The following is a 72,089-nucleotide window of genomic DNA, read 5'->3' as shown; positions in this document are numbered from 1 at the left end:
GAAGCGGGGACAGGACACCTGACCCAGACTGGCCAAGGAGGTGTTCCATACCACAGCACGTCATGCCAGGGGATGTAACTGGGAGCAACCCCGGAAGGGCACGTCCCCTGGTCGGTCGGGCTGTTTTTTTTCCGGCGGGCGGTATCGTATTCTCTTCCCGTGTTATTTCTCTTGTCGTTGTTATTGTTGGTGGCGGCAGTGGTGATTTGTGTTATACCTTAGTTATTAAACTGTTCTTATCTCAACCCATGGGAGCTGCATTCTTTTGATTCTCCTCCCCGTCCCTCCAGAAGCGGAGGGAAGAAAGGTGGGGGGGGGGGGGGGCAGTAGACTGCGTGGTTCTGATTTACAGCTTGGGCTTAAACCACGACACAAAAAAATCCCTGGAATTTCCATGGATCTAACTGGTTAGGAAGGATATAAAAAAAGCAACAGGTAAACCAAGCATGAATTCAATTATGGAAGATTTAAAAGAAAAACAAATGGAAATAAATCAAGCATGTTACTGCATGAAAAAAACAACAGATGACAGAAAAATTCAAATAGTAGAAGATACATGCCAGCAAATGGAAAGATCAGCAACAGTAACCTGCATATTCACAAGGAAAGAAAGAAGACAGCTAGCATTAACAGGAACTGTAAATGCAGCACATTTTTTGGGGGGATAATCATGGATACCTGTAAGATCATCTCTAAACAAAAGCACACAGCTTCTGATATTGATTCTGGTGTTAGCAACACATTGGCATGTTCTGTTAATCTTATGCATCTGGAAAGCATTCAAAATACATATAAAAAACTAAAGACTTACCATATGCAGCAGGTTAACCCTGGCTGGGAGCCAGGTGCCCACTAAAGTCACTCTATCACACTCTATCTTCTAACAAAGTGTAGAAGATATTCAGCGTTATTAAGGATAAAAAGATAATTGGTGTCAGTCAGTATGGATTTTTGAACATTGGATGGGCCTCTACGATAAGAGGACTGGCTGCATGGATAAGGTGCAGGGGACATTGGTCATCTTGTTTATCTTTCTCCACATCATCCTCCTTAATTCCCTATTAAATATTAGAATCTCCAAAAGATAAGGGAATAATTATAATGAGATGAGAAGCAACACAAATACCCAGACCCCTACTTAATTTGACTTCAGCAATGCTTTCTGGACTCATTTACCTGACAGCATCTTGGCTAATAGGGATCTTGGGTATACAGTGTGTATAGAGACTGTGGAGTGCTGAAGGGTATAAAGTTTAATTTTCTTTTTGCTGATGTTGGAAACAGGCTTCTCCTGGCACCAGTAGCAAAATAGAACCAGGGACAGCTTCTGTGTGGCCCCTTATCTTGTTTTTCTCAAAGAAGTGGCAAATGCTCCATCTGTGGCAGTGTTCAAGGCCAGATTGGACAGAGCCTTGGGTGACATGATTTAGTGTGAAGCATCCCTGCCCATGGCTGGGGATTGTAACTAAACAATCTTAAAGTCCTTTCCAACACAAACTATTCTATGACTCTGTGATTCTATCTGAACTTGAAGATAGGTTAATGTCAGGAAGAGGGTCAGTGCTTTTGAATTTGCCAGTGGGAATGGCGATTTGCAGAATTCCACCTGGAAGGAATCTAAAAGTGATTTTTTTTTCTTACTTTTGAGGTTTTGTAACTGTTTTTTAAAATATTAAAAATTTACTTACATTAACTTTATTTACACCCCAAGTAGATTGAAACCTGAAAGCACCTTAGTGTCATTTAAATAATTTAATAATTTTACTATAAATCAGTTTCTCTGGTGAAACTGGCTAATTTGGAGCCAAATAGAATACATTAAGAGGAACCAAGGTTTTTATTTCAATAAATTCGTATTGACTATATCTATCATGAACCCCAATCTCCAGGAAATTACAGACATTTATTTTTCACATTACTGCTAGGAATTTTAAATTTTGGAAGAGACATTTTTCTTAATGGAAAATGAGAGGTTGTTCTCCTAATCTCTTAGTTTAATGGAATGGGCTGGGAAACACACATGCACACACTCTTTGATTTCTATCATGTGGGTCTTTGTGTTTGTTCATGTATAAAGTCTCAGTAAGGTTGTGATGGAGAATAGCAGGTCAGTAAATTAAAATACCATATCAGTATATCTTTTTCATCTTGAAAGAATATAAAAAGATGTTAAATATATTAATAGCTAAAAAAAAAGAATTTTTACAAAAAGAACTTGGCTTACTCTGTTTGCCAAAAATCCTTCTAAGCAAAGATGACTGGTGATGCTTTGCTATTGTTTGAGACATGGTGCAGTGGTAATTCAATGTGCATTTCTTGTTAGCAGTAATTCATTCTTGACAAGACATTTATAACTTCAGAAAACATTTAAAAAAAAAGAAAATAACTGTACTTAGATACTTTCTATTGTTACTGTGACTAATCATTCACAGTAGATGTAAAAGAGATCTTTCAGTGCCAAGAGATTTAAGGAGTACTTAGTCCTTAATCAAAAATATTACACCAAAGCATTCATAGAATGACAAATGTTTTACCCTAGAGAATTTATGATTTTGTCTGGGATATTTTTACAGCTCTGAAACAAACATTTTGTCACCTTGCATTTTGTGGGTTTCAGGAAGAAGATGAAGACTGTAGTGCTGTATTAGCAAAATCTCAGTAGCAGGTATTTTTTCCAATTAAAAGCACATATCTTTACTGTGATGTCACAGCACTTTTTTGTTGGTCAGGAAAGACATATTTACCTATTTATATTTTTTTGTTTATTTATTTCTCATAAAAGCAAACTGCACTAACGATTATGAAAGCCACACATATGCATGTAGGCGGTAATGTACAGGATGGCATGCATGTTCTGATCACGGGCTGATGCCAACCTTATGAAGTTTAACCATGCCAAGTGCAAGGTCCTACACCTGGGTCGGAGCAATCCCAGGCACAGCTACAGGTTGGGCAGAGAAGAGATTCAGAGCAGCCCTGTGGAGAAGGACTTGGGGGTGTTGGTCGATGAGAAAATGAACACGAGCCTGCACTGTGCGCTCGCAGCCCAGAAAGCCAACTGTATCCCGGTCTGCATCAAGAGTGTGGGGATTGGTGCATGGACGGGAAGTTGCCAGGAGGGACAGGAACCAGCTGACTCTGGGGAGGTGCTTAGGCAGCAAATATAAGGAATTGTAACTGCGCAATAAATCTGTTGTTGACCCGCATTCCGTGAATGCTCTATGTCTCAGCCCTAGTTCGGAGGGAACTAGTGCTTCCGTCCCTCACCACATGAGTATCAAGAAACTACAAGTGGTGACCCCAACGTAATAGTGATGGATGGGAGCCACGTGGTACAGGTACTGGAGGCCCTCGCGCAGCAAGCTGGGTTGCCGAAGGCGATACTCTCGGGGCCAGCGGGCCACTGCATCCAATGGTTGCGAGGCCGGGAGGCGGTGAAGGCCCCCGTGGACGTATTAGATACCTCCCGATGGGGACGGATCCGCCAAGAGCTTTTGGAAGCGGTCTTGGCGGGGGAAAAGCAAGCAGGAGATCTAGGGGAGATGTGGGGTGCCATCGAGAAAGTTGTCTCCAGGAGAGGAGCTGCTGGAGCGGCTGTGGGACACGGAGGCGCTGCGAGTGGAGGAGCCGCGGGTGCAGACCTTTGCTCGGGAGCTGTGGAGGAAGGTGCCCTGGGAGGCGCAGCCAGAGCCCCCGGGCCACACGGCCGAGCGGGCAGCGCTGGAGCTGCAGCGCGACTGCCAGAAACCGCGGCCGCGGCAACAGCAACAATGGCAGCCACAGGAAAACAGGAAGTGGAGTGTGGTGAGCCCTGGCAACGCTCCCCTTTGTTCGACAGGGCAGGGGACAGGGGGGTTCCCCACAACGAGCGACAACAACCCTCAAAGCCTACCCTGGGGGAATCCTCCCTACTAACGACATTGTCTTTATCCTTGGCTACCAGGCCGGAGGGTTCTGTTTGGTTTTGATTTTCTAGGGGGAAAAAAAAAAAAAAAAACAAACCCCAAAAAAACCCACAACAATTTAATGTACCCTTATAGCCTTTTGAACACGTTATATGAGTACTGTGGCAGGCTGTGGACTTAGGACCCCATATACAACTCATTTGATAGTCTCTGTGATCCACATGTACTAGAAGTTGGCAAATATATATCCATGTACATCCATGTTTCTATTAGCCCTTGGAGACTTTTTATGGATGTTGCTGACCACTTCTCCCGATGTAGGCTGGCCACCTGCATCGGAATGAGTGTGCATTTTGGTCAGTGTAAAAGCCCAAGGCTCGTGCGATGTGGGGGAGGCAGAGCCTCTGCGGGGACGCCCACTAAAGTTGAGCCTGCAGCCTCACACTGCCATGATGCTTCTTGGAGCTGATTTTTTGATTGTCTTCACAGGGTCCTTATGCCACGTTCCATATGAGGGACCATGTAGGAGTAATGATTGTCTGTGTTTTGTGTTTCAAATATTGTAATTGTATGGAGTTTGCTTGTGGGATCCCATGTATGCATGTGTGTGTGTGTGTGTTGAGGGCGGACAGTGTTCTGTGTATTTTTTGTTGTTGGGTTTGTGAAAAAGTTTTAATGGGTAGCAGATTAACATTTTGGACAAGAAAGGGCTAATGCAAAGTGCTGTTGCTGGCAGGTATTTATGGCTGCTACTAAGCAGGCAGGCAGCTGTAGCTTCAAATTCCTTTCCCATCAGAATGCCTTTGAATCACTTTAACCGGCCTCCTTCTCAAGAGCTGATAGCCTGGGATAGAGGGTATGTTTGTGTCCTCCTACCTACAGGTCCATGGCAGCTGCCTGCAAAGTTTGCCAAGCCTTGCCATAAGCTGGACAGACAAGTGGAGGAACCCGATGCCTCAGCTACAGGAGCTGACAGTGAATACCCCGAGCAGAATGAGATAGAGGAGGAGAAATATAAATGATTACAGGACATCACTTGGGAGCAACTGAAAAGTAACAACTTGAATATGTGTGCTTGTAACGTAGCTATTATTAGAGGCTGTGATTTGGTGTATAAAAGCACTTGTATTTACTAGCCAGTTGCTAATGAGAAACTATACCCTGTATAGTGTGGACTTGTTACTTGTAAAAGATGTTAGAGCATGCAAATTTGCAGCAGCTGCTAGAAAATGCTAAGGCAAAAGCTAGAAAGATTCCAATACGATGGCAGTGTTATGAAGCAGGTAATGGAACAAATTAAGAGGGTGGGAGAACTCCACTGGTAAGAAAATTCTTTGGCTGGTTTCTCACTGCCATCAGCATTTTCAACATGCTGTTGTAACTTGTAATAGTTACTCTGGTAATGTCAATCTGTGTGTGCTTTGCCACAGTAGCAACTTGTTACTGGATGAAGCAAGTGAAACTGCACTGACAGCGAGGTACAAGAACTGAGGTTGACCGAATGCCTGGTGCCACAGTCAAGGGCAAGACTGGGTTGGCCTCTGTGTTTGCCACCAAGAAGAACCTTTAGCTCCGCTGTTGGCTGCAACCCAGCAGGCGTGGAGCGATAGGGACACATGCCATGCCAGACCTTGATGTGAGGGGATGGCCTCCCCTGTTATCAGAGAGACATCCAGGAGAAAAAGGGCAGACCCAGCAGCCTGTGATTGGCATATTGAAGAAATATGGAAACATGCTAAGATCTTACACATGGTGTATGAAGATGGGCAAGCCTTTTGGCTGGACAATTTGTTAGGTGAATGGGGACTGACAGGTTGGCTGGTTGCTCTAGTAAAAGGTGGACTAATGTTGTTTATTGTCATTTTAACGATTTTGATTTTGTTGCTGTGTATTTTTAATGTATCCAACGAATGATTATGAGTGCTACAAAGCGTGTTTGGCTTGTATAAAAAGAAAAAGGCAGAGATGTGGAGAACTTTCTGGCAAAGAACGGCCATGTACCCAGATCAGCAAGTGCCTACGTGGAGTCGGACATGAACCAAGGGACAACAAAAGCTGAAGGAATCCCAGCAAGATAAGAAGGAACTGACAAATGCTACTATGCTTGCACTAAGTGGGCTCTTGACTGATGTTGATAGTGTTTGTCATGCCACCTTACAAATAGTGCAGCAATCGACTTTTTATTGTTGGCAGAGGGGCATGGTTGTGCTGAATTTGAGGGGATGTGCTGCATGAATTTGTCAGATCACTTGGAATCAATTTATAAGAGTATACAACAATTGAAAGAGGGGGTTAAATGGCTAACGAAAGATGATGGATGGAGTAACTATATTATGTGTGTTAGTTTTATTTGTATTAGTAGCAAGTTATATGTTGCGGTGTGTGATATCTATGGTTAAGAAAAATGTAACATCCGTCTGGTTTGCTCAAAAACAAAAAGAGGGAATTGTGGAGTGGCTAAGGGACGGTGGACGTTTCGTGACCAACCCAGACGTCTTAGCCTTAGGAGATGGTGGTTATGAAGAATACAGCTGAACAATGGACATGTGAGCAATCCCAGCTGTTTGGTCTTAGTCAAACTCTGAATTAAGTAGCAAGGTCTGAATTCAACTTACCCAGGCTGTGAGGCCTAGCCTTAGGTTACTAAAGGACAGTTACGTGCAGTAGAATAAGGAACTTGGCATTTGCTCAAGGTTAACAAGATGTGGGAGCAGGATGGTGAAACTGCAAGTTATGTGAGAAAGGTAGCGAATGGATAATTTTAGCTAGCTTGTTATCTGCTTCAAAATGTGTGGACTGCACTTCTGAGCCAATCACAATCTATATTGGTTGCGTCTAGCCAATAGCAGTTCAATTTCTGGAAGCATATACTGTAGCTACTGTGCTACGACAGTGGTCTGCGGACCCCATTAGCCATTGAGACTACAACGGAGTGTGCGCAAGTCCTTTTTCAGGCTTTGTCTGAGCAAGCTGCTGAAATTTGCCCAAAACACTGTAACAGTCATTCGCACATCCCTGAACTCCTAACTGAAGGTAACAATAGTGCAGACCATGTTGCACAAGGTCTGCCAGTCCCTGACTCTTGCGCTCCAGTTTTTATGTGCTATTTACATGTCATGGTTGATACCTGTAGCAGTGTCATCTTGGCTACGGCACAACGCAAGCAAGACGCTAAGGCGGCCATTTTGCATTGGCGTGAGATCATGGCGATTTTGGGAGTCCCTAGCCAGATCAAGACCGACAACGGCCCAGCATATTCAAGTCAACTGGTGGCTTCATTTTTACGACAGTGGGGCATTGAACATAAGACCGGTTGTCCTTATAACAACACTGGCCAAGCTATCGTTGAATGCGTGCACCGGACTCTGAAAGCTCACCTCTTGTGTCTTGAGGCAGGAGAGTCCGTACCCAGAGAAACTCCTGCAAGTCGTGTGCGCCGACTTTTACTTTCTGCTCTGACTAGTTTAAATCAATTCTCGCGTGGATCAAGTGAACAATCCCCTATGAGCTCGCACTTTGCTCCACCTCTAGACAAACCCCCGTATCCGCAGGTACGGGTGAAAGATCCGGAAAAGGGTAAGATAGGTCCATTTGCCCTACGTGCTCACAGGTGGGGCTATGCCTGTTTAGAGGGTGAGACTGGGCTATGCTGTGTACCGGCAAAATGGTTATTACCATATTTGTAGATGTGTCTGTAAGTTTGTATTTGAGCTCTGTTTTAGAGGTGGTGATTGATGCTTGGCTGTATCTGGGAGAGAGTGATGGAAAGAGGTGTGAAATGACATCCATGGCCCTTATGTGTCCAGATGACTTCACTCACGGATCCAGTCACGACGTGCCTTACGAACTTTGTGGCCGGCTGTTGAATACGACACCACTCAGGCCAGAAACACCTGTGTCTAGGTCCCTTTAGGCTGACGCTCTATGTTTATTAATATTAGGATGTTTGTTTCCTTCTTGTTTGATTATGTAATACACACTGTGTGTGAATACTTAGTGGCACAAACCTTTCTAACTTAGTTAATTAGAGTTATAAGTTGCTTATATGGAACAGCTGTTAAAACCCTGAGTTTTCTAGTCTTGAGGCGGGGGAGATGTAGGGATTGGTGCACAGATGGGAAGTTGCCAGGAGGGACAGGAACCAGCTGACCCTGGGGAGGTGCTTAGGCAGCAAATATAAGGAATTGTAACTGCGCAATAAATCTGTTGTGAATGCTCTATGTCTCAGCCCTAGTTCGGAGGAAACTAGTGCTTCCGTCCCTCACCACACGAGTAGCGAGAAACTACAAAGAGAAGCATGACCAGCAGGTTCAAGGTGATCCTGTCCCTCTACTCTGCTCTCGTGAGACCTCACTTGGAGTACTGTGTGCAGTTCTGGTGTCCTCAACATAAAAAGGACATGGAACTGTTGGAAGAAGTCCAGAGGAGGGCCACGAGGATGATCAGGGGACTGGAGCACCTCCCGTATGAAGATAGGCTGAGAAAGTTGGGGCTGTTCAGCCTGGAGAAGAGAAGGCTGCGTGGAGACCTCATAGCAACCTTCCAGTATCTGAGGGGGGCCTACAAGGATGCTGGGGATGGACTCTTCATCAGGGACTGTAGTGACAGGACATGGGTTAACGGGTTCAAACTTAAACAGGGGAAGTTTAGATTGGATATAAGGAAGAAATTCTTTACTGTGAGGGTGGTGAGGCACTGGAATGGGTTGCCCAGGGAGGTTGTAAGTGCTCCATCCTTGGCGGTGTTCAAGGCCAGGTTGGATGAGGCCTTGGGTGGCATGGCTTAGTGTGAGGTGTCCCTGCCCATGGCAGGGGGGTTGGAACTAGATGACCTTATAGTCCTTTCCAACCCTAATTATTCTATGATTCTATGATTCTATGTTCACAAAAGCATAAACTTATTAAGAACAGGCCTATAGCTTCAATTAATTTCAAAATACATGCAAATATATGAACTCAAATTATGTACTGTATATGTGATCTTAGAGCAGAGACACATCAAAACAAATTATTGGATTTTATATTCTCCTTCAAAAGTATAATTCTGTGAGGAACTGACTGCAACATGACACCACTATCCCCTTCCTTTGGGCTCCAGACAGACTGGGGTTTACAACTAGTGTGTGATACAATTCCTCATGTGTGTATTCCAGATTGAATACTAAGAAGAAGCAAAAAAAACCCTAAAAACAGAACTGTGAAAGCTGTGTCTTAGCATCCAGAAATCCCTTGGTATGAAAAGTTTTATTTATAAGTGTAAAATTCAGATGCAGTCACAAACAGTGAAGGGCTTGTCAGCTGCATCATTTGAGATATCTAGTGATAACTGAGAAAGGATGAGAGATATGATACCCAGCTGTGTTCAACTGGCTTACATCAGGGCATTTTGAATAGCACCAAGTGATTATTTTCAGGCAATCAATGGATACCCAGCTGTTCACATGAGTTCCCATAAGGGTTAGCAGAAATCTTGCCAACACCACTGGAGGATCTTTATTCAGCTTAAACTTGGGTATCTAGGGCTATTTGAAATTTTGAATTGACTTGGAGTTAGCTATAATGACACAAAACCCACCAGAGACCTCTGCTGTTCTGAAACCCTCTCATGTTTTAAAAACAGAAATAGATGATGGCATGAACTGATATAAGTTATGACGTATCAAATCTCCAATCCTTGATTCATCAAAAAGGGGATCGAAGTACAACAATAATGTAGCTTAAAAGCCATAATCTCTTTTTTCAAGCTGTATGTGAAATGAGCAAATTTTGGCTTCTGCATGCTCTCTGCAGACAAAAGTCCTACCTGTAGCAAAAAATTAAACAAATCGTGATAAAAATGTAACCCTTACAGAGGCTGGGAAGAAATTATATTTCTGCATTTTAGAAAAGGAACATCTTGATATCCTTGGTTGCTGCATACAGTTGTCTTTATGAAGTATTTTTGTTGTATGAGAGTCTAATAAAGGTGAAAACAGTGGAACTGAGGAATTTTACTTCTAATCCAAACTACATGCTAATACAGACTCATACTGTTCTCTTTAAGGTAAGACTTGATAAAGTCTTATTTTGAGGAAACATTATTTTTAATGTGAGGTGTCCCTGTCTATGGCAGGCGGGTTGGATGATCTTAAGGTCCTTTCCAATCCTAACTATTCTATGATTAGCTCCTACGGATTAAGTGAATGAAACTGCAGAATAATCAGCTACTCGCCATGTTATTCCACATAGCAAAGACAGTGAATAGTTACCTAGTGAAGGACAAAGGAGACAATACTCTCACATGGTCTGATATTACAACACCTTTCTTCTACTGCTTTAGTCTTTCTGTGCCACAATCCAAGAATAACCAGTAATTACAATAATTGTTCTGACCATGTGTGTATGAAACTATTAAGTAGGTAAATAAAGCAGCAGTTGCTATGTTCATTATGTGTATATATGCATGAAGTTATTACCGACGGAATTGGATGCTAGCATTGATTCAGAGCACTATGCAACGCAGAGAAGCTAGTCAAAATTATCAGATGAAGCATTAACAGAAGATGAACATACTGATTAGTGCAAGAAGTGAAGCATATAAGGTGACTAAAGAGAACCGGCAATCAGCTATATATAACAACAATTGCAGGATAAAAATCTCTGCTGGGAGACAGAGGGAGAGCAAGAGCAAGGGAGAAACAGAGAGAATGGACCACCATGATTCTCTTCAGTAACTGAAGACAGAACCTTGACAGTAGTACTGTGCTTTGACTAAGCTGATTTCACTTTTGCCTTTATATACCACCAAGGTAATGCGGGACACTGCTTAAAGCTTACTAAATTTGTTGTATATGTGCACATATGTGCAAATATTATACATATAATAAATACATATTTTTATGTATACATATATACATACTTCAAATATATAATTTATACATATTTTAAATACATATATACATATGTAATATATATATGTACATATACATACATATATAATACATATACATACTTTAAATACATACTTTAAATACTATTTTAAATATGTATTTAAAGTGCTGCAGTATTTCCCTCTCTGTCCTCTGTAGTTGTATTCTGGACCTATTACATGACTTCTGTACTTGCTACTATTCGTCTTCTTAATGACTGCATTGTGAAGCATTAAGTAAATAGAAGAAAGAGCAAGTACCTGTCCCATTGTATTTGCTTTTTTATTATTTTGTTCATTTTAAAGAAAATTGTTTTTTTGAACAATTTTAAAAATCTCTGGAATGTTCAGATTTTATCCATTTTTTATAAATATTATTATATTTATACACAATATATATAACCCTTATTTATAAATATTATATTTTATCCCTTAAAATAACAATAATAGTAATTATTATTATCATTACTATTATTAGTATCATCATTATTTCTAGTGTTATTATAAAAGAATATCCACTGGAATTGCTAAAATAATATTTTAATTCCTGCTTAGGCTAATATGAAAAATAGCAATTTTTTTTTTTTCTGGACTGCTTTAAACAGGTTTAGTTCAGTTCGGTACCGACTGCATTTGTCTGCACTCCATGTTACTTCACCAGAATTACAGTTCTGAATGTATTGTACCATTAATTCTAAGTTTTACATAAGAATTTTTTGATTCTTTACTTTGAGGATGGCGAAGCACTGGAACAGGTTGCCTATGAAAATTATGGCTGCTTCATCCCTGGCAGTGTTCAAGGCCAGGTTGGATGGGGCTTTGAGCAACCTGGTCGAGTGGAAGGTGTCCTTGCCCATGGCACGGGAGGTGGACTAGATGATCTGATTTAAAGTCTCTTCACCCAAACCATTCTATGATTCTATGAATTCCAAGTTAACTGATTTTCTGATGAAGTATTACTGAGTTTTCACTGCTGCACAAAATACTTTTATGTATCTTTGAAGTCATATAACAGTAGAAAGTGTGGAAATGTAGAAGAATTATATTTTTAGAAAGCCAAAAAAGAATATCCAATATTTCCAAACAGAGAAAATTCAACAGCAAAAGAAAAAAAAAAAAAAGTAGTTTCTTTTCCAGCATTTTACTTATAATTGCACAGATCAGTTTTTGATTAATTTCTACTTCGGTATTTTTCACTCTAATAAGATTGAACTAAAGCCAGAAAAAAAAAAAAAAATGTTTTCAAAACAAAGATAGGAATAAAGTTACATTTTAAAAGTTGGTTTACTTTGCTTTTTACTTTTTCCTAATCCCAAAGTTCAGATATCATCTAATGCAAATATTTTTCAGCTTTAAAATATTGTGAATAAGGGGCTTTTCCTGTACATGTAAGTTGCACCACTGTCATGATTCCACTGCACTTGCAGAAGTGTATAAATTTAAAGGAAGACAACATACCCTATTACCAAATAGATGAAAAAATAAACTAGAGCATCATTATAAGGCAATTTTACCTTCTACCACAGTTATTATTCTAATGCCATTATTTGCATTAAAAGTATCTTAAAAGAAAAAAAAAAAAAACAACACCAGATTTAATTTAAAAAAAAGCCAAAGCAACAAAAACCAAAAGCAACAAACCAACAAAAAGTACAGAAAGGTATAAACATTAACTTTAGATGAGGCTCAAAATAAGCAATGTTTATATACTGATCAAGGGTATACTTAAAATAATTAGTTATTTTAGGCATTAGAAAGGTGAAAATTATCTTCCTAACAGAGAAAAAGAAAGTATTGTTAGACTTAAGGAATAAGAATAGATACTCTTTGATTGAAGAGCAGTCAATGTGATAGAGGAAAGGCAACTAGAATTCTATGAAGACAATGCTTTCTCAGCAGATAGTAATTACACGTTTAACAATGGGATGATTAAAGAAGCTTTATAGGGTGATTATAAGCAATGCTGAACTATAACATAGATGCCTCATTTCTGTTTATAGCACAACAGTAAAACTATCTGACATTAAGTAGGACACAAACAAGGCACCTCTACAGGATCACTGCATCCCAGTCAGCCATTCCGACACATTTTAGTCAATTTTTTGCTCCCTTTTAAAAAAGATAAAAAGCAAATAACAATCATGGCCTTCTTAGAATAATCATTTTATCAAATTAAACAAAATAACTTTTGCCTTTTTCTAATCTTTTTGATTACTGTTATCACAAATAACACTATTGCTCATTTTCATTGTTATTAGCAATCTTCTGCGAAACAGATTCAAGCCTTTTCTAATTCATTTATTTTAGAAGGTGCCTATCACCTCTAAGGAAGAACATTGCTAATTTCTCATGGGGCTTTTCCAATCATCTCTGTTGTTAATAGTATTCTGGTTTTTATTTGTCAGCTAGTTGAAGAAACTTCTTTCTCTTTGGATAGTCATTTTACTTCATCATTTTTAGTGTTTCATCAGGGATTTAACTGAATGTCAAGATAGAAAAGAAAACGAAACCAATGTCATATGATCTGCATCTGCATCTTTACAGATTAGATATGAACCAGAAAATACTTACAAAAACCTCTGTAAGACAGGTTATGAAAGGTAAATATTTTATAAGGTGTCCTGTCCTTCCTCTTTGTTTTCCATCCATTTACATAAAAAAATAATTAGCATAACAGCAAAATTGTCTAATGTGTAGTTTCCTAGGCCCTCTAGTTACTTCTTTTTGCATGATAATTTCTATATTCCTTTGAAATGTGATCAAACAAGACACTTCTTTATTTATTTGTAACTAAATGTGCTTGGCTTTGAATTTGTATTTGTTTTTTAAATCCACAATTTTTTGAATGGATATTTTCAGTATTTTTGTAGTGGGAATCCTCTTTTCTACTGCCTCTACATTTGGCTGTATTTCTTCAGTGTTGATTTCAGAATGTGTTTATATTCCATTCTTTTTCTCATGTTATGTAAAATTTTAAAAAGTATTTCCATTTAGTATCATTCTTCTGTTCTGAAAACTCAGCTCTGACACCTGAATTCTTATTTATTGTCTGATCATTGCAGTAGTTTTTATTTCTTTTCCTCACCAATTAACTAATATATTATTTGAATGCTTTCTGCCAAAACTCTATTTCTGTTAGTTGCAAAAAGGTTTTCTTACACTGAAAATCATTCTCAAGAATGAGAAGGTCAAAGCTAGATATAACTTCCGTTAGACGAACCCAATCCATCAAGCATGAAAAATGAAACCAATATAGCAAAAGTAATTTTTCACCTTGTCACAGTAAAAAGGTGGCAAGTCACATATTTACATAAATCTTCACACATTGTGCATGAAGAATAAAAGAGGAATAAAACCACCAAGTAATTCGTTAATACTAGACGATGTGTCCAATTCCATATCAATAAGCTCTGATGCCTTTTAATTAGATAAAGACATACACAAAAACTTGATGTTTCCTGCAAGCAGCTGTCTAGAAACAACCAAAGATATTGATTAACTGTGCTAGGACGTGATACACAATGCTTTTAAAAATAAATTTCTCAACCATTGACCTATTTCACTATGAACATAATTAGAGATAGCAACATTTTCTCTTCAGAATATAGGAATACCTGGTATCCTTCTTTCTCCCCTGGAAGGTGGAAAGAAACACTGTAGAGATCATCTAGAACAGTGTAAGTAGGACAGTACAGGAAAACCATAAGGGGGCAAAAATGTACATATCTTTTTATTTAGATTGATGGGGATCTGTAGGGTTCCTGAATCCATCAGTTAGGAGCAAGGGCTACTTACAGAAATATAGTTTGACTTGTCACAGCTCCTGACAGATTTTGCTGTTGCTGTTAGATAGCATTCACAAAGCTGCTGGAGTGCTGGCACAGACCTAGTAGCAATGAGACTTAGCTCAATGTGAAGTCCCTAAAGCACCAAACTAGCAATTTCAGGTTTCAGAATAGTCATTGAAATGCCTTGCCTTGCTCATGGAAAGCCTCACTCAGTATCTGCTGCTACCCAGAAAAGATGGACAAAATGGAGATATTGTTCAATGATATAAAATGTTATCACATACACAGAAATCTCCAAAGCTATCTTGTGGGTTGTAATTGCCTTCGTAGAACTCTTACAAAACATGGGAAATCAGTCTCAGTTTCTTATCCTTAATTTGAAGCCCAGGCCTCAGCATAGTAGATTACTAATCATAAACATCCTTATTTTCATGAGAAAATAAGTGTTATCAGATTTTGGTGCATGATTCAAGGGTAATATTTGTATTTGGGAATGTCCAGAGTAAAAAGGCACTGAAGATCTTTGAAGAAATATGATAGGGTAATCTGAATGTCATACTGGAAGTTTTAGCTTAATGTCTTCTAAAAATCTGATTTTTGGAATATAATTCATCTTTGGCTGTTTGGAGAACCTGATTGCAAAATATAAGACATAAGGCTTTAGGTACCAAATTTAGATTAGATTATGATTTTAAATGAAATAAATTCTCGTCTTGTCTCATGTCACTCTCTTGGGAGCAGAGTATTGCATCTACTACTGCCCTAGCAAATTGTCAAAGTGCAAGTCTGCAACAGGATCTTCTATTTTATTCCAGTATAAGGAGAACAATATGGAGAAATATAACCGCCCTCCTCCGCACTTTTACTTCTTTGTTGTTTTGAGTAAATTTAACATCAACTTAATCAGCAGAAACATTATTTATCTTTATTATCACTATGATAATGGCACATTTATTATTAATATAAATATTACTGCTTTGATTATTGTTATTTCTTCTTTTCAGCCTTTTGAAGACAATGTAATTAAGAAATGAGAAGCCAGATACTACCAACTAGCAAAACAAAACTCTGTCCTCAGTTCTAGAAAGATAGAGGTAGAAATCAGATGACAACAAATATGGTCATGTATTATGGAAAACAAAGAAGCGCTGGCTTCCCTGAAACACAAAGTGACCCTTTGAAATCTTAATTGCTTGTAATGATGTATTTGGTTGAAAGAACAGTTTGATTTTCAGTCTCAAATTATGTTCACACAGCTTTCCAGTTGAAAGAAACTTCCCTGCTCTGCCAATATTCTGTTTCCTTTATGAGGAATTTTAATCTGAAAACAATAAAATTAAAACTTCAAAACCATAGAGCTTTCCAGAAAAAAAAAAAAAAAAACAAAACAAAAAAACCAAAACCACCACAACAACAAAAAAAACTGTAGGAGCTCTTTTTCTCTAAGGAAATAGAAAACTTAAAACAAAAAATAATGAAACACAAATTTATTTGGCAAAAAAAATAACAAATTGTATTTTTAATTGAAAAGCTTCAGAAGTAAAAAATAAAAATTTAGTGATATGGAAGTCTATGTCAAAATAAGCAAATATTCTTTACGTGTGTGATGGCTGCATTTAAGGTAGGATTTGTGCAAAGCCTTTGACACTGTCTCACATGACATCCTTGTTTCTAAATTGGAGAGACATCAATTTGATGGGTGGACCACTCGGTGGATAAAGAACTGGCTGGATGGCCGCACACAAAGAGTTGTGGTCAATGGCTTGATGTCCGGCTGGAGACCGGTAACGAGTGGTGTCCCTCAGGGATCGGTGTTGGGACTGGTCTTGTTCAACATCTTTGTCGGTGACATGGACAGTGGGATTGAGTGCGCCCTCAGCAAGTTTGCTGATGACACCAAGCTGTGTGGTTTGGTTGATAAGCTGAAGGGAAGGGATGCCATCCAGAGGGACCTTGAAACACTTGTAAGTGTGGCTGATGCCAACCTTATGAAGTTTAACCATGCCAAGTGCAAGGTCCTACACCTGGGTCGGAGCAATCCCAGGCACGGCTACAGGTTGGGCGGAGAAGAGATTCAGAGCAACCCTGCAGAGAAGGACTTGGGGGTGTTGGTTGATGAAAAAATGAACATGAGCCGGCAGTGTGCGCTCGCAGCCCAGAAAGCCAACTGTATCCTGGGCTGCATCAAGAGGAGTGTGACCAGCAGGTCGAAGGAGGTGATCCTGCCCCTCTACTCTGCTCTCGTGAGACCTCACTTGGAGTACTGTGTGCGGTTCTGGTGTCCTCAACATAAAAAGGGCATGGAACTGTTGGAAGAAGTCCAGAGGAGGGCCACGAGGATGATCAGGGGACTGGAGCACCTCCCGCATGAAGATAGGCTGAGAAAGTTGGGGCTGTTCAGCCTGGAGAATAGAAGGCTGAGTGGAGACCTCACAGCAGCCTTCCAGTATCTGCAGGGGGCCTACAAGGATGCTGGAGATGGACTCTTCATCAGGGACTGGAGTGACAGGACAAGGGGTAATGGGTTCAAACTTAAACAGGGGAAGTTTAGATTGGATATAAGGAAGAAATTCTTTACTGAGAGAGTGGTGAGGCACTGGAATGGGCTGCCTAGGGAGGTTGTGAGTGCTCCATCCTTGGCAGTGTTCAAGTCCAGGTTGGATGAGGCCTTGGGTGACATGGTTTAGTGTGAGGTGTCCCTGCCCATGACAGGGGGGTTGGAACTAGATGATCTTAAGGTCCTTTCCAACCCTAACTATTCTATGATTCTATGATTCTATGATTCTATGATTCTATGATTCTATGATTCAGATCATACCGATATATGGCTTCTCACCTGCCTTATGTAGGTAGCCACATATAGATACATATATATACATATATATATACATATACTCATGTATATGTGAGCTATGTAAGTCAGCCTCCATTACAGCCTGTGTAGAAAGATCTGTGGTTCCATTCAGTTTCTAGTCACACAGCTGCTATGACTTGAGATACCCTAAAATACCTGACATCCCCAAGGTAAGCGAACTGCAACTGGAAAACCACCAGGAGTGCAAGGGCAACATAGTGTGCACAGCCTTGAAGCAACATAGTTGAACGAAGGGATTACATTGTCTAACTCTGATTTAGCAATGCGATTGCATCCATCCTGTCTACAGTGAAGACCTTATGGTACTTACACACTGTGCAAAGGTTGCTTTTTAGCATGTGTAAAAAGTTGCCATAGAGAAAAATGGAGAAGTATAATAGTCTACAAATGTGCTACCAAGTAGAGAAATTTAGTATTCCAATAGAAAAGTAAAAATTAATTTATTTTCTGCATAAAACCAAACATTAATTCCACAGATTTGATATTTCTTCACAAGGGCTGAGGAATCAAAAAGCATTTCTAATTATAAACATCCATGTTGTACTGAACCAAAATTATTTCAGGCTAATTGGCATTTTAGCTTGCAGTAGTTTTATCCCAATACTAAAGCAAACCCACTCTAATTGCTAAGCTAAAGTAGGCTGTTGTCTTTCCATCTAAAAATCAGAATGAAGAATCCCAAATATTTCAATAAGGAACACAAGGTGAACATATTTTTCAGTTCATGGTATGTGTGATGGAAATATAAAGAGAATAAGATCCAGGGACAGAGATGATGATGATGATTAATCTAAGCTTGATTGAAGAGGTGTCAGGTGGTGACAGCTTCTATTCAATACCATTTTAGGCTGCATTTGAGTCAGTAATCAGAAGGTGAAACATTGTTAAAAGGTGTAGCAACTTGAGATATGCAACCTCTCAAACAATGTATCTTGTGAAAGCAATAAGCTAGCGCAGATGGTAGCTGGCAACTCATATACAGACTACTTCAATTTCCCACCCCTCCCATCCCCCCCCACCCCCGAGGAAAAAGAAATGTTTTCTCTTTTTACTGTCCAGATGTCCTGGGTTCAGCAGTAGCAGTCAGTTTTTCTCCTTCTTAGTAGCTAGTGCAGCACTGTGTTTTTGACTTTTGGCCTGGGAATAATACTGATAAAGCCAATGTTTTCAGTTGCTGGTCAGAATGTTTACCCTGACCAAGGTCTTTGTGAATCTCATGCTCTGTCAGGGAGGAGGGGAAGCCGGGAGGAAGCAGGGACAGGACACCTGACCCAAACTAGCCAAAGAGGTATTCCATACCACAGCACGTCATGCCCAGGATGTAACTGGGAGTTTCCCAGAAGGGGAAGCTTTGTCAGGCTTGTTTTTCAGTGGGTGGTATCATATTCTCTTCCCTTGTTATTTCTCTTATCATTATTATTATTGGTGGCAGCAGTAGTGATTTGTGTTATACCTTAGTTACTGGGCTGTTTTTATCTCAACCCGTGGGAGTTACGTTCTTTCGATTCTCCTCCCCATGCCTTTTGGGGGGTGGGGGTGGGGGTGTTGGGGGAGGTTGGAGAGTAGAAACTGCATGGCTGGCTTGCCAACTGGCTTAAACCATGACACCAGAATTTACTTTGTCACTTCTTTCTGATAGTGTTTTATATGAAAATACCTTAGGATATGGTGGTGTTATGGTTTCATCCCAGTCAGCAACTAAGCATAACGCAGCTGCTTACTCACATCCAACCCAGTGTGATGGGGGAGTTAATGAGAAGGGTAAATGTGTGAAAAGTTATCTGTTGAAATAAAGGCACTTTAATAAGGAGGTGGAAAAAAACCCAAACCCAACAAAAACAAAACACAAACACCAAAAAACTGAAACCAAATTACAACAAAACCAAGAAAAGCAAGTGCGGCCCCTGCTAAACTCCTTCCCTCTAAAATAATATATAATAACATGTCATATTTAATTTTAATTAACTATATAACTATTATGTTTAATTTTATTAACATTTTTTAGAAGATGTCTTGATATAATGATGTTTGTCTTGCTAATTTTCTTTTTCTTTTAAGTATGAGGAAGAGCAAAGAGATGATCTAACGGTACTGGTAGTGTCTTAATATGTTTTTATTTAACTTGCCTAAATTTTCCTCATCTGTACAACTTCAAAGGGAAAATTATTTAAAATGGGCAACTCTTAGGATTGTTTGCTTTCTGAACTTCTGCAATGTGGGCTGGTTTATAAACAGAAAAAATAGTAGTAGAGACAAAAATCAATGTAACAAATACCTACAAACCCCCTTGATATCTGGGTAGCACAATTCAGTACTTGAATATGACAACATCTGAAGAACTCTATGTCAATGTGTGAACTGAAATACACTGTTTAATTGCATTAACTCATTTTCAGTATCAGTGCTTTAGTGAGTGTACAGACTAACAGTATTAAAGATGTCTTAACCTAACAATCAGAATTAAAATTCGTGTAATTTAGAATTATCTGTGGAAAACCTCACTTAAACTACTTAGGTGTCAAGTCCAAATGGGAGAATCTTGTATTTTAGATATCTTAATCTGGTCAGATGAATGCCATGGTCTCTGTTTAGTTTCCTGTAATAGGGAATTTGCACTTGGAGACATTCTGCTCAGGATGTGTATTTTATGATACACTTTTGATACTGGCAGAAAATTCTTTATTTCACTGTAAAAGACAGGTAACTAATTTATAGATTCCTATGGTTTTAATTGGATTTTTCCCTAACTGTCTGTTAAATTCATACTTTAAATGCAAGCTTAATATTTTGAAAGTACTTTAGAAGCATTTAATTTTGTTCTGTTTTTACAAATACTATCTTTGCATTAAAATGTAGCAAAACAGTAGTAAAAAGCCCATTAAATTGTCATTTCATGCTTTTTTAGTATACCTGTTAACATTCCAATTACCAGAACATTTGTATATAAATCATAGCTGGCTTCTCTATTCAAAACTGTATCCTAAAGATAGCTTTTCAGTCTGAAATTTCACAGTTAAAAAGGTTTTTTCCACAAAGCTTACTTAGGGTTTGGTTTTGCGGGGGTTTTTGTGCATATTGGCTTGCACTGGCTGAATTAAAACCAAGAATAACCAAAGGCTTTATTTCATGTTTTACAATCTTTATTTATATATCTGAATAGCAGGCAGTTTACAAACGAAGGCAGCTTGCAACTTTCTTGATCATCACTGCTGTATCTCAAAGTATCTGAAACAAGGTCAATTAGCTCAATTTTGCCTACAGTTAAAAATGTGTGCACACAGCATTTGGTTAGAAGGAGGCAGCAAATGTCCTCAGACAAAAAGGTAAACTGGATGCCTCACTAGCTCTTACAGGCAGAATGCTGCTACAAGATATGTAGATTGCCTTTCTTGGGCCAGTGTGATGGCCTTAGAATAAAAGGGCCATATAAAGAAGATAGATATATGGCCAGAAATGATAGAATCTGTTTCTTAGCAGCTCTCAAAGACACACCAAATTTTATAGACTGTCCAGGGTTCAGCAGCAGCAGTCAGTTTTTCTCCTTCTTAGTAGCTGGTGCAGTGCTGTGGTTTTGACTTTCGGCCTGGGAATAATATCGATAAAGCTGATGTTTTCAGTTGCTGGTCAGAATGTTTAGTCTGACCAAGGACTTTGTGAGTCTCATGCTCTGCCAGGGAGGAGGGGAAGACAGGAGGAAGCTGAGACAGGACACCTGACCCAAACTAACCAAAAAGGTATTCCATACCACAGCACGTCATGCCCAGGATGTAGAAGTGAGAGTTCCTGGAAGGGCTGGAACTCTGCTGGGGTGGGGTCAAGGTATTGGTCGGTGAGCGGTTGTATTCTCTTCTTTGTTATTTCCTTTATCATTATTATTATTGGTGGTAGCAGTAGTGATTTGTGTTATACCTTAGTTACTGGACTGTTCTTGTTTCAACCCATGGGAGTTACATTCTTTTGATCCTCTTCCCCGTCCCTCCAGAAGCGGAGGGAAGAAAGTGGGGGGGGGGGGGGAGGAAGTAGACTGCGTGGTTCTAATTTACGGCCTGGGCTTAAACCATGACATAGACATAGCCCACGTGGCTACTGAATGTTTTATAACAATACGCAAAGATAGATATATGAAACAAAAAACTGACAAAAAAATTGGTATGTGTAAGCCATGTTATGGGCAAGCACAAACTGCTTCTACTTGTGCTTCAGGACAACCAAAATTCCTTTAATTACATATAAGTGGCATCTTGTCAGATTTTGCCTAATAAGCCTTATTGAAAGCGTGATCGTATTAGTTGTGCCTTAGCCCCAAACATAACTGGAGTGAAATTTATATATATGGCTCTGTGCATGACCATAACTTGTGCACATCTGCATGCCATTTACCATATAGACCTACATGTCTGGAATGAAGTTGAACTAAGGATTGGAAGAAGTTAATATTTTTAGTTTTTACCAATTTTTTTTATTTCTTCATTTAGTCATTAGTATCCCAGGTGGACAGACACTTGACTATTCACTGAATTTTAATTCTGTTCAGAATCTAGCTTCAGAGGCATGTAGTTTTTCATCAAAAAGTGCAGACTGGCCTGTGCTGATGTCCGTTCTGCCTTCATTAAGCTAAGGAACTGGAATATAAGTTAGTCCATTTATAACTAGCTATCTCATTTGTTATTTTAATTATGTTGCAGTGTCTTAAGGTACAAAGACATTTTCTATGCATGTTGCTGTTTGCATATATTTCTCTTTTTTTTTTTTTTCCTGTCTTCTATACACACAGGTATATATCTTTTTTGGTTTGTTTATTTCTTTTTGATGAGTTGTCTAAACATATCAGTTAACACTTTTGTCTCTTTTTTTTTAAAAAAAAATTCTGTTCTTTAAAGAATCTGTTAGTTTTCGCAGTATCTGGACCGGATGTTACAGTGTAAAGATGTACTACTTTCAAACCTAGACACCAGGAACTACACTAACAATATGTAGCTAAATACATTTATTCTATTTGTGTTTTCATATAAGGGCTTCCACCACAAGGCTTCTACATAATTAAAAACAACCTTATTGCTAACTATTCTATGATTCTATGACACCTGTTACTACAACTGTATTATTAAATATGTGAAAGTGTGTGACAGCATTTAGTTAAGAAAGCAGATCCTGCCTCTCTGCTCTCGTGAGACTTCACTTGGAGTATTGCTTACAGTTTTGGTGTCCTCAACATAAAAAGGTCATGGAACTGTTGGAACAAGTCCAGAGGAGGGCCACGAGGATGATCAGGGGACTGGAGCACCTCCCGCATGAAGACAGGCTGAGAAAGTTGGGTCTGTTCAGCCTGGAGAAGAGAAGGCTGCGTGGAGACCTCATAGCAGCCTTCCAGTATCTGAAGGGGGCTATAGGGATGCTGGGAATGGACTCTTCATTAGAACACTTTCCTCCTGCAGCAGGTGGCCTCCTCCTGCAGCAAGTGGCTGAGCTGCAGGATGCTGTTAATAGGCTGCAAGATGTCAGGGAAGCTGAGAGGAAGCAGGACTGCTTGCTCCAGGCCCAAACTGTGCAGGGGCCTCAAGCGTACCCTGAAGCTCATGGAGGAGTGGAGGAGGCTGTCAAACTGGGAAGCTGGGAAATAGTAACACCAAAAATAACAAAAAAAAGAGGAAGAGAAAAATTAAAAACAAGGGGCTTCCTCCTAAAGCTGTTGTCCCCACCCAGAACCGCTTTGCTGTTCTGCAGGGGGCTAAGAAGGAAGGGCACCTGCACCAGAAACAACCAGCTGGTGCGCTGGCAAAGAAGATCACTACTGGTGCTGCCAGGAAAAAGAGGCGGGTCCTAGTGATAGGGGACTCAACTTTGAAAGGGACAAAAGCACTCATCTGTCGGCCTGACCTGGTCTCAAGGGAGGTGTGTTGCCTACCTGGGGCAAGGATCAGGGATGTTGCCGACATGCTGCCTGCTCTAGTGAGTCCCACGGACTTTTACCCACTTCTAGTGATCCATATGGGTGCTACTGCTGTTGATAGAAGTAGCCTGGAGAACATAGTAGCATGGGGAACAAACAAGAGGAATTAGAGATGTGTGCATGACTACGGGAGTATGATATAGTAGGCATCACAGAAACGTGGTGAGATGGCTCCTATGACTGGAGTGTTGGAATGGAAGGTTAGAGGCTCTTTAGAAAAGACAGGCCCTGCAGGCAGGGAGGGGGAGTTGCTATTTATGTTAGGGATGGGCTGGAAAGTGTGGAACTCTGTCTGCAGACAGGGGATCAGCCAATAGAGAGTTTGCGGGTCAGGGTTAAAGGGAGAACAGCTATGGGAGACATTATTGTCAGGATCTGTTACAGACCGCCTGACCAAGAGGAATCTGTGGATGAAGCACTCTATAGGCAGATAGGAACAGCCTCACGCTCCCAGGCCCTTGTTCTCATGGGGGACTTCAACCACCCTGATATCTGCGGGAGTGAAGGTACGGCCCGGCACAAGCAATCCAGGAGGTTTCTTGATTCTGTGGAAGACAACTTTCTTCTGCAAGTAAATAGAGGAGCCAACAAGGAGAGGTGCCATGCTTGACCTTGTGCTCACCAACAGGGAAGGGCTGGTTGGAAATGTGATGCTCCAGGGCAGCCTTGGTTGCAGCGACCACGAGATGGTCGAATTCGAGATCCTCAGGACAGTGAGAAGAGCGTGCAGCAAGCTCAGTGCCGTGGACTTCAAAAGAGCAGACTTTGGCCTCTTCAGGAACCTGCTTAGTAAGGTTCCATGGGATACAGCCTTAGAGGGCAGGGGGGCCCAAGACTCTTGGTTGTTATTCAAGGATCACCCGCTACAAGCTCAGGAGTGTTGCATCCCAACTAGAAGGAAGTGCAGCAGGAGGGCCAGGAGACCTCCTTGGATGGATAAGGAGCTGCTCAGGAAAATTCAAAGGAAAAAAAGAGGCTTATAGAAGGTGGAAGAAGGGAGAGGCGGCCTGGGAAGAATACAGGGATGTTGTCTGGGAAGCTAGGGACCAGGTTAGGAAAGTTAAGGCCCAGTTAGAATTGAACTTGGCTAGGGATATTAAGGATAGCAGGAACGGATTATATAGGCCCATGGCGAATAAAAGACAGACGAGGGACAATGTAGGCCCCCTCTGGAAGCTCTCAGGAGAACTGGCTACCCTGTATTTGGAGAAGGCTGAGGTTCTTAATGACTTCTTTGCCTCGGTCTTCACTGGCAAAGGCTCTGACCGCACAACCCAAGTCTTGGAAGGCAGACACAGGGACTGTGAGAATGAAGACCCTAGGCCCACTACAGAAGAGGATCTGGTTCGAGACCATCTTAAAAACATAAACATACACAAGTCCATGGGACCTGATGAAATCCATCTGCGGGTCCTGAAGGAGCTGGCGAATGAAGTTGATAAGCCACTGTCCATCATATTTGAAAAATCATGGCAGTCAGGTAAAGTTCCCAACGACTGGAAAAAGGGTAATATAACCCCCATTTTCAACAAAGGGAAAATGGATGACCCAGGCAACCTCAGACCAGTCAGTCTCACCTCTGTGCCTGGCAAAATCTTGGAGCAGATTCTCCTGGAAGGCATGCTGAGGCACATGAAAAACAAGGAGGTGGTTGCTGACAGCCAGCATGGCTTCACTAAGGGGAAATCCTGCCTGACCAATTTGGTGGCCTTCTATGATGAGGCTACGAAACTGATGGACAGGGGCAGAGCAGTTGACATCATCTACCTGGACTTGTGCAAAGCATTTGACACTGTCCCACATGACATCCTTGTCTCTAAATTGGAGAGACATCAATTTGATGGGTGGACCACTCGGTGGATAAAGAACTGGCTGGGTGGCCGCACACAAAGAGTTGTGGTCAATGGCTCGATGTCCGGCTGGAGACCAGTAACGAGTGGTGTCCCTCAGGGATCGGTGTCGGGACCGGTCTTGTTCAACATCCTTGCCAGTGACATGGACAGTGGGATTGAGTGCGCCCTCAGCAAGTTTGCCCATGACTCCAAGCTGTGTGGTTTGGTTGATACGCCGGAGGGAAGGGATGCCATCCAGAGGGACCTCGACATGGTGACGGAACACTGGAACAGGCTGCCCAGGGAGGTTGTGGAGTCTCCTTCTCTGGAGACATTCAAAACCCACCTGGACACATTCCTGTGTGACCTTATCTAGGTGTTCCTGCTCTGGCAGGGAGATTGGACTAGATGATCTTTTAAAGTCCCTTCCAATCTCTAGCATACTGTGATACTGTGATACTGTGACATGCTTGTGAGGTGGGCTGATGCCAACCTTATGAAGTTTAACCATGCCAAGCGCAAGGTCCTACACCTGAGTCGGAGCAATCCCAGGCACGGCTACAGGTTGGGCGGAGAAGAGATTCAGAGCAACCCTGCAGAGAAGGACTTGGGGGTGTTGGTAGATGAGAAAAACAGTGTGCGCTCGCAGCCCAGAAAGCCAACCGTATCCTCGGCTGCATCAAGAGGAGCGTGACCAGCAGGTCGAAGGAGGTGATCCTGTCCTTCTACTCTGCTCTCGTGAGACCTCACTTGGAATACTGTGTGCAGTTCTGGTGTCCTCAACATAAAAAGGACATGGAACTGTTGGAAGAAGTCCAGAGGAGGGCCACGAGGATGATCAGGGGACTGGAGCACCTCCCGCATGAAGATAGGCTGAGAAAGTTGGGGCTGTTCAGCCTGGAGAATAGAAGGCTGAGTGGAGACCTCATAGCAACCTTCCAGTATCTGAGGGGGACCTACAAGGATGCTGGGGATGGACTCTTCATCAGGGACTGTAGTGAGAGGACAAGGGGTAATGGGTTCAAACTTAAACAGGGGAAGTTTAGATTGGATATAAGGAAGAAATTCTTTACTGTGAGGGTGGTGAGGCACTGGAATGGGCTGCCTAGGGAGGTTGTGAGTGCTCCATCCTTGGCGGTGTTCAAGGCCAGGTTGGATGAGGCCTTGGGTGACATGGTTTAGTGTGGGGTGTCCCTGCCCATGGCAGGGGGGTTGGAACTAGATGATCTTAAGGTCCTTTCCAACCCTAACTATTCTATGATTCTATGATTATGAGCTAATTTTAAACAATATTGAAAACCTCTCTTACAGGTAAAATAGCATATAACTGAAGGGCCATAAAAGGAAGCAATAAACCTAATTTCCAGCTGTAAAGAGTGTTTGGGTCTTAGTTTTCTTAGTAGATTTCAAAAAGCCCAAGAGATAGAATAATTTAAATACGGATGATCAAAGAATGTGAGATATCTTTTTCTTCATTTGGAATTATCCGGTGATATGGAGGCAAAAAAGCATACACAAACGCATCTCTTAGACAAGTGACAACACAACCATGTCTTCCAAGTTCTAAATCATTAAATGATTTTGGCATCTGTTGGGAAAACAAAGCATAGATAATTGGGGTTACTCAAAAGTGCTTTAGACATGTGCAAGGAATAATTGAAGAAGTGCAGATGAACTCTTAATTTTTCATACTTGTAACACATTTTGAGACCAGACGGTAATGCAATGCAAGTAATGACTGCTTATTAGTTTTAGAAACAGGAAAAAAAGCTCAATAAAATTAGCCTGGAGTGACATGACCAATGAAGCCCTGAGTGACTTATGATCACCATTTCAGAAGGCAATGAATAGTGAACACAATAGCCCCTCACGGGGAGCATACTTGCAGAGAGGACAAGACTGCTGCATATGGAGTTCACTGTGGAGATGCTGCACATCAGGGCTGACCATCAGCTGGCTCCTGTTATGGCAAGGGGCCAAAAGTCACCCTGCTTCTGTTGGGCCTGTAATGCCCATCTGAACTACATTGGAGGCTGGGGGCTCAGATGGTGTGTGTGTGTGTGTGTGCATGTGCGTGTGTGCATGTGTGTGTGCGCGTGTGCATGTGTGTGTGCGCGTGTGCATGTGTGCGTGCATGTGCATGCACCCTATTCAGTAGACCAGAAAACTTTGAATGGAAATTGCTTTCCAGGCATTGTACCCATCCAGCTAAAAAAGTCATGTGACTGAGTGGTGTGATGCTGTCCTTGCAGCTGCATCTCCCTAAATTCCTCCCATACCAGTGACTTTTTTCATGCTATAATGCTGGTAAGTCAGCTTGATTTTCCATAAAACAAATAAATTAATATTTTGCTAAGAACTTGAATAATAATATCCAGGTACAACTGCCAGCTCCTTTTCCCCATTTTCTGGAGAGGAAAACATTCAGTAGTACCACCTGAAATATCTGAAAAAGAGGGAAGAGCTGACTCTCTGTGCAAAGGTGCAACCAGAAAATATCTGAGTCAAATTCCACTGAAGAATGTAGTAAAAGTAACGATAAATCAGTGTTAAATATAGGAATCTTAGATTACACATACTCAGGTGCATTACCTATGCAAGAAAATTATGAATATGAAGAATATGAAAAATAAAATTCAGCCCAAACGGTGAGCCAAGAGTATGACTATTAAGTCATACTAGAAATGGCACTATTTTTAATGTGTCCATTACTTTCATCATAGTTTCCTTTTCTTATTATAGAGATTTATTTTGTCCTTTTCCACAAAAAGAAGAGAATAAATATACCTGATATTCTAATGGGTAATATGCTGTCTAAAGCATGCATTAAGTATTCTAGGAATTTAGGTTTTTAGCATATTTCTAAAATTGTTATTTCCCTGTTCACTAGGGGTTTTCACACTACCTTTCCTCAGTTTTTGAGGGTACTCGTTCTTTTATTTTAAAAACTTTTTATACATGTAGATCTACTATCTGCACAAATAATGACAGCTGGATTTATACTTTTTTCTTAGAGAATCAAGAAGAACACTTATTTGTTATCTGTGAATTTAGACTGTCTCTGGAATCTGTATTTCTAATCCATACTGGCTGTAATTCACTTGAATTCTTGGATGATGATGATATGAGGCAAGTAAATGTGTTTCTCTAAAACATTGGTATGTGCTTGTGCCTGTATGCATGTGTGGTTTATGAAAACTAACATTTTTCTGCTCCAGCAGGTCAATTCTTTTGTTTTGTCTCTTGTTTCCTCCTTCTGCTGTTTAAATCACTTAAGCATCAGCAACTTATGTGGAGATACAAAATCTCACACAACTAAAAATTACTAATCCAAAAGAAAAACCAGCACATGGTTCAATAATCTGGAAAATAAACACTTTGGAAAAGTATTTAAAATACATTTTTTCCATTTTCTTCATGGGGAAAGATGTTTAATAATGCACAGAGTATACATAAGCTGGTTTTAATTAAGAAATACACTCAAAAATACATTGCAACCCCAAACATACTCATTTTCAGAGATTCATTTCCAGGCTGGTTTAGCTAAAACAAAAAACACCCAAGAAGTGACATATAAAGATTTTTATTTCATGATGAAAATGTTTACACTCAATACTTTGGTATATATCATGCCTAAAATTCAGTCTTTCTATTATATTAATGAAAATTGCAGGTATAGTGGCACCTGCCAATACACACTGATCTTTGGTATGTGTCTTGATATGCAGAATAATGTAGCTACAATCATGTTGTGTACAGTAAGTCATCTCCTTGAACAGAAATACTGCTATTGTCAAAAAATGCAAATAGGACCAAATGGGTGTATCAAGGTTTAAAATTGCTATGTCATTACCTATACATGTTTACATCAATAACTCTGAAACCATTTTCCTGTAAGTTGTTATTATAAATTTGCATAGCATATGGTTATGGTTATTATACAGTTATAATTAACAGGTAGAATATAAGCAATTACTTGGAAACAAATTATACAGCAAAAATCACAAGATCAAATGATTCCATCATTCCCACATTTTTATTGTTAAAAAAAAAAAAAGTAATTAAATACTTTATGGTAGTTTCTATATTTACAGTCAACATTTTAAATGTTTTTGCAGAGAAAGATCTTTGAGCTTTCCTCTTAACACTGTCAGTAATTACATAAAATCTAGGTGGTTTAATGTTGATTCTTAACATAATCATGAAAAAAAACCCAAATCAACCAACCAAAAAAAAAAAACACCCCTAAAAACCAACCATGCAAACAACCCAACCAACCAACCAAAAAAAAAAAAAAAAGGCAAAGCATTAAGAGTTTTTCTGAATCTTTCAGGAAAGACAAGCTTGTAAGCTTATGACTAAATTTCTGAAATTTGAATTACCATAATTTATGTCCTAAAAAATCACAGTACAATCTACACCATAATGGCCAGATGGTGTCTTTAGTTACAGAAGAGTCGCAACCAGTCCCACTAAATGGGAAGGTGTTGGGTGCAGTAAGGCGTGGAAATGGTGAAACATCAACCACAAATGCAAGTAAAAAAGTAAATATAAAGACTTGTAATTCACAACAAAACAAAAACTATCATATTTAAGGAATATGGGGAAAACCAACAAATCCACACAAGCACCATATAAGCGGTTTTACATTCCTTCTGTCCTGGGGAAGTGGAGATATATATTGCTTCTTACACTGCTTATGTTGCAAGGCTCAAGTCCAGACCTACAGGATTAAAAATAGATGAAGAGTACCTGTAAAATACTAAGTGAACACAAACATCTAGAAGAATGTAATTTTATTTGTTAAAAGAATGTAAATAAAGTGCATACAGGTGTCTATATAGCATGTATATTAGCAAATTTCTTGCTAACAGAGCAAGGAGTTTTGTCACAATGCAAATACCATAAACATTTGTAGTGGGTTAAGCCCAGCCGGCAACCCAGAACCACGCAGCTGCTCACTCACTCCCCATCTTCTTCTCCCTACTCCCAGAGAGATGGGGATGAGAATCGAAAGAATGTAACTCCCACGGATTGAGATAAGAACAGTCCAGTAACTAAGGAGGAACACAAACTACTACTGCGACCACCAATAATAATAATGATAAGGGAAATAACAAGGGAAGAGAATACAACTGCTCATCACCTGCTGACCGATACCCAGCTGAACCGAGCAGTGATCTAGCCCTTCTGGGTAACTGCCCCCATTTCTGGGGGGCGCAATGCCACCCTGGGCATGACGTGCTGTGGTATGGAATACCTCTTTGGTTAGTTTGGGTCAGGTGTCCAGTCTCTGCTTCCTTATGGCTTCTCCTCCTCCCTGGCAGAGCATGAGACTCACAAAGTCCTTGGTCAGAGTCAACATTACTGAGCAGCAACTAAAAGCATTGGTGTTATCAGCGCTGTTCTCAGGCTGAAAGTCAAAACCACAGCACTGCACCAGCTACTAAGAAGGAGAAAAATGACTGCTACTGCTGAACCCAGGACACATTCCTGCCAAAGAAAGAAGAAAAATGTTCCTGCCAAATCAGGATTAAAAATAATAATTTTAATTATTAAAAATAATTAAAAATTCTATTTATGTCAATCAAAATGGTTTAATTAAATTTAAAATATTTCAATCTCATAATTTTCTGTTATAATTGTCTTAGAATTACCTTTCAAAAAAAGGTACTTAAAAAGTATTTTATACATGGAAATGATACATTTTGACAGTTTTAAAATGTTTTCCAGTTGTATTTCACAGTCTGTATTTCACACACAAAAAGAATCTGACACTTTTTTCTAGAAATCTGAAGATTTTTAAATCAGACTTTTTCTGCAGAGGCAAATAAATATGACAAGCCTCCCATCAGTTTTACTACATGTAAATTCTGTAACACACAGATCAACATAATCAGAATTAAAAAAAAAAAAAAAAGCTGACCAACCACAAAAAAAAAAAAAAAAAAAAAAAAAAAAAACACACCAAAACAACAAATAAAAACAAAACCAAAAGTGGGATCAGTAGGGTTTGGGATTTTTCTACTTCTAATTCTTTGTGTGAGAAACACTCATTCTGAACTCTCAAGTGAAAAATTCTTTAGTGAAATAAACCAGCAGTTTCCACTGAGTTTATAGTCCAGTGATACTGGAAGCTCTAGTATCACCGACAGGTGAGGGAACTTCTATGACAGCTGCTCATTTCCAGGTCTTAAGATTTTGATATAACTTTGGCACTATATTTTTAACCCTGCTGGGGATGTCATAAGCAAAAGATGACCCTGAAAACAATTGCTTTTTGTTGTGGGGTTTTTGTTTTTTTATTTGTTTTTGCTTGAGTTTTGGAGTTGTTTGTTTATTTGCTTGAGTTTTCAACGAGGGGATTTTTACAATAGTAGTCTCTGCCAAAGAAAAAAAAAAAAAATAAAAAAAGGAATAAAGCAGTCTTTGGAGGACATGGTTGGCCTTCCAAGTTGAACCTTCCTCAAGTTAGCTGACAACTGTGGAATGAAATTGAAGGTTCATTTCACAGGCTTTTCTAATGCCTGCAACATTTACCGGCCATTTCACATATTCAACTTCAATATGAAGTATGGTTCAAATATGTCTGTGTCTAGATAAAACAATTAGGGATGTATTCTTACAAACATATGAGATCACGAAATTTTAATTAGGGAAAAATATGGCATCTAAAAACTCAGGATATTTGCATTGACACAAAATGAGTGGGGAATTCATGAATAATCATAAATTCATGTTTTGACAGAAAAATTACAGCAATGCCCCATTTAGGAGGACCATATCTTTCTTCACACTTCCAGAAGAATTTGTTTTTAAAGTCACAGTTTTCTTCTTAAAGAATATTTGCAAAATCATCTGGATGTATAAAAACTAGGCAGAAGTGTAAATGCAAAGTGAAATTCAGAGTGACTTTTACTGATTCAAATGTATGTCAAAGCTTTTTCAAAGCCTCAAGTATTCTTATCAAGCTCATGAGACCGTTGTAAAATTAAAATCATAGTACTATTTTCTTTATCGGGCTTCACACTCACACATTTCGAAACTCTACATGTAATTTCTCCCATTATGCTGATGACGCTAATGCTGTAGTGAATAGAAGAAATATTTCCTGTTCAGGCTCTTCTATAGCACCTATGGTCTTTCAGCTGTAATTGCCTAATTGACATGTATCTTGAAATCTATCCTGTTGAGATCTATGTACCCTAGAACCCTAAAAGTTTCACACAAATTATGTATTATTTTATTATTATCTGTAACATTTAAAATTGAGCTGGTAGTTCACAGTTAAAAGCACATCATCTGACTTATGTTAGAAGTCTATATTGCAATAAAAGGACCCTCATTTCTCTGCATTACCTATAGAACTGTAAGGTATGTGGTTCTTACGTATTCATCTCCAGCACAGAAAGCTACATTTTGCTATATAAATCAAGCATATTGTTTTCCTGTGTTCACAGAGCTGAAGGCCTGAAGACAATTAGATTACCAAGCCTGATCTTCTAAATGTCATAGTAAGGACTGATGTTTTTCACATTTTCACTGTGACAAAACCTGCTAAGATTACCAGGATTACTTATGAAGCACTGATTTGCTCTGTTTTGTTTGTTGGGTTTTTTTGTTGTTGTTATTGTTGTTTCTTTTGTTTGTTTGTGGGGGCTTTTTTTGGGTTGTTTTTTTTTTTTTTTTTTTTTTATGCTTTGTTTTGTTGTTTTTTCCCCCTATGTGTAGAAAGGGCTGTTCATCTTTTCCTTGAGGAAGACTTAGTTTACGTTTGGTGAAAAGAAACAGCTCAGGTAATAAATAAATCTTTTGTTTCATTTCTACAATTAGCTTTCTATCAGGTCAAATACAACATTGCAAAGCTATTAAATTTCCAGTTTCTGGCTTTTAAAACTTGTGTATTTCACACCATGAAAGAAAACACAAATCTTTTTTCTAAACATTCAGTTAAGCAGGTAGCACCAGGATAATTCTAGGCATCTCAATAGGTGCAGACACTTCAGCATCTAGAAAAATATAACAAAAGGAATTAGTAGCATATGATTTAGTGCCCATGAGAATCAATGGAAAGTCATATTCTTTAATAGGGAACATAGTCCATTTTAGAAAGACTCTGAAGATGCAAAGGCGTGCAGATGCAGGATACTGGCTATTAGAATCTGCCAGTGAGAGGGAACATTTGAAATTATGAATTTACATAGGAGATCTGAGAATCCAGCAAAAAACGAGTTATTAGTCATGGTCTTGGAAGAACACGAAGTTTACATATACAGTAAATTTATATAATTCATTAGCTTCATGCTCCTAAACCCATCCCCTTTCCAGCCGTTGCCTAGCTTTTTATAGTTTTCAAATATAGTGCAGTGTGCAAACTTATTTATCATATAATGAAATTTACAATTTTATAAATAAATGGAGTCTTTGATGCTAAGACATAAACATGACAATTGCATATTTCAATGAGTATTTGAGAGAAATACCTATAAATTCAATTACATATTAACAAAATAATTTGGCTTATCTTGGTGTTTTTTTTTTTTATATTTAAATGTCCTCAAAATATCTGCTTCGGAGGAAACTCAAAACCAAGAAATAGTTTTATCCTAAGTCCTGTTTTTCTATCTTCTTCCTTGATTTTTGCCAAACTTTGGTTGTTAAGTGTTTAGACTGAGCTACTGATCTAAGCTCCATGTGTAAACATGGGGAAATGAGTCCTCCTTAAGGCAGATAACTAAGGTAAATAGGATGCAAGACCCACTTGTAGTAAGAAGAGGCAGTGTCTGGCAGAACCCACCTATGCTCTCTAACAACCCGGGAAGGCTGGACCACCACCCTAGACTTTCAGTCAGCTAAAACTCAGTCAGATGAACTTTCTCTGTTTTATTCTTGCATTTAAGGGCAGGCAACTGTTTAATCTAGGGTCCCCTTTCAAAACTTAGTGACATTGCTTATGTCTGCTAACATGTTCCCTTCCTGGGTTCTGTGAAGATAATGTTGTCAGAACTAAAGCTCCTTCTTTCTGAGTCTTGTAATGACCTTCTTTTTGCTGGTATTTTTCTAGTGTTTTTCCTAAAATATTCCTTGAGGGTAATAGCTCCAGTTCTGTGTTATAGAGTACTGGCATTAGGAGCTACTGAAACCTCTCTGGGTGTAAATGTAACTGGTCCTTGCAAAAATGTTTTTATTAAGCGTTATAGTCAGAAGCACAAATAAATGAAGATTAATATTATTCATAAAACATCACTGTCTCCTATTTTTCATAACTCTCTGGGCCTAAACTGGTTGAGAATGAATAATATGGCAAATAGGGTGGAGCAGATGCAAGGACTGCCATGGAACTGTGCGGTAAAGGAAAACTGTGACAAATAAGCAGACGAAACAACTGTGCCCATGTAAAACATGTTGCACAATTTAGTGATGAATTAGACTAAAAGCATTACAAGACATCTCAGGATTTCTGAAGCTAAGAAATAAAAAAAAGGAAAATGTCTTTAGCCCTTCTGAAATTCCGTCACTGTTCAGTCAACCTTCCTTCTTATTTAGTCAACCGATTTTACAACCTTCATGAAAGCTATGAAACTCAAGGCATTTTGAGTAAAAGTTCTGGATACAGGTAAATGGCCATGAGGTATTAAAATCTATAGGATGATACAGTAAGACTTATGTGTCATAACTGACAGGAACATGATAGCAAAAAAAAATTAAAGACTACATACTGCACCCAAGATATCTTTAGGCCAACCTTCCCACTCTGAAAATCCAAACCTGATTTTGATATGCATACAGAAGGTAATTCCTGTTTGTATGACAGTCAATAAATTGTATGTAAAATATCTCAGTAAAAGTTTAAATATTAATGTATACAATGCTAATAAAAGAAAGAATCTATTGCTTCACCACCAGTGCCTTTCCATTTTTTAGCTACTATATTTCCATGGGAAGCAAAATCTTACATGCATACGTTATGTTATCCTGTATCATTTGAATACATTTGAATGCTTATTAAGATCTGTTTTAGTTTATAAAATATGATTATGATAATGATGAAGAAATTTTGCCATTCCAGGCCATCTTTTTCCTCCTGCTTGAATCTTCAGTGAAGTTGTAATGATTAATACATGACAATGCCACCCTTCCAATGGCAACAGCTTGCGCTTTCATAAACAAAGGATTTTGAATTAATTCAAGGTGCAAGCAGATGGAGAAGTTGGCTCAGAAGGCAGAAAGCTAATTTTTGATCAAAAAGACATTGAGTACTCTTTTGCTTCACAGTCTTGCATCCATAAAATGAAGGTTCTTAGATAATATCTCTTAATTGCCCATGACCCAGCAAAAGACTAAATTCTTGCGCAGTTAATTAAAAAGCAAAAAAAAAAAAAATAAAATCAAACCAACCAGCCAACCAACTAAGAAACCTTACAACTAATTGCTTTTTATATTTACATTTTTATTGTGTGTGGTTATGTGACAGCAGCAGTCAGCCATCAAATAACCTTACTTCTGCAATGGAGATACAAGATATTGTGTGATACTGAATTGTCATGATATATACATAAAGAAAAAGATTCAGAAATAATGAGACACTAATAAAACATACCTGGACACCCTGACATATTGTTGCCTTCTGTTACTTGTTAAGATCTCTTCAATACTTTGAATATCTAAGTACTGATTTTGCTAAATTAAGTTTTCTTTATTGCCTTAAGAAACCATTGCATTCATTTCAGAAGAAAAAATTTTAGGTGAAATGTATTATATATTATGCATCTAAACCTCCTAAATTTTGGATCTTTTGAAGGTGATTCTCTCTGAACTTTATCAAGCTTTTGTTCATTATGAACATTCTTAATTGAACTATAAATATTTATATCTGCACTGTATGTCTAAGGTAATGATTTTCCATACATTCATACACTAATTATTGATATGCTGCTCATTCTATTTAACTTAGTTCATTATCTGTGTTTAAAGCAAAGCATACACGGAAGAATGTTTATTTTCTTGACCTGTTCCTTAATAATAAATAGTTTGTTCAAATGCCTATTTAAGAGCAGACTATTTTTAATTCTGAAGAACATTTTTCCTTGTGAATCCAACTGATATGAAATGAGCTAATTACCTTGAAATATTGTCTTTGTATGAACTATCCCTTGCATTACCTTTACCAGTGAAAACCCCTGAGCAGAAAAAACCCCTCACTGAGATAAAACAGCAGAAACTCTATGTGTTGGAGAGTTGTCACAATCACAAACCTACTTTTAAAAAATATAGTTGTTATCAGTATGATTTATTTGCTGAATGCTTATTTAGAAAAAATTTCAGCAACAAAGAATGATTTTGACTATCATGCATTCAATTTGCTCATGTCATTGTGCAGTGGTATCCAAAAATAGATAGGTGAACTTATTTTACCCATAGCTACTGAGTATTGTACATGTTTTTGTGGATAATATAGGAATACTAAAGTATAAGAATTTACAACTAATCAAAACATTCATTATTTGAACAGATTATTTTACGCTGTGCCCAATCACAATCAAGTATCAATAGAAAAAGACACAGACACAGGAGTGTGATTATTAACATCTGGACAAGGCTTTCTGATATTGTGCCTGCAGAACAGACCTGTGAATCAGGAATGGATGGATCTGTGACTCTGCTTTGGTTGGTAGCAACTGATACACCAAATCATTTGGGAAAATAACGTGGAAACTAAAATCACCCAATTTTTAAAAAACTGCTGTTCCTCACAGAAATAATCTCTTCAGTGATGCATTATTTTAGATTAAATCACTGGGAACACTAATATTTTGAATAATAAAGGAAAAACACAATCAAAGCGCATTGTGATGTTAGGCTAAAAATGCATGATCTCCTTATGAAACAAATGAGGCTTTATAGGGCCAGAATATTTAGAAATCTTTAGAATTTCTAGAATTTAGAAATAGGGCCAGAATCTTTAGAAAAGCAATGAAATACAGACAAGGAAGTATATTCTTTTACATTCTTTTTTACATTCTCTTTTTACCATCCCTTTAGAACCTATTGCTCATATTTATTTACCTACCATTTGGAAAACTTAAGTTTCATTCAATTAGTTCTTAAACCCTGTACTGAACCCCTACTGAAGCAAAGGTAGAAAAGAACCATAGTATATACAACCACAGGCTTTCTTGCTTCTTTGCAGCTGCTGCAAAGATGTAGAAGCAAAAAATAACAAAAAATCAAACTAATATGAAACCATTTTAGTTCTCCATGGCAGAATAAATACTATTAAAATCACAAAAAAGCTTTTGCTTGAAATCTCCATAACTGAAGAATAAAAGAGACCCTGCCCAAAACAAGGTAAGCAGTAAGCGTGAAGCATTTCCTGCTATCGGCTTTTGGAAATGAAGACAACTGCTCTGCTGGAAATAGCATGTGTGTGTTTTCACGTGGCTGTTGGCTGCTTGCCTTTGCTTTTGACTCTTATGAAATGTGTGTTGTAAGGAGGAGCATAATTATCAAAAAGCCTGTTTGAAAGTACTATTTTGAGTGTTTAGAAAAGAAAATACAATTAAAGAGAGGGATACATACCTCAGGAGAGAGAATGCATAATCATGTGTAACTGTGGCTGAGGGTAAGGTGAGCGAAGGAAAGAATATATGATAAAAAGAGTACTTAGAGGTTTAGACAGTAATATAGGTCTAAATCCTTTAGACAATGCCTCAATCAAAACATTTTGGAGGCAATCTTTAGACTTTTGAAGAGTTTTGGATTGGATCCATTGAGTTTGTACATGAATCTTCGTCTGCCTGTTGAACTAATAGCAACTGTAGCTAGGTCCCCTCAAGAATACGTAACATAATACAGTTTAGACCTATTTTTTTTAGACAAAGTTTGACGAAAATAAAACTACTTCTACAGTTATTGTAACTTATTATGATTTGCAGGAATAAAAATAAATAAAGTTGAATTTTGAACCTATTATTTGGGTGATAGCTCATTTTGTTTGTGCTATAAGTTTTCAGCAGGATTTGGTGGAAATCATGTTAATCATAGCAGGTACACAAGACTCTGGCCCAGTACAGATAGCAGAGAGCTCCATAAATTTTCCTGGCAAAAAATTCATTGGTGGCTGTGCCATATAAAGCTGCATTTATTCTGATTAGATAAATGAATAGAGAACAGATTAAATTAAAGTAACAATTTCGTTTTAGTTTAATTTAGATTCTGGCTTAGAGACTAAATGCTGGAAAATTTGCAGTTGAAAGTAAAACTTAGCTCAAGCTGCAGTAAGAATATACAATACATAACATAGAGATATCACATTTTCATAGTATCCTGTGAGCATTTTATGGTTTTGAAGTCTTAATTCAAGGAAGCATTCGCTGATGAACTGCATGTAAGTTTAAGAATTCATAATTAAACAAAGTAACAATAATGCTGCAGAACAGTGAGTCTCCATGGAAATCTGTTCTCTGTACTGAGATTCCCTGGTGATCTCAAGTTCCACACCTCAGAGAGCAGCAGTGACTCAAAGGGTAGAACATTACATTTTCAACAGATTTCTGTAATCTGTATATATTTCTCTGGTAGTACACAAACAAATATTTAAAAGGATTTTAGACAACATTGTGGAAAAAGTAGACTAGAAAGAAGTAAAGCTCTCTTAAAACAGATAAACTGTTTCCTCAGGATATTGAATTTTTGGTCAATCACCTTTAATAAGAATAAAAGAAAAAAAAAGTGGGGACACACTCTAAGTTGTTTTATATGAAGAACAGCATCAGTTAGTAACCTTCAGTAGAAAAGATATTTGCAACACTGTTGAGACATATTTGTAAATCATCATAGAATCATAGAATGGTTGGAATTGAGAGGGACCTTAAGACCGTCTAGTTCCCACATCTCTGCTGTTGGTAGGGACACCATCCACTAGACCAGGTTGATCAAATCCCCATCCAGCCTCGCCTTGAACACTGCCAGGGATGGAGTAGCAACAGGCTCTCTGGGCAACCTGTGCCAGTGTCTCATCAGCCTCATAGTGAAGAATTTTTTCCTAATGCCTAAGCTAAATCTTCACAGTAAATGTCACAGTGACATGTTTCAAAACGTGGTATTATTTTATGTTGGGTTTGGGGTTTGTTGCTTTCTTGCTTTTTTTTTTTTTTTTTTTTTGGTTGGTTGGTTGGTTGATTTTTTTGGTGGGTGTTTTGCTGGGTTTTTTCCCAATAGATTGTGATACATCAATTTACTGCATAATAAATGATTTGTTTAATTGTTTTTAAAATAAAACCCCATCTATGTGAAACCTGAAGTTCTGAAATATAAACACATATGCAAACTTTTACACACACATATATATTTTTTATAAAAAAGAAAGATACACTTCCAGAGCTGAAAGAATTATTTACATAAAACCAAAATAATCCCATTTATTTTTGAGAAATCTGGAAATTTTATACATAGAATTGATATCTGATGGAGGTTACATGTTGTAAAAAATAAAATTATTATCTGAAGCCAAGGCTTTGACATGCAAAAAAAAATTTTCATTATATTACTTTTGACTACTACATCAGATGAGATTATAGTATATGAATTTCTTTATTTAGACATTGGACTATAAAGTTGTCTAATACTCAAAGGTAATCTTATACCTATTAATAGCATATTTTTTCCCTATGAAATGCATACAAGAAAGAAAAAATATATAGTGCATAGCTTTACCTTTTTTATTTGTTTATCTGTTTTCATTCAGAAATTCTATCAAACACCTTCTATTATTTTGTGGTCAGCAAACATGCTAACATCTTGCAGCTTGCTATCACCAGTGTCTATGTTAAGCAATTTTGCCTCACAAAGTCATTCACAAGCAGTTTACTTGAGATAGGCAAACATAATCATTAACACTCTGAAGCCACTGAGACCTGGGTCAGACCTGGTAAAACCAGCTGCTTCTTAATGATACCCAATTTCCTTGTAAATCCCACTCAGAGAAATTCATAAATCACAAGTTGATATCAGGCCATGGCAAGACTCCCTTTCAAACAATAGCCCTACAGAGATTATTTGAAAGCCATCTGAAGGGTCAGGTGTTGCCAACAGGAGCATTAAAAACTCATTTATACCTGTTTACAGCTAGCTGCTGTAAAAGGCCCATGAGATGGGAAGCAGAAATATAATGTACCCATAATTTTTTCAAGTCACCTTTACCCTCACTGTTCAAATGAAAAAGAAACTTACTGCCTCTAAACCACAGGCAAACAGCCTAGGAGATGAATTCAGAGATCTATATATACAGCTACAGTTAAAACACTCTGTGGTATTCTGCTTGGCCCTGAGCTGCTGCTCCAGAAAGATGCCCATGTCCCACAGTCCCGTCTCACCTGACAGTCCTAGGCTTGCCTTAGACAGCTTGCATTATCTAAAATGGCACTTGTCAACTATGTTTAGGCATACTTATTGCTCTTTCATTGTACTATGAGGGTAAAAACTGTTTTCTTCCCTTGAATACTAATCCACAGATACAGTGTGTGTCCAGAATATTATTCAAGAACAAAAGTTCTAGGTTTCCCTCTGTTCATTAAATGTGTAGATCACATTTACTGTAAACCAAAGAGTTTGCGAATAATGCTTCACAAACAAACAAACAACATAGTAACAAGCATCAGTTTGCTTTCTGTCTTAAAATAGGTACCTGAGGAAAGGTTATGAAGCACAAAATACATCAGGAGGTGGTGTAACATTATCTTGTATGCTTATTCCCCAGTAAAATTAGAAATTCAACAGATCCTAAAAAACTCCATAGAACTACAAATTACTCCTACATATACAAACTGGGATGAATATGGTCCTAAGTGCAGCAGCAGGCAGTCCCCATGTGCCAAAAGATGAGCTGGCAGGGAATAAGACTGGCCAGGCAGAACAGCAAGCTATAGCTGGAACTTGGGCGGGGGTGGTAGGGAGGAAGAAGAAAGAGAGTTTATGACCTTAGGAACAGGGGCAGGCAACTCAGAAGGACTACAAGGTGAGATTATGGAGGAAAAAAGTGTCAAAAGCCAAATTACAATTTAATCTGGCTACTGCCTTAACAAACAATTAAAAAAGGTCCTATAAATACATTAGCAACAAAAGGAGGGCTAAAGAGAATCTACATCCCTTACTGGATGGCAGGAGTTGTGTGTGGAAGATAGTGCAAAAGCGCAAGGGAAAGGTTGAGGTACTTAATACCCTCTTTGCTTTACTCTTTAGTAGTAAAATCAATTGTTCTTGGTTTACCCAGCCCCCTGAGGTAGAAGACAGGGACAGGAAGCAGAATGAAACCCCCATAATCCAAGGGGAGATGGTCAATGACCTGCTAAACCACTTACAAACACACATGGGCTGGATGGGACCCACCCAAGGGTACTGAAGGAGCTGGCAGAAGTGCTCACCAAGCCACTTTCAATCATCTATCAGCAGTTCTGGCTAACTGGAGAGGTGCCAGTTGACTGTAAGTTAGCAAATGTGATGCCTGCCTACAAGAGGGGCTGAAAGGAGGATCTGGAAGACTAGAGCTTGTCAGGCTGACCTTGTTGGTGGGTTGGGTCATGGAGCAGATCATCTTGAGTGCCATCATACAGCATGTGCAGGACAATATGGGTCCTGCTCAACTAACCTGACTTCCTTCTATGAAAAGGTGACTCACTTAGTGCATGAGGGAAAGGCTGTGGATGTTGGTTACCTGGATTTTAATAAAGGCTTTGACACAGCTTCCCACATGATTCTCCTGGGAATGGAATGCTGGAAGATGGAATGGAAAATGGCTGCTCATGGCATACTCTTTTCTGGGTAAAAAACTGGCTGGATGGCTGAGCCCAAAGAATGGTGGTAAATGGAGTTAAATACAGTTGGTGGCTGATCACAATTGGTGCTCCCCAGGGCTCCATATAGGGACCAGTTCTATTTAATATCTTTATCAGTGATCTGGACTAAGGTATTGAGTGCACTCTCTGGAATTTTGCAGACAACACTAAGTTGTCTTCGAGTGTTGATTGGCTGGATGATAGGAAGGCTCTGCAGAGGGATCTGGACAGGCTGGATTGACGGGCTGAGGCCAGTGTTGAGTTTCAACAAGGCAAAGTGCCCTGGTGGCCAATAAGGACAACGACATCCTGGCTTGTAAGAGAAACAGTGTGTCCAGCAGGACTAGAGAACTGATTGTTCCCATGTACTTGACACTGGTGAGGCCCCACCTCTAATTCTGCTCAGTTCTGGACCCCTCACTACAAGAAAGACGTTGAGGTGCTGGAGAGAAGGGCCATGAAGCTGAAGGGTCTAGAAAGCAAGTCTCAAAAATGACTGAGGGAACTAGGGTTATTTAGTCTGGAAAAAAGGAGGCTCAGGGGAGACCTTATTGTTCTCTACAACTATGTGAAAGAAGGTCATAGCAAGGTGGGCGTCAGTCGCTTTTCCGAAGTAACAATTGATATGACAAGAGCAAACAGCCTCAAGTTTGGCCAGGGAAGGTTTAATTTGGATATGAGAAAAAATTTCTTCCCTGAAGTGGCTGTCAAGCACTGGAACAGGCTGCCCAGGAAGTGTTTGAATCACCATCCCTGGAGGTATTTATGGAACTTATATGTAAATGTGGAACTTATACGTAAATGTGGAACTTAGGGACTTGGCTTAGGATTGAACTTAGTAATGCTAGATTAATGGTTGGACTTGATGACTTTACAGGCATTTTTACAACCCAAACAATTTTATAATTCTAAAAGTTGTACAGCTTCTGTTAGTGTTGTTGATTCGAAGAAGAAAACAAATCATATCAAAACAAAAAGCAGACTTCCTTTTATAAATTTATTTGAAATGTCCAAACTTTGAAATATATGCAATTTCAGTGATAAAATTTTATATGAGACTGCAATGCCTGATATTGATTTGTTCAGTATTAAACTACATGTGGGGCAATACTTGGGGATACATCACCACATTCATGTAGTGCAATGAAAGCTTTTGAAATGCTTAGCAATTCAATGTCAATCTTTGTGTATCTTTCTCTTCTGATCTTAACCAAGAAATCCCATCAACCTCAATGTCAGCAGACTTCTAAAAAGCAGAATAGTAGTCCTCAACTTTATTCCTGTGTACAACAGACACCATACAAATTGTTTGAACATTTTGAGTTAATCTATGTCTGGTGTTAAATAGTTTTCAGTTAGAATACTACTCAGTAAAGAAGAAAAGTATGAAAAAGTCATTTCAGCTATTAAAAATTTGCTTACTAACATTCTATATAGGCTTTTAGGAAATCATTGGAGGTAACAGATTTTATAGGATGCAGAGGAAGTTTGTTTGGCAAGTTTAGTAGTGCAAATCATTATACTAATTACAGTAAAGCACAACCAGGGTAATTACATGTTAGTAATTGACATATCTATTGTTAATGATAGGGGTTGTATTTTCAGCTTGTTTTTCTTTTTGTAAATGAGAAGATAAGTGCTTCGGGTTGTTTTTTTTTTGTTTGTGGTTTGGTTTGGGGTTTTTTTTTATGATCAATATTTAGAAGTTCCTTACTTTTTGAATTAAGTAGTCCTTACTGAGAATATAAATTTAAATATGTATTTTTTTTAATGAAATTTATGTGAATGACTAGGCAGATATATCTCAGTACTTTATCATGCTGCTCAAAAAATTATAATCACAACAGCTAGTCAGCAGACTAATCGATTAATGGATGTTAAAAAAACCTCCAAACAATCAAAATCATGAAGACCAAGTGCAATGCCCTGCACCTGAATCTGAGCAATCTCCAACTGTGACTCTCCCCTTCTACTTTGCTCTTGTGAGACCTTGTCTAGAGTACTTCGTCCAGTTCCAGAGCCTCCAGGGCAAGAAAGACATGGATCTTTCTGAGTGGGTTCAAAGGGCCACAGAAAAGGGCCATGAAAATTGTAGAAGCATAGAATCATAGAATGGTTTGGGCTGGAAAGAACCATAAAGATCATCTAGCTCCAAGCCCTTACCATAAGCAGGGACAACCTCCACTAGACCAGGTTGCTCAAAGCCCAGTCCAACCTGGCCTTGAACACTTCCAGGGATGAGGCAGCCACAACTTCTCTGAATAGCCTGTGCCAGTGTCTCACCACCTTCATAGTAAAGAATTTCTTCCTAATATCTAATCTAAATCTACATTTTTCTAATTTAAAGTCATTCCCTCTTGTCCTGTCAAAACATGGCCTTGTAAAAATGATCAGAAGGCTAGAACAGCTCTCCTATGAATGAAGGCTGAGAGAGTTGCTGTTGTTCAGCCTGGAGCAGAGAAGGCTCTGGGAAGAGCTTATTGGGGCCCTTCAATATAGAGAGGGGACTTATAAGAAAGATGGAGAGAGCCTTTTGACAAAGACCTGTAGTAATATGACAAGGGGCAATTGTTCTAAACTGAAAGAAGGTAGGTTTAGATTGGACAAAAGGAATAAATTTCTTATGATGAGGCTGGTGAAACACTGGAACAGGTTGCCAAGAGAAGTTGTGGATGCCTCATCATTGGAAGTGTTCAAGGCCAGGCTGGATGGGGTTTTGAGCAGCTTGATCTAGTGAAAGATGTCCCTGGCCACAAGAGCAGGGTTGGACTAGATGAACTTTGGAGGTCCCTTCCAACTTGAACCATTCTATGATTCTGTGATACTATGACTTATCTGATAAAGTTCACACTAAAAAGGACATAGAACAATTATGAGTGTACAGAACCCTAACCTATAAATTCTGCAATGTATGTCACATTTTGAAGTCTCATATTACCTTGATCGTGTGAAATGGCACCAGACATCTGTGACTGCACAACTGATTGCACCATGATATGCAGGCATCTGTTTTGTAAACCTAAAAATACATATCTCAGTCTGCAGATAAACACCAAATAAAAATTAGCAGTGTTAGCACTGAATACAAGCCATAATTTCAACACAATAAGTTTCCTTTTCAAAGGCCATTCGTAACAATACAGAATAGTAGTCCTTAACTTTATTTCTATATATACAACAGACACCATACTGATTGTTTAAACATTCTAAGTCAATCTATATTTCTATCTGGTATTCTTCAATAGTCTACATTTAGAATCCTACTCAGTAAAGAAGAAAAAGTAGTTTCAGCCTAAAAATGTGTGAATTTTTTTCTATTATTTAGTTTCTTCCCTCTTAATTAAGCCTAGAAGACAGAAGACTCAGAAAAATAATATATTATTGCCTGTCATCTGTTTGTGTCTGGTTGTCCTCTCTTCTTTTGCCTCTTCTATTTGGTTTATAAGTCTTTCACAGCAGTAACAAAATCTTATTCTACCTATACAGTGAGCAACAATTTTTCTTGGTTCTTAGTCACTTTATTATTTAGTTATTATTAGTATAAATAGCATATAATAGTACTTGGAATTATTTACTGTACTATATACTGTTAACACACATTTCAGGTAATACTTTTTAAAGATAAAATATATTTCAGTTGCTATTTTATTCAATGTGTTTTATGGGTGCTCATTTTGTCTTAAGTATGTGATCATAACTGGATTCTGTATGTTGATACTAGCAATACGCAGAGAAGGAAAGTAAAACATTATAAAATGTATTAAATATTATAAAATATAGTGACCAAAATTGCAATTACAGTTGGTTTAGGTTTTTTATTTAGATTGAGTTCTAGTGCATTTGCTCAAGCAAGTTCAGAGGAGGGCCACAAAGATGTTCAGAGGGCTGAAGCAACTCTCCTATTGAGACAGGCTGAGAGAGTTGGGCTTGTTCATCCTGGAGAAGAGTCAGAGGAGACCTTAAAGCAGCCTTCTAGTATCTAAAGGGGGCCTACAGGAAAGGTGAAGAAGGTCTTTTTACAAAGCCATGTATGACAAGGGGGTATGACTTTAAATTGAAAGAAGGGAGATTTAGATTAGATATAAGAAAGAAGTTCTTCACTGTGAGGGTGCTGAGGCATGGGCGCAGGTGGCTTAGAGAAGCTGTGGCTGCCCCATCCCTGGAACTGGTCAAGGACAGGTTGGAGGAGGCTGCCCAGTGGCAGGGGTTTGGAACTAGTTCTTTAAGGTCCCTTCCAACCCAAACCATTCTATGATCCTATGAATATACATGTGGAAGAACAAGGCAAGGGGGAATGCACAAAATTTTGATCCTAAAGGAAAATTAAGAGGGAAACCAAACAAATACTCTCACATCCAGAACATAATTTGGTAAGTAGACCACCTTTTTACAACACTGAGCTGTGGGAGCAAACATTTTTCTGTTCTGTGTTTCTTTCAAGTGCCAAGGGTAATCTCTGATTAGAAACTCAACACAACCTTTATTGATATTGCTCAAGAGACAAAATGTAATATTCTGTGCTATAATGGAAACATAAAGTATTTGAAGGATATAGGTATTGTCAAGGAGGGTGATAATTTTATACACCACACAGGGGAAAGGAAAAGGGATAACAAAATGTAAAACAAAACAATACAAGAGCAGTTCAGGTTATGTGCACACAGTGAGCGGGAAGGTGCTTTCACATAGGTTTTCATAATGGTCCTGCTGGGCAAGAAGATGATTTAAAGATATTGAAGTTAGGATAGGAAAGACTACTTATCATGCAATTTGGCTTTTCAGAATATCCCCAACCAAATCCTGAATCCTGTAGAGTGAACAATTTAGAAGATGTCAGAAATTTGGTGCTCCACAGATCGTTGATGGGAACTCACATCAACCTCCAAGTACAGCTGTCAGGTTTATGGAGTGGAGGGTAAGGGACAAGCAAACCTAAACCACAGCTATCAGTTCTAAGTTTAACCATAGGTCAACGCACAAGTACTATCTCAGCACAATATTTTCCAAAAGAGGATAGAATTTTCTTTAAGGATACTTTTTATTATTGATGATCATTTCAGGAGAGCTAAATTGTAAAAATATGCTATAAAATAAAAATTATAGCTGTAACAATTGCTGCATCAATATAGAGAACAAAATCAATGTCAAAATTATTATATGAAAATAAAATAGTTTACATATGCATATAAATAAGCTAAAAGCACAGTAACTTCTAATTTTCTTATTTTAGGTATATGATAGGTACAAACACTTCCTATAATGTATATTCTGCAAATCCTTACATCTGTATTAAAAATATCAGCAACTTTAAGATGTATTTTGAGTTCTCTAATTTCAGCACAATAACATTCCTTCTGAAAGGCCATTCCTAACAATACTGCCTAGTAAATGCAAACAGTAAGATTAAGTGTCTTGAGACAGGTAGAGATCCAAATCAGGCAATTCTGCTCCTGTCAAATGACTCCTGTGGCATTCAGCTAGCTTTTTGCTTGAAACAGATTGTTTCAGTCTGCGAGGTGGAACCAGAAAATGGTTTAGACATTTTCTTTTAATAATAATGGTGTCAAGGAAAGAAAGTCAGTGAATGGCAGTAAGAATTGTGCATGGATTTGTGCATAAGATTTCTTATACTCTAACCTGAAACACCAAAGTGACTGCTGAGGTTTTGTATAAGCACCCTTACTGAGAAGTGATTTGAGGCTTAGACTAAATCCTGGAAGGTTATTAAAACACAGATCAGCTGCTGCATAGAATACAGAGTCTTGAAAAAATCCAGGGCATCTTCTTCATTTTGTAGCATCTGGCACTCATCAGGAATACCTTGAGCACTGTCAGTCTGTGAACTGAATACTCTATGGAAAGAAAATAGCCTTTAAGAAATAAATATTCATTGTGTCAGAATGATGAGGAATATGAAATAATTATTGGAAAAGAATGAATACATAATATATTAATCCTTTAAAAGGTTGAAACACTTATTCAAAGGCCAGTTTTAGGAACGAAAAAGAGAGGAAGGAAAGGTGAAATTAAAGCACAGGAGAAGAAAAATACAAACATACTCTCTTCTGATGTTGTTACTTATTTTGGAAGAGATAATGGAGATGTAGGAGTAATAATGACTTTTGTCTCTATTGTTAGTAAATTCTTTATGACTCTGCAGCTCTTGACTCTTCCTGATCAGGACCATAATATAAGGATGGGAGGAATAAAGTACATCTAACTGATACGCTACTGAAATTAGCAGTAGAGTAACTGCTTCTTGCTCCCTACTGCTTTCATTCCACTTTGTTCTTCAATATTAGGATCAAATTCAGGCCTGTCAGAAGAAAAGTTGGAATAAAGGAGTATGTATTAACTTCTAATTGTCATTGTTGGAGCTCCTAAGTGTCCAGGATTATAGTAGTATAATAAAAGATGGTTGTTGCCAGTTGAGACCTTTATAGTCTCAACTAGAAGACACAATAGTCAGGGTATGGGTAAAGGTGTATGAGCTCATTTTAAAATGATTTGTGCACAGTGTCTGGCTGTAATGAACCATCAGCAGTGGTCAGCACATGCTGCACTTGCAACTCTAGAAGGAGTTCAACACCATCACTGACATGCTTATACTGCATTGCCTTTGGTAGCTGATGAGGGACCTTGACACGCTTGTGAAGTGGGCAGATGTCAACCTGATGAAGTTTAACCATGCCAAGTGCAAGGTCCTACACCTGGGTCAGAGCAATCCCAGGCACAGCTACAGGTTGGGCAGAGAAGAGATTCAGAGCAGCTCTGTGGAGAAGGACTTGGGGGTGTTGGTCAATGAGAAACTTAACATGAGCCGGCTTCAGTGTGTGCTCACAGCCCAGAAAACCAACCGTATCCTAGGATGCATCAAAAAAAGCGTAACCAGCAGGTTGAAGGAGGTGATCCTGCCCTTCTACTCTGCTCTCGTGAGACCTCACTTGGAGTATTGTGTACACTTCTGGTGTCCTCAACATAAAAAGGACATGGAACTGTTGGAAGAAGTCCAGAGGAGGGCCACGAGGATGATCAGGGGACTGGAGCACCTCCCGTACGGAGACAGGCTGAGAAAGTTGGGTCTGTTCAGCCTGGAGAAGAGAAGGCTGCGTGGAGACCTCATAGCAGCCTTCCAGTATCTGAAAGGGGCCTATAAGAATGCCAGGGAGGGACTCTTCATTAGGGACTGTAGTGACAGGACAAGGGGTAATAGGTTAAAACTTAAACAAGGGAAGTTTAGATTGGATATAAGGAAGAAATTCTTTACTGTGAGGGTGGTGAGGCTGTTCTCTGTTGCTCAGGGAAGTTCTGAATGCTCCATCCCTGGTGGTCTTGAAGTCCAAGTTGGACAGAGCCTTGGGTGGCATGGTTTAGTGTGAGGTGTCCCTGCCCATGGCAGGGGGGTTGGAACTAGATGATCTTAAGATCCTTTCCAGCCTTAACTATTCTATGATTCTATGATTCTATGGTGGTGAACTTGCTGTGGCAGCAGAATTGCTTCCTGTTTTTTATCAGACCAATATCCCCAGCCCATCTTTGTGCCTGACATCACCCTCATCTCCTGGGTAAATATGAATGATGCAGTAATGTATACCCCATTAAAGTGTGGTATGTGAGAGCAGCAGTATCCATTCTTTGTGGAGTTAGGGAATATGCTACTGCTGCCAGGCACAGCTATGGGCTGTGGAGGGCTGAATATGAAGAAGGAAATGGATTTCCCCTTGTTTGGCAGTGAACTAGCTTTAATTCTGCAAGTCACATGGTTTCTCAGCTAATTAGCCAGTTAGTGGCAATGTTGCAGTGATTCGTAAGGGGGGTTTCGCCCAAACGTAGCTCATTCTCAGCAGGATACTTTTGTTGTTTCCCCTACCTTTTTGACAGCTTAGCTGTCTTTGTAGCACACTTTATCACACAGGGTACATGTATGCCCCAGCTCTGTCTTCCCACATGAGGAGTGAAATTTTGTCTGATTTTCTTTCATGAAAGTGTCACCTTTGCTGTTTTCAACCAAGATTTCTCTCAAGAAGTTCAGACAATTTTGGATTGTTCCATACTGATGCGATTTTCTGGCAGTGACAAATTTTCTGTGACAACATGGTCTTCGTGTTCTGCAGTTTTCAATAACCATTAAATGCTGACATTCACCCTGGATCATAGTATAAACTGAACAAATTGAAGCTGCATCTACATGATTATTTTAATTGGAACTGTAGTTTGGTTTTGGCATCAATCCATCTGTGACTTCCACAGGCTCAATTTGCAGAGCAGTTTTGGTACAAGATAAGTATATTCATTTTTAGAGGAAACTAAATACGTGATACTTTTCCAGCTGCATTCCAAAGGTGCTCAAACACTTAATAGGGATGTACATATTTTTATTTCCTCCTGTCAGGTATCTGTACATATTGATAAGATATCCCGGAGTCTTGTCTTCTCCAGGCTGAACAGCCCCAACTGTCAGCCTTTTCTGCTATGTCATATGCTTCAAGCCCTTAATCAACCCTGTAGTCCTTAGCTGGATTCCCCTCAGTTTTTCCATGCCTTTCTTGTACTGGAGAGCCCTGCACTGGACCCAGCAGCCCAGATATGTCTCCCTGGGACTGAGCAGAGGGCAAGGATGACTTCTGTTGACCTGTTGAGAACACTTTGGCTACTGGCCCAGGAGGCTGTTGGTCACCTTTGCCAGGAAGACACAGTGATGCCTCATGTTCAATTTGTTGTCCACCAGGAACCCCAGGTCCTTCTCTACAGAGCTCCTTTCTGTCCTGTTAAGTTTCTGGCCTGTTCTGGAGCAAGAGGCTATTCCTCCACAGGGGCAGGACATGATACTTCCTTTCACAGACATTATTGTATCATTACTACTTTCTGTGTAAAATTGCGTGTAACTAGTGACGTTTTAGAATAATTTTTCTACCTATCATTCTTAAGTTTCTGTAGTTTGGTTTTCTTTTTAATATATTACAGGGATTTTATTCATTCATGGTGTTGCAAGCAATAAAATTTACTATACTGATTATTCAATACATGTTTTCAGTTCAATGTTTCCTAACTAGAAATTATCAATACCTATTGATTTAACTGTAAATTTTATGCATAGCAATACCACAACACTTTAGTGTAATGTGGATAAATAAATCCTTTATTTATTAAAACAGCTTATCCTTTTTTCTCTGCAGTACCTTTTATAGATTATGCTTCGTGTTTTACACATGCTGGAGTATATTTCCTAGGATTATGGTTATCCCTTAAAATATATAAAGTCTTCCTCATTCTAACCTCTCTTTCATATTGTCTTAAAAATAGCATATATACATACGTAACACTTTTATTTTGCAGTTTACAAGCCTGACACCCTGAGGCAGTAGATTGTCACTTGGTTCAAACACATGTTCAGCTTTTCCTTTTCTTCCTAGTTCGACTGCAAATGTTCTACAGTCTTCATTTCCTGCAGTTTTTGTCATCCTTCCTGAAAGTTATCTCTGGCTGCTCTTTTATTCTTCAAGTAAAGGTGGAATTTCTGGAAACAGTTATTCTTTTTTTTATCTTGACCTGGTAGCTGAGTGACTTCTGTGATGTTGCCTGGTGCCTTTCATCCCCACTCCTGCTGCGTGAGCAATGCTGAGCCTCAGCAGCAGCGTCTCTCCCCAGTCAGTTGGTTCCTTTCTTTCAGGAAAGTGAGAATAATTACTTCACTGGGATACTGTCAGCTCCGAGTGAAGTCAAGAGAGCTAATAGAATCTCAAATAGCTAATAGAAGCACAGATTTGTTTCATGTGTTGTTAAATAAGACGAAGTTGGTTCAATGTGATATCCATTTCAAACCACACTACTATAACCAAACTCAGCTTCTGAGATTGAATTCTCATTTTATTTATTTGGACTGTGTGTTGCTAAGAATGCATTTGTCTATGTTACTACAGTTTGATATAAAAAATTATTTAGTCATATGTTTATTCAAAATTCATAAGTGAAAAACACTAATAAAAAAACTTGATTTTTTTTTTTTTTTCCTTTTACTCATTTACAGTTGGGATCGTCATATCTTTTTGACTGATCATGAACAAAATGTATATGCACTATCACATTTTTCTTCCCAAACTGAAATGAATATAAAAGCAAATAAACAATGATCTCTTATTTCACAATATAATAAAAATAAGTGAATTAAAAAATTATTAATTTTCCTATATCCCATCATGTCATACTCAGACATAAAAAATGACAAAGGTAAAAAATTAAGCAATGACACAGTTAAAAGAACAAATGCAAGGTTCATTATTATAATTATTCCTATTTCAAAAATATATTTTCCCTACTTACAGGAAAATATGTTTTTGCATTACATTTTCCCTTTTTATTGGAATAATGGTTGATATTAATAGCTTTTTCAGTCAGTTATTGAGTTTATTAAAATTTTAAAATATCTCTGTAGGTACATAATCAGGTATAAATAATATATATGCATGCATAAGTATATATATAACATATACTGTATAAGCTGACATACATAGGAGTGTACGTATGTGTGTAAGTTTGTTTATACACACACATGTACATAGATTAAACAGGAAACTTTATAACTAAAATCTACATAGTTAAAAAGCTATCAATGAATGTAAAAAATGGCTAAGGAATGGATTTGTGAGATCAGGTAAACATCATTTTCTTTTTGCACTAATCTCTCTGTAACCAGAGTTCAAGCTTTCTATGTTCAAACATGTAGAAGGAAAAAAAAAACAACCCACAAACCACAACAAAAAACAAAACCACAGGGAATTATTTACTAGTAGTAAATATCTTGTGAGGATCAAAATCTAGAAACAAATACAGTCAGACCTTCTAAGGCATCCTCCTCTGCATCAAGGTCCATAACTTCCATTTCTTCTTGAAAGCATTAATGTGTGATGCTGTTTTGCTCCTGTCACCAAAAATGAATGCTGGCTCAGATTCATTTCACATGCAATTAGCAACTGCTTCAGCTTTTCTAATCAAAGTGAGCCGATGGACAGAGAAACACACTGTTGGTAAAAGAGGTGCAACAGCAAAAAAATGTTCTTTTAGTGTTAATATCTGATAACTCATTGTATTTTGTAAATTCTTCCTATTCCATTTATTAAAACCCATTTTTCTTTTGCTCTGCATAGGACTCATTTAAGAAGAATTCATTAGCAAATTGCAAACTAGATACCCATGGGAACCATCTATAACAGTTGATTTTATATCATTGTCCTGGGTTCAGCAGTAGCAGTCAGTTTTTCTCCTTCTTAGTAGCTGTTGCAGCACTGTGTTTTTGACTTTCAGCCTCGGAACAGAGCTGATAACACTGATGTTTAGACTGACCAAGGACTTTGTGAGTCTCATGCTCTGCCAGGGAGGAGGAGGGGCCGGGAGGAAGCAGGGACAGGACGCCTGACCCAAACTAGCCAAAGAGGTATTCCATACCACAGCACGTCATGCCCGGGGATGTAACTGGGAGCTACCCGGAAGGGCACGTCCTCTTTTCGGTCGGGCTCTTTTCTGGCGAGCGGTATCATATTTTCTTCCCTTGTTATTTCTCTTATCATTATTATTATTGGTGGTAGCAGCAGTGATTTGTGTTATACCTGAGTTACTGGACTGTTCTTATCTCAACCCGTGGGAGTTACATTCTTTCGATTCTCCTCCCCATCCCTCTGGGGAGTGGGGGGGGGGGAAGAAGGTGAATTATTTTTGGCTCCGTGGGCCCATGACACTTCAGGCCATCAGGGCAGAGATGCAACATAGAGATGGGCCCGTGATCGAGGGGTGGACTTAACAATGGACACTATTGCCCAGGTTATTCATGAGTGTGAAACATGTGCTGCAATTAAACAAGCCAAACGGTTAAAGCCTCTTTGGTATGGAGGACGATGGCTGAAGTATAAATATGGGGAGGCCTGGCAGATTGATTATATCACACTCCCACCAACCCGCCAAGGCAAGCGCCATGTACTTACCATGGTGGAAGCAACCACCGGATGGCTGGAAACATACGCTGTGCCCCATGCCACTGCCCGGAACACTATCCTGGGCCTTGAGAACCAGATTTTGTGGCGACATGGCACCCCAGAAAGAATTGAATCAGACAATGGGACTCATTTCCGGAATAACCTTATAGACACTTGGGCCAAAGAGCATGGCATTGAGTGGGTATATCACATCCCCTACCATGCACCAGCCTCTGGGAAAATCGAACGGTACAATGGGCTGTTAAAAACTACACTGAGAGCAATGGGTGGGGGAACTTTCAAGCATTGGGATACACACTTACCAAAGGCCACCTGGTTGGTCAACACCAGAGGATCTGCCAACAGGGCTGGCCCGGCCCAGTCAGAACTTTTACATATTGTAGAGGGGGACAAAGTTCCTGTGGTGCACATGAAGAATTTGCTGGGGAAGACAGTCTGGGTTATTCCTGCTTCAGGTAAAGGCAAACCCACTCGTGGGATTGCTTTTGCTCAGGGACCTGGATATACTTGTTGGGTAATGCGGGAAGATGGGGAAGTCCGATGCGTACCTCAAGGGGATTTGATTTTAGGGGAAAACAGACAATGAACTCAATTGTACGCTGTTGCCTGCTATAGCCATCAACTAGAAGTCTGCAGGGCACCAGCGACTGGCCCTGACTTCCCTCCGACCATCATCCCAACAGAGAATGAACTTTGATAGAACCGGATGAGTTCTACAGTAAAGGAATGATCAGCATCAGCAGACAACGATCCAACACTGCACACAGCTTCTCCTGCTCTGAAAGACTGTTACAAGAGATGGAGCCCAACATCATGAACCGAATGGACTCAGTAGCTTTATAGGAATTGGTCCGTGCACTAAGATAACAGTGCACTGAAATGAGAGTGAGGGTATATGGAAAATGTGGGATCTGAGCATGACGTGAATGGTATGGAATAAGGGGTGGATACTGTCCTGGGTTCAGCAGTAGCAGTCAGTTTTTCTCCTTCTTAGTAGCTGTTGCAGCACCGTGTTTTTGACTTTCAGCCTCGGAACAGAGCTGATAACACTGATGTTTAGACTGACCAAGGACTTTGTGAGTCTCATGCTCTGCCAGGGAGGAGGAGGGGCCGGGAGGAAGCAGGGACAGGACGCCTGACCCAAACTAGCCAAAGAGGTATTCCATACCACAGCACGTCATGCCCGGGGATGTAACTGGGAGCTACCCGGAAGGGCACGTCCTCTTTTCGGTCGGGCTCTTTTCCGGCGAGCGGTATCATATTTTCTTCCCTTGTTATTTCTCTTATCATTATTATTATTGGTGGTAGCAGCAGTGATTTGTGTTATACCTGAGTTACTGGACTGTTCTTATCTCAACCCGTGGGAGTTACATTCTTTCGATTCTCCTCCCCATCCCTCTGGGGAGTGGGGGGGGGGGGAAGTAGACTGCGTGGTTCTAATTTACAGCCGGGGCTTAAACCACGACAATCATTTACTTCTGTATGTGAAAAAACAATCTCCTTTCACATTTAATTACAATTTTTCGAACTGCTAAGCTTCATTATGCTCTTATATGGCAGGGTATTTTTTCCACAGTACATGTAATCCTGATGGAATAACTGTTTAACATAGAGTAATGTAAACTACAGATTAACACTAAAAGCTCAGATGTTTGATAATGAACCAAATGCTTATGGCCATGAAGTTGTGAAGGAAGTCATAAGAATAAATGATTTAAAAGTGTTGTGTGGTTTTTTTTTTTAATTTGTTTTGGGGGGGAGGTATTATTCTTGCTTTTTGCTTTGAAGCACCATATATACACATACTACATAGAAAAATATCCAGATAAAACTTCACAGGGAACTACCAACTAGGGGAAAATATAGAAAGAAAAGAACTTCTTTATGAATTATGTGTATGACCGCAATGAATTCAAGGAGATTTTACTAGATTTGTATAAATAAACAGAATGGCAAACATATTTGAGGGGAAAATATGCTCACGGACACACCATGGTTGAGGTTACAGGACAATTCTGGAGCTCATCTTGTCCAACCTGCCTGCCCAGAACAGGTTGTCAGAGAAACCTGTTAGAGCAGGTTTCTCAAGACCAGTGTCCACCCAGATCTTGCATACTTCCTAGGATGCAGAGTCTAAAACCTCTCTGGATATCCCATTCCAGTGCTTGACCACTCTCACAGTAACAGAGCTTTTTCTTACAGAACTTCTTGTGTTTCAGTTTGTAACCTTCTTGTCCTGTCACTGGGCTTCACTGAGAGGATTCTAACTCCATATTTACTCCTTTCTGTTTATACACAAGTATACTTGCTAAGGTTCCCCTCCGAGCATTCTTTTCTCCATGATGAATAGCTCCACCCCTCTCATCCTCCCCTCCTGTGTCAGATGCTCCAGTCCCTTCATTATCCTTGTTGCTTTTTTCTAGGATCCGGTTTGTCCATGACTTCCAGCACTGGACCCAGCGTTACAGATATTTGTCACCAAGGCTGAACAGAGAGAAGGATCCCCTGCCTTGACCTGCTGGCCAGTGCTTTACCTCCTGCAGCTCAGGAGGCCATTGGCCATCTTTGTCACGAGGGCACATTGCCAGCTTATGGCCAGCATGTTATTCATCAGGACTCTCAAGGACTTTCCAGCAGAGCTGCTTTCCAAATGATCAGCCCCAAGCGTGCATGAGTTTCCTGTCAGTCTATTTCTCCAGTGTATAGAGGTCCCTCTGGATGACAGCATGACTCAGTGGCCTATCAGACACACCTCTCAATTTTGTATCCTACACAGTTTTGCTGAGGTTACACTGTGCCTTATTGTCCAGGTCACTAAGGAAGATTTTTTTACTGTATTGGCTTCCATATCCGTCCCTGCAGTACACTACTAGTGTCTGGCCTCCAGCTGGTCTTCATGCCACTGATCTGGAGTTTGTGCCATTTTTAGGCAGTTCAGAAAGTTGCCATTCCATCTCACTGTCCATTTATGAAGATCGTATTTACTCATTTTGTCACTAAAAATGTTTTAGGAGACTATTTTGAAAGTCTTGTTCAAGTCTTCTGCATAAGAAGGTGTATTCCATAATAAGGCTGGAGAACACCTACAATATAAAAGTTTTTCTGAATTATGAAAGTCAAAAAAAAAAAAAAAGGTTCCTGTTTCTGTGTTTCTGGTAAGACCTTTTTCATTTAGCAATTATATAATAGACTAAAGAGGCTGTAACTGAAGAATGACTAATAAGAGTTCACCAGTCTATATGTTTACACAGATTACCACTGTAGGGATCTATTAATTTCTGAAAAAACCCTCATGTGTAAGTCAGGCAGTCCTGTTACCCTTGTTTTATACCAGATGGATTCAGAACAGAAGAGACTAAGTGCAGAGAATCAAAGCCAGGGACCCGGCTGCATGGGTAGTGGTACATGTTCACTCATCATGTGTTCCAGCTCAACTAGAAATTATAAACTTAGTTCCATCTTGTTTTAGTGTACAATGAAACTGACGTACAGGCCGGAACAGTATTATGGCTGCTTATCTGAGAACAGAGAGAAAACAGCAGTTCTGTTCCTGTATTGGTCATGTTCATGTATTCATCCATATATGACTCCACTTCAGACAACTCAAATATCAGGTAAAACCTAGAGCTAGCCAATAAGGGAACTTGACATATAGAGATATATTTAAGCACTTAGTACTTTCTAGGGCTTAGGGACTTGAAGTAGTGTTGACATTTTCTTTCTTTTTTTTTTTTTTTTTTTTTTTTTGACTCCGTGACCATTATGTATTTGCAAACATACCAAATATTAGTATATACCAAATTGTCCTGGGTTCAGCAGCAGCAGTCACATTTTCTCCTTCTTAGTAGCTGGTGCAGAGCTATGTTTTTGATTTTCGGCCTGGGAATAATACTGATAAAGCTGATGTTTTCAGTTGCTGGTCAGAATGTTTACTCTGACCAAGGACTTTGTGAGTCTCATGCTCTGTCAGGGAGGAGGGGAAGCCGGGAGGAAGCAGGGACAGGACACCTGACCCAAACTAGCCAAAGAGGTATTCCATACCACAGCATGTCATGCCCAGGGATGTAACTGGGAGTTTCCCAGAAGGGCACGCTCTCTGCTCTGTCAGGCTTGTTTTTCGGCAGGTGGTATCATATTCTCTTCCCTTGTTATTTCTCTTATCATTATTATTATTGGTAGTAGCAGTAGTGATTTGTGTTACACCTTAGTTACTGGGCTGTTTCTATCTCAACCCATGGGAGTTATATTCTTTCGATTCTTCTCCCCATCCCTCCGGGGGGGGGGGGGGGGCGGGGGTTGGAGAGTAGAAACTGCATGGCTGACTTGCCAACTGGCTTAAGCTATGATAAAAAATAAAAAAGAAAGCCAAAATTACCTCAACCTCTACTACGCTGGGAAGAAGCATAAACCACATTATCAGAAATAATTTAATGTGATTTCTCATTGAAATAGTGAATAATGGGAGTTCCAATAATTTTTAGATGGACTCATACCTACATGAACTGGAAATAAATATTAGAAACATGCCACTAGAATATTCTGAATATAAATAACTTTCTGAATATGAAGAAAATTCATTAAATATGCTGAAAAAATCTTATTAAATTCCTGGTCAGTCAGATTATCTTCATTATTCTTTTTGTTCACTAGGTCTTTCAGAGCAAATGCTAGTTGTAGATTGAGATGAAATTAATAATCTAGACAACATTAAAATTTAAACATAATGTAAATAGAATACTTATATGACAGCTGTCAAAATAATTTCCCTCCATTTTTTAATCCAAGTGAAGACAAGAGCTTGTGTCTAAATAGGTTTAAATTTACCCCAAACCTGATATTTACATTAAGATTTAATTACTGTGAATAAAAATAAGTTGAAAAGATAAATGGATACAGAAGGAAGAAATTTTAGTCTCAATTAGGATAATATGTATAACCATACAAATATTACTTTGATGCTCAGGAATAAATGCTCCAGGATAGTGCCTTTCATATGCCAAGTTAAGACTAAAACCAAAATTTGTCCAATTAACATTGGGAGTTTGGCTGTGAAACTCTGACACGTCTAGTACTACAGCAATAAAATTGCTGTAATGTATTTGTTGACTTTAATGTAATATGGTACTAAACGGGCAAAAAATTACCGCATTCAGTAGGCAGCAGGTTTGATTTAATCTATGAGACAATGACAGAAAAGTAGATACAAACATTGGAAATGTTCTTGTACATTTTAGTCCCTGTGAAAGCTGAATTTATAGTAGAATCAGAAAGTACATACTAAACCACCTCAAGGAAAAAGGACTGTCTCATCTTCTGGCTGCATTAAGGTTTAGTGTCTGCTTTTCACCCTTTTTGTATCAACCTGAACAGCAATATTCAGATTTGTTATCATGATCAATAATAGCAAAGAAAGTCAGTTTCTGTTAACATCTGCCTCACTATAATTAGATTTCCTGTGCTTGAAAACAGTTTACTTTCTAATGACAAACCAGTTTGGCATGAACAGTTCCAGGGAATTTCAGCTTTACCAGCTCATTTTTTAATGGTAAATGCCTTCCTTTGAACACCTTCTTTCTTTTTTTTTTTTTTTTTTTTTTTTTTTTAATTTTTTTTTCAGTTTGGTCATTAGCTGCATTAACCTTTGTTTTTCTTCTAATTCCATTGGTACTTTTTGCTTCTAAAGTATTTAGCTTTCTAAGTAAAAAAGGAGATGTTTGTTTCTGTTATACTAACACCATCTTAGCACATACTATGATTGATGTGACAAAGCTGCTGTAATTCTGGCACATTATATTTACTTAGGGCCAAATAAAAAGAACTAAATTTGTCACTGTGATGCCCCATATCACTTGGCTTAAATCAGATTATTTTTCTGGGCTGGAATACCTAATGCTGAGCAAGATTCCTACATTGTCTATAGTCAGTGGTAAAAAATCAGTCTTTTGAAAATGGATTCACTGCAAAACCCATTGTGAAACAGAAATGCTGCAACTGTCAATAGAAAATGCTAAAACCATATGTGGTTTGTTTGGTTTGGGATTTTTTTGTTTAGATTTCAAGTAATTCAGACTATTTGAAACAGCAGTACAATAAAAAATCAAGAATTTTAAGCCAAGCCCAGTATAAAGATTTTATTTAAAACCCTAACATCTTTCATAAAAACTCAATAAACATGATCACTGATTGTGATGAAACTGCATTCAACAGCAGAGCTGAAGATAAACGCTGCTTTTGACCTCTAGCTGATCTAAATTGTCAAGGGCAAGTTGTATCCCAGTGTGGTTTCCATTTTTTTGTAAGTGAACTTTACATATAGCTCCTGACTCTCAAACTCTATGACCTCTACAACAAGTAGTAAGCAGCTTGTGTCTGAAAGAGGAGTCAGGAAGGAAAGTCATAGTAGCTTTAGGCTGAATAAGGTAATCATTGGTAATTGTGCTAAGGATGTATCTCACATTCTGTTTATGCCACAAAAAGAGCTGGAATGATGAATCAATTCTATACCACTGAAAAAATATTAAAAAAATGTAGGATCAAATTAATATGTATTTTAACAGGGACTTAGAGAAATAATAAAACATAAAATATAAGTAGTAAATAGCGGTGGTTTCCAAGATTTTTTTTTCAAGTATCACCCTGCCGTTCTGTATTACTCATCTGCCTTATTAAAATGTAAGAGGTGTTATCACTTGTTACATTATCACTAATGTATCAAGTATCAGTACTATGTCACACAGTTGTATAAGTGCTATAAATTGTTTGCCAATATCTTTAGTGCCTCTGTCCTTCTAGAAAAGCATCTAATGGAACAAGTGTTCTTTTTCATGGAAACCAAGCCATCAGTAATGAAAAACACCTTTTATTTAATTTTTACTTAATACAAGACAAAAGTTCCCATTGTTTATTTTTACTTATTTTTAAGAAGGGCATCTATGACATATGTTTACATTTTTATTATATATTTCTTGCACAGGACGTGCATACTTCTACACTCATACACATTTTGGTTTAGTAGCTAGACATAAGGTTTATCTTCATCGCTCTCCATGATGATTTGAATGGAAAAAAGCTACTAAATGAAGACGTACATTTCTTTCTTCATCAGCTGTTAGTAACAGGTTAGCTTCTTTTCACAGAAAAATGAGAAAACCCCCTTTTGGTACAGATCCTGCCCAGAATATTCTGAGATTTTCATCTATATAGTGCAAGGATTACTAAATATTTTCTGAATTTAGACACTGATTAAAACAAACGTCTTTTCCCTCCCTCTTTCCCTTCTTTCCTTCTTTCCTTCCTTCCTTCCTGGCCTTATTCCTCCCTCCCTTTTTCCTTCCCTTCCTCCCTTCCTTCCTCCCTTTATCCTTCCCTTCCTCCCTTCCTTCCTCCCTCTTTTCCTTCCTCAGAAGAGGTTTTTAGTATAGAAAAAGCAGCAGAAAACTTTCTTCTTCAGTTGAAAGTGAAGCATTGTACCTAGGAATGCAAAAGTCTTTGGGTCAGAAAGGTAGCAAACAAGAAAAATCCTAAGTTTACTTTCCTTATTAGGCCATCTATGAGCAGTATGAAGACTTTAGTTTTTAGACCATGTCTCATGAAATCTTTCTATATTTTATCTTACACTTTTACTGCCTTCAATAGCTCTCAAATTCATAGCCTTAGAAGCATTACTTAGAGGAGCAGATATAAAGAAGAATTACTTTGCCATGACACCATCTGAAAGATGTGAAGTCTGTCCTCTCGAGCTGGCCAGAACCAGAAAGCAAAAGCTCCTACTGGAGGCTCGTTGGGTGGCCAATCTGTTATTGTGCAGAAATGTGCACCATTAGATTCCCAGTGGTTGTAGTCATTTAAATATTTTCTTAGTCATTTTCTGAATAGAGACAGCTCACTCCAGTGTTTGTGAAAACCTTAATGATTCCTATCTATCTCTAAAGAGCCAAGTATGAGAAATAATGTAATGTCATGTAGATGCAGAGTCTCTTCTTTTTAAGGGTCTTAGAAGTGGTTAACATCATAACAGGCTGAAATAGGGAAATCATCTATTATTATTGCTAAATATACAGTAATGATAAGAATATTTATTATTTAAATTATTCCAGGGAATCTTGACTTTGTCCAATCGGCATCTATGGTTGGGTTTCAATGTTTTAAAGAAGGCAGGAAAATGCAAAATACTCAAACATGAATCAGGTTTTCTGTGCTTGTAAGATGGAAAATAGAAGAAAAGTTATCACTCTAGATTTGGTACAACCAATTAAGTCCAGTGAAACTTTTCTGTGTACTTCTGTTTAGGATATTTGAACATAGAAAACCATAACATTTTATTTGATTTGGCTTTACACTGCCAGGAACACTCTTATAACAAAAAGATCTGTGATGTTTATCCATGTATTTACCTGTCTGACAAAACTGAACTCAAGACAGGGATAGAAAGTCTCACAGGTGGACACTTAAACCTTTCCTGATCCACTGAGAAGACACTTATGCAGAATGCTTTCTGGTATGAGAATGAGAACACTAGTTATCAAAGCCTCTTTGTATTTCCCAGGTTCACTTTAGCTGATTTTAAGTGTTCGGTGATACCAATGACATCCAGTGATCCACTCCAATTAACAGATTTTTTTTTTCTCATATTCATAGAATCATAGAATAGTTAGGGTTGGAAAGGACCTTAAGATCATCTAGTTCCAACCCCCTGCCATGGGCAGGGATACCTCACACTAAACCATGCCACCCAAGGCCTCATCCAACCTGGACTTGAACACCACCAAGGATGGAGCACTTACAACCTCCTTGGGCGACCCATTCCAGTGCCTCACCACCCTCACAGTAAAGAATTTCTTCCTTATATCCAATCTAAACTTCCCTTGTTTAAGTTTGAACCCATTACCCCTTGTCCTGTGACTACAGTCCCTGATGAAGAGTCCATCCTTGTAGGCCCCCTTCAGATACTGGAAGGCAAAGGCCCACCAGATTTGCTCCATATAGTCTTCTACTCAGTTCTTCTGAAAAGCAGATTGTTTGGTAGCAGATATGATGATGATATGACAATAATATGAACCTTTAGCTAAGATGAATGTCTCTTAGTCCTCCCTCTACACTTTATCACAAAATACCAAATGGTTTTCTTGCTTTCTACTTTCTCCACTTCCCTCATTTCATAACAGTCAATTGTGATTTCTGTCACAATGGTTTCTAAATCTGGTTCTCAAAGTAGTATTCATTTTTTGGAATGTTCTGAAGTGATGGCATTTGAGCTTCTGCAACAGATATCTCTAAATTAAGAGTCAGTCTAGTTTATGTTATCTTGCTTTACCTTTTTTGGAGTTCTAATCCACTTGGGTTTGATTTTTTTTTTTTTAATTTTAGTGATTACTTGGGAAGTAAAAAAGCGTATATAATGATACCTTTTTGATATTGTTAGAGAATCATGGAATAATAGAATAGTTAGGGTTGGAAAAGACTTTAAGATCATCTAGTTCCAACCCCCCTGCCATTGGCAGGGACAACTCACGCTAAACCATGTCACCCAAGGCTCTGTCTAACCTGGAGTTCAACACTGCCAGGGATGGAGCATTCACAACTGTTGAGGACACCAGAACTGCACACAATACTCCAAGTGAGGTCTCACAAGAGCAGAGTAGAGGGGCAGGATCACCTCCTTCAAACTGCTGGTCACACTCCTTTTGATGCAGCCCAGGATACGGTTGGCTTTCTGGACTGTGAGCGCACACTGAAGGCTTATGGTCATTTTCTCATCGACCAACACCCCCAAATCTTTCTCCACAGGGCTGCTCTGAATCTCCTCTCTGCCCAACCTGTGGCTTTTCCTGGGATTGCTCTGACTCAGGTGTAGGACTTTGCACTTGACATGGTTAAACTTCATAAGGCTGACATCAGCCCACTTCACAATCGAGTCAATGTCTCTATTTTTTTTGCATTTTTAAAATCACCTCTCCACACATAAAAACATCTCTCCCTGGTACTGATGCTTACTTATTTCAATTTCCTTCTTCGGAATTTTTTATAATTTTTTGGTTTTTTTTCAGAATGCACAGCAATGACCACTTATTATAGGCACTAGTATTAAAAAGCTGTAGAGTGGAAAAAAAAAACCATGAAGATCACTCTTTTTTGTGTGTGTATGTATTATAAAATCCATTCTACTTAAAACGTTCATAAAACTCCTTTCAGAGGAAGAAAATTTTTCAGCATCTGTAGTTCTACCATCAATTTTTGATGAAGGGTAGCTTTAAGACCTAATATCTATTAATTCACTTAGAGAAACATTTTCACCTCTTATGCTAATATGTACTATCAAGGAAGTTAAAAATGCCACACAGCATTTTTTTTTCCCATTACTCTGCAGTGATATCTTTCAAGATTCAATGCATCAGGATATCAAATTGTTTTCAGAACTTCTTAGCCTATGAAAAAAATAAAAACCAGATTTTTATAGCACAGAAAATTATGTGTCTCCAAAGATTGCTTTTGTTTTACTGATGACTATTCAAAGACATTAAAACCTAATGCAAGATTAAGGCGTAGACAGAGATAGGAGAACTGTTAATAAAATAAGTAAAATTATATGAAGAAAAAAAAAATTCTGTACTTCATCTAAATCTAAGAAAAAGAAAATAAACCACAACAAAACAAAAACTCATGGAAGATGGGAGGAATAAAAGAGTATCAGATCTCTTTGAAGTTCAAATCATTTCACATAAAAAGCTGCTCCCATGCATTCTTTCTCTCATCCTTTCAGGTGGTCTCTCCTTAGTATCTGCTTCAGTAGAATAGGTAGAATTCTCTTCCTCCCTCCTACAAGTAGAGACCCCTGCTTTTTATATGTGATAACTGTTATGCATTTAGCAGCACTGTAAAGGAGTGAATAACAGTGTCACCAAAGTATATATTCAGTTTCACTTTGCTATTTTTGGCTACATGCACCTGCATGAATAGGTGCAATCACACTAGCACACCTTTTTATTTAAGAAGGGCACGCCAGGTTGGCTTTTTTTATCTGAAACCCATGATAATGCCATCTCTCACATGCAGTTAGTTTCTAAGCTTCTTCCCTCTTAAATTCCAGTTCTGGTTCAATAGCTTTGATTGGGCATCCCAACCTCTACACACACTGTTTCTAGTTTTCAAAGAAAAGTTGGAACAATGTAAAAAGGGAAAAGAAGGGAGAAAAATGCCTTTTTCCAATGTGTGATGAATTGGAGCAAATGTATGGGCTGACAGCATTTTCAGGTGATATTCTGAAGTACAACAGGAATCAAACAAAAGGCTCATATGAGACATTTGTGATTCTTATATAATAATATATATCTCATACATTTAGGATTCTTGTCACATAAAGACCATGATACCTAACGGAAGTTTGATTTATCTTGGTTCACATACCATACTGAAACTCTGAGAAACAAGCATCTGTTTGACAACTGCCATTTTTGGACAAATACAACTATTAAGTATCCATAGAAGTGTTAAAGACCACATTGGATGGATCTTTCAGTAACATGATCTAGTGGAAGGTGTCCCAACTAGCTGATCTTTAAGGTCCCTTCCAACTCAAACCATTCTGTGATTATAACCTAAAACTATGTATTTCTATGAAAAGAGCTAAAAAATGTAGATGCTAGACTACAATCTGTAGCAAGCCTCCTATAGCTTCTCCTAAGTGAACACAGTGAAAGGACCAAGCAGATCTTTCTTGCTCATCAAATCTACTGATGGTCGTTTTTGAAACAGTGTGATACTACTCACTGTCAACAAAGAATTGCACTGGTTGAACTTCTAGTTTATTTCATTATCTTAGCTAAAAGCCTAATTACTGACCACCAGCATCACCTTTACCGTTTGAATTGCCCCGCCAAAGGCCCCTCTTTATTTGAACTGCCCCACCGGCATCTGTGCCTGATTGTTGCCAGCGGGTTGCGTCTCTTTCTTGGAAGTAGTTGGGCAGAGAACCAGCCCAGCGGCACTGGGGCAAGCCTCTCTCTTCCCACATTTCAGGCTTCCGAGCTTCCACTTTCATGACCCCATCCCTGCTGCCACAGCCTGGCCGCAGGGCAATCTTGCTGCTGCGCCTGAGGTGGCTGGGGGGTGCGGGGCTACCCGCTGCCAGCACTGAGATCGCTGTTGTGAGGGCCCAACAGCTGCTTCTGCAGCCTGACCTTAAGAATTAGCAGGGCCAGGGCAGATCCGAGGGCGGCCTGGCACACCAGCACTGCCTGCAGCGCAGCAAACTAGTGAGTGCTTGGGAAGAAGTGGACACTCTGCCCTGCCTCAGCCCGTGTTTCTTTTGTTACTCTCTGACTTGATGTAAAGACTGCGGCAGCAGTATTTGCCATGGACTGTGGCAAGGTGCTCCGAAGCAGAATGGTGAAACACGTTTTGCTCTTGCTTGATCCAGGAAGCTTTCCTTGTTTTCTTGTTCTGGTAACTTAAGGTCGTGTTCTGTGGAGCTGGACATGCTTTGTTCCATAGACTGGCAGCACATTGTATTGTGGGGACACTCCATCCAGATTCAGAGAAAACTCCAGGAACAAACTCGCCAACAAAGTTTTCAAGTTGACAAGCAGGTATTCTTTATTGTGGTGTTGGGAGACACAGGGGATAGATCCTCCTAATGTGTGTCCCTGTATTGCTACACAAGCCATCCTTATGTAGTTCCTGGGCATACATACATATTCATGAGGCTACATATGGATTACATCATTTTCCAGAAAGTTCCCCCCATGCGTACAAAAATGTGGTGGTGGTCTCTGAGGGTCGTTTACTTCTTCCAACAATCTTCATCACTTCTGGCAGCCTTTGAAGCACGCCCAGTAGATGCTTATACCAGCTTAATGAGTTTGTTAACACCACAGACATAACAATCCTCCTGTCCTTCTACTTATCAGTTAGTTTAGCTGCAGCCCATCCTGGACACCTGCCATTCCCAGATGCTCCTTATCCTTGTGTCCTGTTCTTCTAGCCTGTTTTTCTTACACTCATTTTGTACTAAGGTCATAGGGCCTAAAACTACGTCAACTACAATGGTTTATCTTGTACAGGAATTTTCAGTATGTTGTCTAGCTGTACTCTACCTTTTTTTTTTCCTGTGCATCATGCACCTCAGTAATTTTTCATTGCTACTGTTACAAAGACATCAAACTTAACATTACTTAAAGATTCCAAAGGTTTATATATTCATTTTGTAATTTTGTGGCCCCCCCTTGTCTCAGTCCCCACACTCTGACTGATTAAAAAGCATCTGCCTCCCCTTCCCATACACAATAAATTAAGTACTGTTCACCAGTGAAATTAGTGTCAACTTTGGAGGTGGGCAGGAGGCTGATAGAACCTGTGTTACAGTGAATGAGTATCCACCCTTTTCAGCCAAGAGCCATCTTCATAACCCTACAAACTGGGGTGTGTGTACGTAAAAAATAAAGAAATAAATAAATAAATAAATAAAAAATTACAAGAACAAACCAACCAACAAACAAACAAAAACCACCAAGCAATCAAATAAAAAGAAAACCCAACCCCCACATTTAACCCTCACACCACCTCCTTAAAGAAAAATCTGAAATAAAACCCCAAACAATCAGGAATAAATGCCACAGGAACTGCTGCACAGGAAAAGTGTTGAGCCACTGGAAAAACAAAAGAATGTTGTATTGGGTGTGTGTAGCAAGGTTTTGGTGGTACAGAGTATTACATGGGTGGCTTTTGTGAAAAGCTGCTAAAAGCTTCCCCTATATTCATAGCCTGTCTAATATCTGAGGAAACCATACACTGACACTGAAAAGAGTAGATAAAGAAACAACTCCCCACAATTAACTGCTAGAGGAGGGGGACAGAAATCTGCACTCAGCAACCTTCAGCAATAAAAAATCCCTTGCCTAAAGAAAGAAAAAAAAAAAAGAAAAAAGCAAAATGCCACCCCTAAAAAAAATTAAAAACCAAAACCAAACCAAAACAAGAACAAACAAAACAACCAAACAGATAAAATTCTCCAAAATCTCCAAACAAATGCAACAAACATGTGCTATGGGGGGAAAAAATATTCCACCCCTGAAGTCATGTCTAAATAAGTGAATTTGTCTTATGAGGAAGGGCTGAAAGAACTGGGGTGCTTATCACTCTCTACAACTACCTGAAAGGAGGATGAAGAGAGGAGGTGGCTGGTCTCTTTTCCCTAGTAGGCAGTGATAGGACAAGAGGCAACGGCCTCAAGCTGCACCAGGTGAGGTTTAGATTAGATATTATGAAAAATTTCCTCACTGAAAGGATGGTTAGGCATTGGAACAATCTGCCCAGGGAAGTGGTGGAATCACCATCCCTGGAAGTGTTCAGAAAATATATAGATGAGGCCATTAGTGGCACGGTTTAGTGGTGGACTTGGCAGTCCTGGGGTAAAAGTTGGACTTAATCTTACAGGTCTTTTCCAACCTCGTTGATTCTATGATTCTATAAAATTTCATACAAGCTCACTAACAAATTGATAAAAAAAAAAAGCCCAACAAAATATAAAAGAACCCCCCCCCCCAAGAATCCATACCTAAAGAAACAAAACAAAACCAAAAAAAAAAAAAAAAAAAGAGAAGAAACAAAAGTTATCAAAAAAGCCCTCCTTCCCAAGTCAGAAAAATAAAAATGGTAAAAAACAGCTGTCAGAAATATCTGTGTCTCAAAAATACCTATTACTTGCCTGCTTGCTGTTTTCTTCACAGCAAAGAGCTGACTAGAGGTGGTGGCAGAGAATGAAATATCAGTACTGAATCACGTTTCTCATGTAAGTGTACCTACGGGCTTCTTATATCCCTAAAAGGATTCATAAGAGAGGAGATCATAAAACTCTTCAAAATGTCTTCCCTTGTTCCACAACAAGGGATTGCAGCCTGACAGAGTGCTTTTACCACGTGTCTGCTAGGAACTTGCAGATAATAATAATAATTCCAATTCCAGTAATTCCAATTCCATAATAATGCCACCACCAAAATCTTCTAATTTAAAAAAATCTTGCCAAGGATTTCTCTCACTTAACTTCAGGGGGGTTTTGCTACCAGACTTTTGCTACCAGAGGCATTTTAGGTACTTCAAGGTCTACCAAGCTCCTCTGTGTTTCCTCATAAAGAAAATGGGTTTCTTCTAGGTTCTGTGTAATATCTGCCAGTCCAAAATGCAAACATATCAGGAAAGGGGGTAGAGTTCGGAGGTCAGCTGGAGGCAATGTAGGATAAATTAATTTTACAAATTTTAATTTTACAAAAAATGGCCTTAGATTCCTGTATATTGGCAACTGAATCATGCCCAGAAGTCTACAGTCAGTCTACATCTACCTGATAAAGTAAGCTTAGTATTTCATGAGAGAGAATGAAGAGAAACTGGCTATTTTAGGGCATGACTCATGTAACTATTTTGGTCATTTGCCTATTTCACCACTGACAATAAAGCAGTGACAGACTAAAATGTAGGAATCACCTGTTAAAATTTAAAATTTAAAATTTAGACATTTAAAGTTAGGTATGTTTACTTTTTCAAAGGAACTTCATGATCTCTATTTGGAGATACCTACATGTATTCTGTACCATATTTGCTACACCTAAAAAACCCCCAGATAAGCCCCACCTCAATAAGAATAAAGGCAACATGGAAACTGTAGGTTATGTTCATAGCAACTGCTTTTTCCAGCAGATGAGGAGACATAATAAGAATTTCTGACACATTTTTCCATTGTCATTTCTGGAGAGTTCTGAAAACTATAGAAGTCTCTGACACTTTATGCTATTTTGATTGCGTACCACTCACACTAGCTTATCAAAAACAGAGATTTTTTGCAGGGGCTATGATTAACTCATAATTGAACCAACAGATCATTCTGCAACTAAAAACCATACAAAACAGTTTTTGAAGTGAATGGGTTGGATGCAACACTCTGATCTGCCTGTAATGCTGTTCTGCCTGCATTTTATCAGAGAAAAATAATGATACCAAACCTGTGGTGAATTTTCTAAAAGAAACATTGTTTATTCATGGGTCACACATACAGCAACCAATTTTAACGTATCCATGAATAAAAAAAATACTCTATGGCCAGGACATCATGATTTGTTATAGACTTGGAAGAGGCAATGAAGAGCCTGCCCTACATTCATGCCCTGGTTTGTTTGTTTCTTTTTAAATCCACGGCTTGAAGCAACTGGAAACTACAAGGACAGAGAAACAAACCAACATTTCTTCTTTCTTTCTTTATATCTGCAAAGTTGGTGACATTCATGCTGGCTGGCTACTCAAGTTCTAATAGCTAGTGCATTAAAAAAGACCATAGATGCATATATTTCAGAAAAATTCAATAGTTTTCCACTAGCTATTTCCACTGGTGTAAGTGCATATAAGGGATTAGGTTCCTAAAAATTCACTATCAGAATATTTCTAGCAGAGTAACAAAGTAATATTTCTTCAAAACTGTAGGGTTCAGCACCTAAATTTACAATATGTCTTAAGACATCCCAACTTCTATATTGCTATTTGTGTTTGAACAACACTAGGATTTTATTCTTCCCTACACAAAATGTGAAATTGAAAGGGATATTAATTTTCGGCCAAATTCTGACCTTGCCCTCATACATTTCTAGAACTTTTTTTTTTCCTGATAGCAGAGTCTACTTCCGAAAGAGTTTTAACACTCAAATAATAAAAAAAACCCACAGCAAAACAAAACCAAACACAAAACCGTGACCAACCAACCAAAAGTTAAGTGTGTGTCTGTGTGTGTGCATATATATATATGTATACACATAAAATCTAATTTTCTTAAGGGATTGCATTTGCCTGTCGTTCTGTTCTCTAGATTTTATTTCTTTTTTTCCCACAAAAAAATTTTGCAAATATCTATCTCCTTTTTGGGACAAATTTTGGCCACATCCCCAGTCTCCTGCCCCCTGCCCCAGTCAGATATGGTGTCTCATTAGGGGACAGAAACCCAAAATACTATCTTCACTGAGTGATGATACATATCCTCACTGAGTCAGCATAATACAACTTCTGTTCTAGTCTAAGAAACAGAAGCACATGAATAATGCTCAGCTACTGATCTAGTTCTGTCTTATACAAAGGAAATATCCTAGTGAAATGAGAATTCAAGTTTTCTCAGAGAGAAAAAGGGGAGAGATGTTAGCTGGTAAAAGATACACTGATGCCTAAAAGCAGGTTTCATGGCTGTGAACAACATAGTACTTTTCATAAAGCAACAATAATTATTCATAATAAAATGTTCTTAATATTATTTATTGTGTTAAACAATATCATTTAAAAAAATGCTAATTTGCAAGAAGCAAAAGAGAGCTGAAAGGCTCTAGCTAATATAGGTATGTGTACAGAAAGTGGGACCTAAAAAACCGCTATCTTTAGAACTCTAAGCCTCAAAAACTTTGCCTAGATGTCTCATAATAACGTCCTTAGTTTTAAACAAATTTTAAAAAGCATTGAATTGCTGAGCAGGCAAGCTGGCAGATGAGCACTCGCCTTATGATCAGGGCCCGGTCTGGGAGCTCTGCTCTGTCTGCCCCAGCAGTGGCCAGCTTAGGCACCCAGACAGAGCTACTGAAAGGGAAGGCTGCAGTGCAGAGCTCGGACTGTAGAGAGTGCCTGCACAGGTCTTGTGAGGGGAGGATGCACAATGGGCAGGGCTGCACTCGATGCACCCTGGTGGAGGTCCTCCTGCAGCAGGTGGCTGAGCTGCGGGGCACTGTCAGCATCAGAAAGGTGTCAGGGAAGCTGAGAGGAAGCAGTACTGCTTCCTCCAGGCCCAAATTGTGCAGGGGCCTCAAGCGTCCATTGTAGCTCATGGAGGAAAGAAGGAGGCTGCTAACCCAGGAAGCTGGGAAACAGCAACAACAAAAAATCAAACACAGAAAAAGGAGGAAGAGGACAATTAAAAGCAAGGGGCTTCCTCCTAAACCTGTTGTCCCCACCCAGAACCGCTTTGCAGTTCTGCAGGGGGCTGACAAGGAAACACGCTT

The sequence above is a fragment of the Psittacula echo genome (assembly GCF_963264785.1).
Source record: "Psittacula echo genome assembly, chromosome: 3".
NCBI lineage: Eukaryota > Metazoa > Chordata > Aves > Psittaciformes > Psittacidae > Psittacula > Psittacula echo.
The sequence above is the reverse complement of the archived record's forward strand: the minus strand, read 5'-3'. Positions refer to the sequence as shown.